At 30.1% G+C, this 72089-nt stretch overlaps 4 protein-coding genes and 1 pseudogene across 4 annotated transcripts; 4 read left to right on the forward strand and 1 right to left on the reverse strand.

The window, feature by feature from the left end:
• Window positions 1-10210: 10210 nt before the first annotated feature.
• On the forward strand, window positions 10211-17039 carry LOC111275071 (uncharacterized). The gene is made up of 18 exons (XM_022860181.2): window positions 10211-10555; window positions 10894-11022; window positions 11110-11238; window positions 11345-11407; window positions 11783-11890; window positions 12422-12499; window positions 12688-12780; window positions 12948-13034; window positions 13686-13787; window positions 13874-13993; window positions 14123-14185; window positions 14699-14841; window positions 15005-15086; window positions 15197-15255; window positions 15344-15389; window positions 15789-15880; window positions 15969-16038; window positions 16705-17039. Exons 1-18 carry the CDS (start codon window positions 10301-10303, stop codon window positions 16774-16776), a joined length of 1791 nt encoding a protein of 596 aa, XP_022715916.2. The 5' UTR covers window positions 10211-10300; the 3' UTR covers window positions 16777-17039.
• A 16066-nt stretch (window positions 17040-33105) lies between these two features.
• On the forward strand, window positions 33106-34615 carry LOC149511331 (uncharacterized). Its single transcript, XM_089755197.1, has one exon. The coding sequence runs from the start codon at window positions 33581-33583 to the stop codon at window positions 34505-34507; it is 927 nt and encodes a 308-aa protein (XP_089611323.1). The 5' UTR covers window positions 33106-33580; the 3' UTR covers window positions 34508-34615.
• Window positions 34616-36779: 2164 nt separating this feature from the next.
• On the reverse strand, window positions 36780-39064 carry LOC149511332 (uncharacterized). Its single transcript, XM_089755198.1, has 3 exons — window positions 38724-39064; window positions 37390-37589; window positions 36780-37246 (listed from the first exon to the last, which is right to left on the reverse strand). Exons 1-3 carry the CDS (start codon window positions 38811-38813, stop codon window positions 36994-36996), a joined length of 543 nt encoding a protein of 180 aa, XP_089611324.1. The 5' UTR covers window positions 38814-39064; the 3' UTR covers window positions 36780-36993.
• A 9340-nt stretch (window positions 39065-48404) lies between these two features.
• On the forward strand, window positions 48405-50319 carry LOC111278202 (polyphenol oxidase, chloroplastic-like; annotated as a pseudogene).
• A 1688-nt stretch (window positions 50320-52007) lies between these two features.
• On the forward strand, window positions 52008-54861 carry LOC111318754 (magnesium transporter MRS2-3-like). The gene is made up of 6 exons (XM_022921627.2): window positions 52008-52495; window positions 52653-52862; window positions 52975-53103; window positions 53308-53459; window positions 53560-53791; window positions 54390-54861. Exons 1-6 carry the CDS (start codon window positions 52064-52066, stop codon window positions 54672-54674), a joined length of 1440 nt encoding a protein of 479 aa, XP_022777362.2. The 5' UTR covers window positions 52008-52063; the 3' UTR covers window positions 54675-54861.
• The last annotated feature ends 17228 nt before the right edge of the window (window positions 54862-72089 follow it).

The following is a 72089-nucleotide window of genomic DNA, read 5'->3' on the forward strand; positions in this document are numbered from 1 at the left end:
AGAGTGTACATTATTTATTGATAAGAGCGTGATGAAAGTATTGACAGCGTATTTAACCCTACTAAGTGACCTCAATGCCATTGGTAAATGTGCTTGGAGGACAACTTGCCTAACTTGTTTGTATGGATAATATGGCATTGCGAGCAGGATAAACGTACATCAGATCACTAGTTATTTGACACTTCTACATGTATGTATTTATGATTAGTCAAAATAGATTATAATTACTTGATTTATTTATTATTATTCATGTATGTGATTAATATTACTCATATATTTCATTTAGGCATGGATTTACAAACACTTTTCATCATTGAGTCCAATAAGGATATTGACATACACAGATGATCAATTGTGTGCTTGATGATGGAAGGCTCGTACTTAGATTAATACGTTACAAGCTTTACATAAGCGATTGGATAGGTTGACAACATTTGATGTATATTGGGAACTATACATCGATCGACGAGAGAAACATCATTGCATGATATTGTATTTTTTACACGATGTATCAATTATAGGGCCATCATAAAACCATATCATTTGAAAAAGGTTTTACTATAGTTTTGATTTGTACAAACCATTCCTCTGACTCTTTAACCCAGTCTCGAGTTGAGTAAGGTTTATCATCTTACACATATGATATTGTATGTAGCTTTAAAAATCAATATTATGAGAGATGAGATATACATGTTGTACCAGTTGGTTGAAGATATCAAAGATTAAATGAGTGTTCATCAAATTATGATACTTGGTTTGCATCAATTTCACATTGTCAAATTCAAAATCCAGGATATAGATTCATATTTCAATCTCAGGTGGTCTATAGTGCACTTACCAATGATACTTTAAGTCATAAACTTTACGATTTTATGATTATTGATTACTTTGTTAATTTTAATTATATGCATCAATGCTGATTACTTTATTAATTTTTGTAACCAAACTTGACCGCTTTGTCTTTTCTTGAGCAAGTTTTATCTAGTGGATTGTAGTAGAGTGTTGATATATGGAGAGACATAGTTATTAGAGCACATGCTAGATTGTTTAGGTCATTAATTACAATAGGTAGTGGCAGTTAGTTTAAACCGATAATATCACATTAAACATCGATAATTACACCATTATTTCAGGCATTCAAATTGTCTTTGCCCATTCAATTTAGACTATCAGCACTGACATATGCATTGTCTAGATCGTCGGGCTCACTCCATCCTATCATTGACACCTGTACCTTTCAGGACGTTCATGCTCGCTCTTTCTTTACCCTAAGCAGTGATGACTGCATCTGCCTTGTTAACAAACTTTCCCCTCATTACATCCCCTCATTCATATAAAGTCACATATTCTCCTCGAAATCAATTAAGCTTTTCAATTAAATCTTATCATACCTATACCCAATCATCTGCCTTAACATTAATGATACTTTGTATCCCAATCCAACAATAAAATGAAAACTACAATGTCCATCTACCTTAACATTAATGATACTCTATATATATGGATGTAACTCCATTGGTAAACTATCCAAATATCACATTTTTTGTTTACCATGGTGTCGCTGAACGAGAAGTTTAGATTTTAATGATTTGATTTGTCATTTTCACTAAGTTTACAATGGTTGGTGGTAATGTACTATCCAAAATAAATAACATAATCTCTTAGTGTGATGGGTCACATCGTGTAAAAGTATATGCTTTTATAGCTCTGCCACTTTTTGTCTTAGTCATCTCTAATGGTTGAATCAAGATAGTTGTTGACGGATCACCAAGTTCTCATAACTTTTTTTTCATGGCTAATTTACCGAACTAATCATTTTAGTTGAAACATTTTATGCTTCGTTCAACTAAACAATGAAGGCTTGTAATTATGCTTGACAATTGTAAAGCTTTGCTCAAATAAAATCTTGATCTCTGTATGTTAGAGCTCAATAAGGGAATTGATTATCTTCTATAATGATTCACAATCCCTTTAAGATGATTTAAGGTGCCTTTTTAATTTTGCACATGCACTTCCGACCTTAAATGAATTACTAAAGGTATATTTATATTGTTATAAAATCCTAAACCATAAATAATCTTTAAAATGCAACATAAATTATACCTATTTTTTGTAACATTATTAAACTGCATTACTTTATCCGTCCAAGCAGTAATAAATCTGTCCTTATATTTTGTCAATCATTAATTTTTCACATACTTGAATTGCATCGGGATAAGTTTAGTAATCAATTTCTAGTAAACTTGGATGTCTTTCATACTCATTATTAGTAGAAGAAAACACAAGTACACTCTAACCTGACATGAATGCCTCTCATTTTTTTCTGTTAAAAAAACTTTTTATAATTCGTAAGAACATTTATTGTGATATACAATCTATATAGAAGATTTACCGTACTAGGAAACATAGCTTTTATTACATTCATACAAATCTCAATCAGTAATAATGACAACAAAAAATTTATCAGCTGGCATCAAATTTTTTACTTATATAGTACCTAACTATAGTTTTTAGAACGCTAAGCCTTCATGTACACAAATACAACATAAAATATCATATTAATAAAAGTCACACCAACAATTTCAAGCAATGACAGATGGTATCTATTCATTTTATAGTTACAATCTATAATCAGTATACTTGAAAAGGATTACAATAAATCTACACCAGTAGGATGAGCTCAGGACAAGTCTTTCACATAGTTGCTTGACTCATTAGTCCTATGCTACTTTAGGTATTTACAATCAATCACATTATTTATGAGTTGTTGCATTTGTGATCTATTAGCTTTCTTAACATGTCTGTCTCTTTGACTTTTATTGTATATTGTTTTTATAGTGTGACGTTCTCACATGTTATTTTATGGTCAACAATATATTTTTGGATCTAACCAAATTATTTGACATATCAATAACTATTATTTTTGTTTAGATAATTGACCTGTAAATGAATGTCCCTTTAATTGTTTTCCTTGTAGATGATTGTGAAATCCATAAACTACTTTCACAATCCACTAATCATCCATTGCTATCTTAATCCCATGTAACTTAAATGAATAACTATACTTTTTCATTCTTGTTCTTTTACATTGCATTCCTTTTACCTTGCCCTCATTCTTTTGCTGACTGTATTTTTCATTTCGTTCACATATCAATCTTATTTTTGGTTTCCTGGAGCCTCTTAATTCAGAGTTTTTAATCACAATCATAAAATCATTATCTTTTTTTAGCCTGCTTTACTCATGAATTAAAACTTCTCTACTATAAAATACTTGCACAACATTTTTAACTTATTATGTCTATACAAACTAACATTTTATACCTTTCACAACAAATTATCTTAAAAACATAATTTTACCTCTTTCGTAGTAAATGAATCTATGTAATCATATCTGGTATCTAAATTTTTGGTGATTGATTCCACTCTATTATTATAGTTTTCAAATTGATATACATATTACAAGATGTTAAAAATTATAATAATATCATTAGGAAGCAAAAATAATAAGGCATTACTTGAAAATTTTAATGTTTACGAAAATGGATATTTGGTAATGAAAAATGATTTTTGGACATGTACTTTTGAAAAATGCTGCATTACCAAAAATGGATATCAGGTAATGCAACATGTTTTTTGGAAATGCATCTATAAAAATTATTTTGCATTATTGAAAATCCATTACTGTAAACATAAAATTTGTAGTTCAAAATGGATTTTAAACAAATTACCTCTTTGAGCTCATCTCCTTTAATTGTGTTTCTTATTTGGTTATCCATTTTTACAGAATTTAATAAATGTTTTAAAATTTGGTAATTTGTTTAAAAATTTAGGGTTTTTGATCTTAGGAAGAAAGACGAAGAAAAGAATGAAAACAAGGAGAAGAGGAAGAGAAAGAAAATGTAAATGGATGTAAAAAGGTTAAAATTGTAATATACTAAAAGATATATAAGATATTTTACATATGAGCATTTTTGGAAAAAAAAAATAATTTAAGGTGTGAAAAGAATTTTAGGTGGTGTAAATGGAATTGCCCTTGCATTCAAGAAAGTGAAAGCGCTTCCTGTTTGTCCTTTGTCTTTATAGTCGGCCGCCTCCTAATAGCTAAAGCATGTGACCTCTTTCCGCTTACGCTTTCAGCACATTCCTTTCTCCTAAAATGATTAATAGATCTTTAGCATTCACACAGAAAAATAAGATGAAAGTTATCATTTACAAAGTAAGTTTTGTCTTCGTCAATGTTTAATATTGTCAAAAACATATCATTTCTTCCAGATTGTAGGTCGTTCAAACATTGACGAGAACTGCAACAGAAGACCAGAAAATAATTTAAAAACATTTATATGAGAAAAATATGAATACAATCTTTAACTAATCTCCATCACTAAGGCAAAATGATCATACAGGAACAAAGTTCCACTGTATAAGTTATAACTCCTTGACGTCAAATAGGTTTAATCCCATGTATCGAAACACCACAAAGCTCTAATTTTATGGAAAAGATTTAGATGAAATTTTTTAGATGAAATTCATAAAATTTTTTATTAAAAACGGTAAAATAAAAACTAAAATAAAAAATCACAATTGATAAATTAAAATATTTCATTACATACATTAATTATGTAAAATTTAAAATAATTTAAATAAATTTTGATATAGATATTTTTAATTAAAAAATTGATAAAATTTTTATCGTTGAATAAGTATAAATCAAATTTAAATTATAAATATCTTTTTTAATAATTTTTTTATATATTATTGATCTTCATATTGAATTCTATTAATCTATTGGTTTGAATTTTTTATTAAAATTTTTACTAAATTATTTCTAAAAAAGAATTTCATAAACTTTACCTAAAAAACTTCATATAAGTTTTACCTCTAACTTTACAGGGTAAAACATTTATGATTTAATTTACCCCCTATGGTTCAGTTTGCTGTATAACTAAACGGACAAAATTTATATAAAATTCTTTTGATGAATTTTTTATAAAAATGATTTAATAAAATTTAAATAAAAAATTTAAACCGATAAATTAATAAAATTTAATGTAAAAATAAATAATATGTAAAAAATTTATTAAAAAAATTATTTATAATTCAAATTTAATCGATACTTATTCAATAATAAAAATTTTTACATTAGCAATCATAGCAGCCACTTGTATTTCTGCTATCCTGTCCTCCACTCATCCGTTGTCATACGTCTTTGAAAGCACATATATTACTTCTTCAATTCTGTTTTGCATTACGAACCACCTTGGCGATTCTGGAATTATGAATAAGGTAAATCCAATAAAGACCGAGGGAAATATTCCCGCAACAAGCATAATTCAACTGCATTAGCAACCTTGAAAAGGCATAGTTTGAGATGTATCCGAGAGGAATTCCTAGATTGACAAAGATCTCAGGAAAGGAAGTAAGACATCCTCTGGCAGTGGAAGGCGATATCTCGGTAATGTACATAGGTGCAATCATGACTCCAAAACCTATCCCAATCTCAGCCAAGAGTCTCCCTATCATCAATATTTGAAAAGAAGGTGCCAGAGAAATTGTAGCTGCAAAAGCTACCGTCCATTTTCGACCAATGACATCTATGTTTTTCCACCAGTTAAACTACCAAAAACCGAAATTATGCTTAATATTCCCACAAGAACTTCTTGTACCTTTGATAACTTCATCAAATCCTACCGAACGAATATAGTTGCTCCACGCATAACACCCACATCTGACAACATGTTACAAAATCAGAATTCCAACTAAATGCAAATTAATAACAATCAGTAGATTATATTGAAATGAGCAAACACAAGAAATGTCATACTGAACACGATGAACCAAATAATCATTCCCATTCCTGCACGCATTACACCCTCGAGCAATAATTTTGAAAATATACCGGTAAGGCGGTACCTCTCCCCCAATATATCAGTAAGCAAATGGAAGAGTAAATAATGCAGAAGGATATCTGTTGCTTGAGTTGTGTGAATAACATTTGTTAACTTGGAGATTATGCAGTTCTATAAAAAATGAGAAGTCTAATGTTTTATATTTGTGTTGTCTGACAAAAATCCATAATCAGTATTCAGTCTTCATATTTATGAGTAAATATGGACCGTTCTTATGAAGCACATTTGTTGTGGGATTAGACACTTAAACCATTAAGCTTCTTTTGGGACCATATAGCATTTATAAACAAATCTCCAAATTCTGCATTCAACAATAGAGCACATTCCCATAAATTGCATTGACCACAAACAACAGAATTAAAAAAAAAAAACAACAAAAATATCAGACTGGGATTTCACCAATTAACAAGATCAAACCAAAAAAACAAAGATATCAAATTAAAAGTAAAGAGATCTTGTAGAAAAAGAGAGAGAGAAAAAAGAATGGTAAAGACAAACCGTAGCCAAGGAGGACAGAATTGATTTGAGAGAGGCCAAAATGGCAATAGCAAAAACATATTTCCTCGTATTATCACTAATATTATTAACAACAATAGCACCCTCCTCTTCTGCCTTTTTGTGTTGCAGATGATTTGTCAGAACAATTTCCTCTTTTATTGCACTGATCCCATTCTCTGGTACTTCTTGTTGTTCCCATTTTCCTGCACTCCCATTGTATAAAACTTTTCACAACAATTTATAATTTTATGTCCAGATTTTACAATAATTTTTGAAAAAGAATTACAATAAATTTTTATTGCATTTTTTTTTTTTTTTGTTAATGCTTCTTCTTCCTCTCTTCTCTGTAACTTTAATGTTTTTTATTCAGAAGGAAAAAGAAAAAGGAAGAGAGAGGCAAAGAGAAAATCTTACTTTTCTTTTGGAAATTAAGAACATGCAGATCTGGTAGTGATTTTTATTAACATGGAAAGTGAATGTGGCTTTTTTTTTCCTTCATATGTAGGCAAACACTGAAAAAACACGTTCCGACAAGACCAAGCAAAGTTACGAGGAGTTTTTTTTCCTATAGAAGTGTAATTTAAAATTTTATTGCTTAATAGAGGTAGTTTTAAATTTATTTAAGTGAATGAAGTTCTTTATGCGACATCAATATCATATCATATTTTTAAAATTTTATTTTTCTAAATGTATCTAAATTTTTTGTCAAAAAAAAAAAGTACCTAAATTTTCATATAAGAAATAGAGTGATGGTAAGTAAAATAAAATCATCCTTTTTGCTCACAAGTTTAATTCTATGAGACTGAAAGATTGTTGATAGAAAGCAATAGAAAGCAAGATATGATACCATATACAAAAAATACGACGGCATTATTAACTAAAATGAAAGCAATATTTTCTGGTTTTTTTCTCATAAGTTTTATTTTTCAATTAAATCAAAGATAGCCAATGAAAATCGGGACACATGGTAAATAAGGGAATAATGTAGGTGGGTTCTTCCATTATGTGCTTAATTTCTTATTTTTTGTTTTGTTTTTCTTTGAATTTAAATTTTTATACTCTTCATCCATGTGTTTAACATTTTTTTTATTGGATTCATTGTGTATTTGATTAATCATGGATAATTAGATATAATGTAAAAGAAAAGTGAATAACACTCTAATTTTGCATACAATCTAATAATCTAGTTTTTTTTTTTCAAGATAAATAGTTTTATTAGTTTGTATGTACCTACAAGTGTTTGTAATTATTCGTCAAAGAATATGTGTATTGATTTAGTAATTACCCTGGGGTGTTGTAAATTAAATATGCTTAGTTATCACTAAACAATGAATATAAATTACCTTTGTTATTAATGGTAAAATTCTTTTTGTTCTCAGTATAAAATTTTTTTGATTCATACCTGTATTTGATTTATTCAAAGTTTTCAAGAAATTCAAGAAGATTCCTATTGAAAATTAGTGAAGGAGTGATTGTCCAAGTAGTTTTATTAAGTTAGTGTATTGTTTTTCTCTTTTAAGATACGAACTTGTTCATTTTGTAGTTTAATCAAAGTTTTATGATTTTATTTTTAATTTATTGATTTTATTTTTTTATTATATTATCAAAATATTGATTCCTTTGTGATTTCATTTGTTTTGATATGATTTGTTTATGATTTATATAGGTACCGCATGAGCAAATATGATCTAAATTTTTTGAATCTACGTAATCGTCAAGTTCCAAATAATCAACTAAAAATATTTACTTATTTCAAAAAAATGTAATTGATATCTAAATCAACATTAAAATAAAAGTATATATACATTAATTGTTTGAAAGTTTTTTTTTTTTGTCGGAGACTTTCAGTATTCAATAATCATTTTGAATTTCAATTAATATTAAGTCGAATCAGGTCTGATTATAAAGGAGACAAACTTTCTCAAGTTTGTTTTTTGTATTTATAAGATTTGAAATCGAGATCTTACTTAAGAGGAATCGAACTCCTTATTACTCATATCAAAATATATTTTTTATTAATTATCTAATAATTGCTTCATTTACCAATGAAATTTTAAGAATGTATCATTTAATCCGAACAATACGCATAGCTGCAAAAATAATATATTTGCACCAACAAAGAAAAAGAAGAGAAAATACGTTCTTTTTAAGCAAAAAAGAATCGATTTATAGTGAGAGAGTTAATAAACATGCATTCAATAATGCAACAAACATACTCTAAGATAGGTGATCTTGTAATCACCTTGCACTACAATTGAGTGGACTTTGCATGAATTAATTTTACAATTGAGTTTTGACCAAAAAAAGAAAATTACAATTGAGTTCTTGTCCAGCTGATTGAAACAATTAAAGATTGTAAAAAAAGGAAACGGTAGTCAAAATAAAAAATCTAACAAATCTAATCGAGTTGCTCAATTCCATATCAACTAAACACTCTTTTGCAGTAAGAGGAATAAGTTTTCTGCTTTGGCATTTTAAATTATGCTTGTGCCACTCACAAAAGTGATCCATTAATCGTTTGGAATCCCTTGCAAATGCATTGCTTTACCTCCTTCTTAGCATTCCCATCATCTAGATGGTTTGTTTTTGCATTTTCTCACTTAATTGGAGCATCAACTCTGTAGATTCATGGGTAAACGTGATGGTAGATGTGAATATGTGATGATATATCCTCATCATCATCGTGATCAATCTAGGTATCCCCTCGTCATGCACAGTCAGGGTATTCCAATCTACATTGTAAATTCCTTGGAAAGATGTCAAATTCTTTAAAAATTCTTGGTTCTGTTTCACAAATAATTTATAGTTAATTTCACACAAAAATATGAACAATACTTTTAACTTAGAGAATAAAAAAAATTGACCATGAATAACAAAGTTATTCTACTCATTAGCATAAAAAAAATAGCCTACTCATTCGTTAATAATAACTTAGCATATTTATAGCACCAAGGAATTAAATACAAAAATAATACACATATTTATTAGGGAATAACTACAAACACATGTAGGTATACAAACTAATAAAGTTATTTACTTTTTAAAGTACTCAAGTAATATATTACTTACAAAACTCACTTCACTTATGTGTGTTAATCACTAATTTCTTTGCAATATATATAATTATTCATTATTAATTAAAAACACAAAAAGTATTTCAAAACAACAGTGAGTCCAAAGAAATGAGGCACATAAATGAAAAGTCCAAAATTTTAAATTCAGAGTAACAAAAAAGAAAATTAAGCACTTGACAAGGAACATACAAAGATCATTCCCTTAGTTATTCCGATTCTTCCTTTTCCACTGCTAATCTTTCATTTTCATAAAATTAAACTTGTGAGCAATAAAAGTCGATGATTTATTTTATTTACTCTCGCTGTGTTTCTTATATGAAAATTTATATACAATTAAAAGAATAAAAAAATTAAAAAGTATAACATAATATTGGTGTGACATAAAATATTTCATTATAAAAAATAAATTTAAAACTACCCCAGAGAATAAAAAATTTAAATTGTACCTCTATTAGAAAAAACTCAAGTTACGGGGTGAGTGGGACCCGTTGTTTACGCTCTGCTTTAGTTCCAATCATGATATGCCACGTATTTTTTTTCTTTGCTTTAAGCTGAATGGAGAACAGAAGTACGTACGCTTAGATTGAGTGGACCCCACTTACCAATAGATGATGGTTTGGACAAAAAATTAGGCCCATTAAAATTTGGTCTATTATGTCCAATCATACCCAATCAAAGCCCAAATCCTCTCACGTGCAATCATATCCACACGTGCGTATCCCTCTGCAATGCAGTCACCCCACAGTCCCACACTTCTTTGCCTCCCTTTCATCTCCCCCTTTCCCACTCTCCGCCATCCATTCGTCCGATTAAACAAAGAGAATGACCGCCGAGATTCTCTCGAACCAAAACGGGGTCGTTTCCAACGGAGATCTGAATAAGAAAATCTCTAACCCTAATCCGTCCTCCGCCTCCAAGAAGTCCCGCGAGAGCGAACGACGTCGTCGCAGGCGCAAGCAGAAGAAGAACAAGAAGACCTTCCAGATTGAAAATGACGCTGCAAACGGTATGGTTTTCGAACCCGACGATAGCTACGCCGGCGAAGATGAAACGAATGAGAACTCCGATCACCAGCAGGTTTCAAACCGTTTTCTGTTTTAGAGATATCTAGGGTTTTTGTGAATATCGATTGTTTCGTTTGGTATTTGCATGTCTGCGCATGTAATACAGTTTTTAAATGCGCTTTTGATAGTGATTTAGGGAGTTTCGATTGTCTTCAGTTGGAATAGAATTGAGAATCTTTTTTCTTTTTTAATATCTTTGGTTTATTGTAGATTTTAGTTGGACATTTTTCTTATAGTTATTTAAGTTCAGTTCAATTTTTTTTTTTTTTTAAATTTCAGCATATAGCACTTTAATAAACTTACATTTGTTCAATATTAAATTTAGCATTTTCTTTTTGTTTGAAATTGTAGTTGACGGAAGTCAAGGAACAAGTTGTGGTTGAGTACGTTCCCGAAAAAGCTGAGTTAGATGATGCTATTGATGAGGAATTTAGGAAGGTTTTTGAAAAATTCAGCTTCTGGGAAGCTGCTGGTTCTGAGGTAAAGTGAAATATCAGTTGGATATGATGGATTATTTTTTAATTTCCTTGTTAGTTCTCTGAAGAACTTGTGATTCTATTTATACAGGAGACGGATAAGAAGGACGAGTCCGCTCAAGATGCTGATGCGAAGAAGAAGGCTGATTCTGATTCAGAAGAGGAAGAACAGGATAATCAACAGAAAGAGAAAGGCGGCCTATCAAATAAGAAGAAGAAGGTTTTTCATTTTCTCCTTTTATTTTCTAATATTTTTGATATTATCATATTCTGTTAGTTTTGATGAGACTGAAAAGTAAAAGTACTTATATTGTTATTGTTGACAGCTACAAAGGCGGATGAAAATTGCTGAATTGAAACAGATTTGCTCAAGGCCTGATGTTGTAGAGGTATGTTTTCCTCTTACTGTTTATTTGGATTTTCTTTATCTTTCTGCACTTGTAGCTGTTGATGTTCGGTTCTCTTTGTGGTCATTTGAGAACCTGTCTAATTTGCTTTTTAACCAGTGTTTAAAAAAATTATAGCTCAAAGTTGAATTAGAGCACATTTGCTATGAATTTTTGAGTTTTTCATTCCAAATGAAGAAATCTTTTTTATTTTTTTACAATTTCTTTTCATGGCTATTTGTGCTCTTCTTTTTTAATATTTTGCTATGGATTTTGTCATGCAAAGCTCTTGGAATACTGCAACTCATGAAGGGAACAGCTTTTACTTTCCTATGTTTATAATTCAATAGTTCATGATAGTTATGTTTATTTTGTTAGGTTTGGGATGCAACCGCTGCAGATCCTAAGTTGCTGGTGTTTTTGAAGGCATATCGAAATACTGTTCCTGTGCCAAGGCATTGGTGTCAGAAAAGGAAATATTTGCAGGTTAGTAATTCTTGCTACTATATCGAGTAATATGTTTCAAATATGTGTGCATGGTTGGTAGGCATAATCTTGATGAGTGATTAGGGAAGAGGGTGAGGGAAGATCAAGTTGATAAGGTTTCTCTTATATGTATATATGTGTGCTTCTTGCAGGGGAACGGCTGTGACAACCTTGGAGCCTGGACTTGTAGGTGTTTTGCAAAGAAGACTCTTGATTGATTTCTCTTTTAATATGACTGCTTTGTAGGTTGGGATGTAGATATTTATGAGGTTTTCTGGTAGCATATCGTAACTTTGCATGCTAGATGTTGGGGGATATTTGTTCATTGTTAAGGTGCTAATTAATCTGTTTTGGATTTTCAGATGCCTATCCATTGTGTTAAATGCTCAGGCTAGATCCGTCTAAGATTTATTTATTTATTTTAAGTGATCTGAGTAAGATGCAGAAGTTTCCTAGTTATTATTATTATTATTATTATTATTGGGTTTGTTAACTTCTGGTATCTCAACGGCTTCTGGATCTTTTCTGTAGGGAAAGCGTGGTATTGAGAAGCAACCTTTTCAGCTTCCTGATTTCATTGCTGCGACAGGAATTGAGAAAATTAGACAGGTAAATTTAATTCCTTATAATAGCAAATTGTGTACAGTCTCCTCCAAATTATGTCAAGAATATCATCTGTGAAGATGCCCTTTCCGAAAACTATATATATCTTTTAAATAATTTATAGATTTTGAATGGATAATGACATTCTTGCTTTGAACTCAATAATTGACTCGTGTTCTCTTTTTCTCATTTAGGCTTACATTGAGAAAGAGGACAGTAAGAAGTTGAAACAAAAGCAACGTGAGCGTATGCAGCCAAAGATGGGGAAAATGGATATCGACTATCAGGTTTCTTAGTTTCTTGCTTCATGGATTCTTTGTTTTTTTGGATATTTGATTTTTGTTGCAATCCATTTTTAGCTGTCATGAAAGGTTATGTGTAATCATGTTATTCCTTTCTGAAATGATATTGTCTTGCTCTTTTAGCTAACGATGTTGTGGCTTCTGTTTTTTAGGTTCTCCATGATGCATTCTTTAAATACCAGACAAAGCCAAAGCTGACAACTCACGGGGATCTCTATCATGAAGGGAAAGAATTTGAGGTACTCTTCTTCTATATCTACATGGATATTGGGCTGCCTCTTATACTTCATAATACATGTGTCAATTGATTTTAAATTGATATTCAGTTGTAAAACTTAAGGCTGTAAGTTGAGTTCTTAAGGCTGTAGGGACATTATAGGATAGCAATTGACTATAAATTTTACTGATGATAGGATCATATTCCGGATCCTAAGGACTGGGTGGCTTTTTGGTTGTTGCAAAATTCAAGCGGTTGATATAGTCTAGCTTAATTTGAATCTGTGAATTGAGGAAATTTTGTTTAATAAAACCTTGTGCCTTTTGTTGGGTTATAGAAATTGGACTTCACAATGGTTATCACGGCTTGAGATGTTTGTGGATTAAGTGCCCTAAGAGATCAGACTTTTATACATGTCTATGTAGTCTTTTGTTGCTATTCCAATCTTTGTGTGAATTCAATGGCCTTCTAGTTGCCATGCCGACTTGTTTGGCTGAAACATTCAACCTTGAGATGTATTATGTGCTGCAACTGGCTATTGTGATTTACCTGAATGAAATGATAATGACACTTTTGCAGGTAATCTTGAATGAAAAAAATGAATGTCTGATGATACATGACTTTCAGTAGACTTTTCATTGTCTTAAATTAATATTGTTCGTTTGGAATACAGGTAAAGCTGAGGGAGATGAAGCCAGGCTCTCTATCACATGAATTAAAAGAAGCTCTTGGTATGCCAGAGGGTGCTCCACCCCCATGGCTTATCAATATGCAGGTTAGTTTGGTTAATGTCCTAAGTTTCTTTTTGCATCTGATATCTAAGTTTTGTTGGTATTATGTAACTGCAAATTTTCCTTTCAGAGGTATGGTCCTCCACCATCTTACCCACATTCGAAAATACCAGGGCTAAATGCACCCATCCCTCCTGGAACAAGCTTTGGTTATCACCCTGGTGGTTGGGGCAAACCTCCTGTAGATGAGGTAAGCCTCTTAGTGGTTTCCTGTCTTCTGTGTGCTCTAGTAAGCTTGAAAGCTGTCTTATATGAGGTAATCTTTTTAATATTATCTCTTTTTCTAACTCTCTTGCTTTTTCCTAATTATTGTCAATAGTATGGACGGCCTTTGTATGGAGATGTTTTTGGAGTTCAGCTGCAAGACCAACCCAACTATGAGGTACTTCCAAGATTTTGATGAAGTTTGTATTTTGGATATTCGATCTTAGTGTTCTTGATTAATAGTTTAACTCTAGGGCTTTTAGCAAGCATTTTGTTCCTTGTATTGCTGTTGGCCTTCATATGATAAAAATTTACTAAAGTAAAAGAAAGAACTAATAAGGGTGAAGCAGCGTCTTAACATTAAAGTACACACACAAGTATGCCCACCATTATTTTCACTCTAGTAGTAGAACATCTTAATTTAGATTGTAATATCTTTTTCTCCCCGCTAATGTGTAAACTTTTGTCAAATTCTTTTAAGCAATTGAATTTTACTGAGTGATATCCTACTAGAAACATTCATCCAAACCTTGTCTTGATGTGGAGGATGTATTTGGCTACAGGTGTAATTTGTAGCAAAATGAAGAGTAATATTAATAGCTTTAGTTTTTTGGATTAAATTTTTATTTTCTTGAGCCTATAATTTAATTTCGCAATATGTTACTTTTTCGTTTGAAATGATAAAATCCAGGAGGAGCCTGTTGATAAGTCAAAGCATTGGGGTGACTTGGAGGAAGAGGAAGAGGAAGAGGAAGAAGAAGAGGAAGAAGAGGAAGAGCAGATTGAGGAAGAGGAGTTAGAGGATGGAATTCAATCTGTCGATAGCCTTTCAAGGTATTACCTTCCAGTATTTTATTTTGTTGAGGGTTGTAAAAAATTATCAATGCAGTTGCTTTGTCAGTTTGGTTTTTTACTTGATTAATAGCCACAATTGTTCTATGTTGTCTGTGGAGTAGTAACTATTTTTATTGATGACATTTTTCCTTTTGGACTTCAGTACTCCTACTGGTGTTGAGACACCTGATGTCATTGACCTTCGTAAACAGCAGAGAAAGGAGCCTGACAGGCCTCTTTACCAAGTATATATTTGAAACTTTACTGTTGCCAGTTTTCCTTATTCATATCACCTATATATATATAATATGAGTTTCTCTTCTCATTGCTTCTTGTTTGTCTTGTTTCTTTGAAGGTACTTGAAGAAAAAGAAGAGAGGATTGCCCCTGGGACTTTACTTGGCACAACACACACGTAAGAATCCTATTTGGTGTTTTTAACTTTTGTTCCCATAGCTTCAAATATTTGAATGATGTCAAGAAACTTGGTTTTTTACATACAGGTATGTGGTTAACACTGGCACCCAAGACAAGTCCGCAGCTAAAAGGGTAAGAGAGATGTCTATATTTTTTGATCTTGCAATTATTTCTTTCCTGGTTAAATGACTACAGTTGTGCTTAGGTTTAGAAATATATCCCATAGTGTTTGCTACTTTCAGCATTTTATCTTGTTTGAAAAACCTTTTGGGCCATTTGCAAACATTATTATCTAGTAGTTTCCTGCTGTAACTGCACTTGAAATTTGCTGAAGTTTCACCACAGGACTTGGAGATAATCTATCAGCAACAAGGGGGTTTTCGACTCCAAAGCCCTTGTGTCAATGGCATGCTATCAAATGCATGAATAAGATATTGTATTTAGCCTGAAGTTGTTGAAATCTTTGTGACTGAATTGGTTATTCTGTCATAATTTGACATGTGATTATAAATTTTCTTTCTCTTTTTGCAGGTTGATCTTCTTAAGGGTCAAAAATCTGACAGGGTGGAAGTCAGCCTACAGCCAGAGGAGTTGGAAGTTATGGACAACGTGTTGCCTGCAAAGTAAGTCGCACTCTTGTAACTTTTACCATCTAAGTATATGTTGTCCCCAAAGTTAATTCTACTTAACTCACTTCGGTTGATTTCACAGGTATGAAGAAGCTAGGGAGGAGGAGAAGCTACGAAGTCAGCGTGAGGACTTTAGTGATATGGTGGCTGAGGTAAGCCTGTGTGGAGTCTTTTTAATGAAAATTTGGGTGTGTTCTTCACGAGAGAGAGTTGACTGTTTTCTAAATCCCTCCAAAAGTAAAATTAAAAAAAGGAGAGAAAATAAGCTCTGCACAAATATAATATTGCTTAAAAATTAGCTTGCATGATTTGTTGGCAAACTCCCTACCCTTCTGAGTTCTGACCAGATAAAACCAATAAAAGTTTAATGCCGCTTTTCAATGTTATTCCTAATAGAAACGATGGTGAATTTTTTTTTTTTCTACTAACAATCACTGCACAAACTATTTGCAATCTTCTCAGTCATATTACATCTTTTAATGTGTCTTTCTGTTTGACTCTTGTTGTATCAGGTAGGCCTACCTGAATTTAGTTGGGGTCTTTTAAACATTTGCTCACATGCTTGATAATGATGTGACGTTTTTGTTATTAAATTTAGCAGAATATTTTCAACAGTACTTTCTACAAGCAATCTGAAATGGAAGATTTTTCTTTTTTAAAATACTTATAATTGGGAGTTGATTTGGGTCAAGTCTTGATTTTAATCCCGGGATGCAATGGAGCTTATAATGCTTGTGTGTGTACGTTTTTGCGTACGACAATGGTTGGTAATTTCATGTTTGTTTTATGTTGTAACGATGAGTTGTATTTGATGCCAGAATGAGAAGAAAAGGAAGCGTAAGATGCAGGAGAAAGAGGGGAAATCCAAGAAAAAGGATTTCAAATTCTAAGGAAACCAAGAATTTTTTCCTGGTGTTATGTTTTTGTATGTGGAGAATCGAAGATGTACTGATTTCGCTTTGCAATCAAAACGTTTACTGTAGGATCCGTTGGCGTTGCGTTCTAAAATATCTATATATGTCAATTATATCTATAGGGCTATAACTCACTCATATCCTCCCCTACTTTGCAAAATATTTATTATTACTCCCAATCCGTTTTGACGACTAGGGGTAGGAGTTTTGACGAGCTGAATTGAAAACTGATTATCCTATCTCCTCCAAGGCGTCTGAAGAATGAGTATCTATTACTTAATGTTGCTATTGTTTCTCCTTTCCTTGTGTACTAGAAAAACTTGTTCGTGTAAGTTAGACGGGAAATCAACGTTAACTACACTTTAATTAATCGTTATTAATCTTCATTACCTCTTACTTTAATCTCTACATGCTAGCTTAATAATTAATAAGCCGATTGTTTGGATGAAACGAAAGTAATTTGCACGCCATTCACTACTAGGTGAGCTCATGCCAGAGTAAATAGTTTCAAAATTTCCCCCTCGGTGTGCACAACCATAAAGCCTAAAAGGGAAATTATTGCAATTGAAAATAAAAATGTTTTGCTTTTGCAAATCGATATTATTATGCGAAGAAAATTCACGTGTGTAGAGAGTAGGCCAGACGCGCATGCAAACTTTTTCATCCATGACAGTAGTGAGGAAGATAAACATAAAATCCATCCTTGTCAATGATCTGATGATCTCTGTTATGGATTTGTAAGTGGACAGAAGTGTAGCATGAACCACGTCTTTTACCTTTCAAAATCATGGAGTCCATAAAGAGGAATAGGGTGAGTTGGAATTGGATTTTGCGTCCTGTTAGACATCAGAATTTCTGACCTTTTTCCTGCATGACCATGCTAAGATTCTAAAGTGGATCCTCGTCATCATCTATGACACGCATTAACTAGTACTATATAATTAATTTTTTAAAATGCCTAGCCAAGGCTATCTGTCACCTTCTTCGCCATTAAGGAACGAGATTGAGAGAAAATGAGATTTTAATGGTAAATTCATGGAATGGAATGGAATGGGAAACACGCCAGGAGACGCTTACCTCATGGAACCAACGTCAAAATGCTTACCTTACCCTACTAAACATTGCCGGCTGCGGCTTTATCTGTGGACCAAGGAATTTGTACGGATGCTTTAACTTCATTGATTAATAATAGTAATAAATTATTATTACATTCTAGAAAGTTTTTAAAAGATTCCACAAATCAGTCCAATTTGATAATTGTAATAAAAGCGAAATGTTATAAGAAAATTGGGTGTGGTTTATTTCCTGAACTTGGTTTTGAATATAGACAAGGTGCCTAAAATTGAAGTTTGTTATGTTACTAGTGAACCAAAAAAAAAAAAAGTATTGTTCAAGTTCAAATCTTCGTTCCTCTTTGTGACTATTGAAAAGAGACGAACAAAAACATTGATGGATAAAGATTCGGAATCCGCTAAGAAAAACAAAGGATAAATGGATGATTTTTTTGTTTGCATAACTTGAACTTCGTTTCTTTTTCGTAGGTCTTAATTACTACTAATTTTCTTTACTTCTTATGTTATAGTACCCCAACTAGAAAGGGCAAGGATTATTTCTCCAAAAAGAAAAAGAAAAATCATCAAATGCATGATTACAAACAAATATGAACCCTATATTTTGACAATTAGTAGATAAGTAGCAAAGGCCGGGGCCGACCAGGGGCAAACTTGGGGCCCTCATAGCTGTGATTGGTGATGGCTGATGGGCGGCTCTATTGAGTCTCCTGAGGTTTATTCTATTAACAGGGAATCCAAGTAAGCAAGTAATATTATTCTACACTAATTGGTGCGTGACACTTTCTTTTTATTCAGCCAACCATCGATGCTCAAGCTTGGCAACACCTTTCTTTTTTTTGTATTATAATAATATACCTTACTTGTTCATTACTCTCTCGTAGACCTAAGCCATATTGACCAACAACCGCTGCCATCTTCAAACAGTGATTAGCTGATTGGTTTTTACGTGGATGGATTGTTGATTTGAAAGGGTATGCGGGCTAAGCTGTCTAATTTTTCATTATTGTTTCAATTGTATCAGATGTCCATGAAAAGAAGGGTTTTAATCATGATAAGTGTCGCCTACTTGTTATAGAGTCAAAATTAATCCTTTAATTCAGGCAAGCAATCCTGCAATAATGGTCATAAGAGTTCGCATCGATCTCAAATGTCTGATTCTTGAACTTATAAATTACTGTTCTAATTAACATTAAGAGTCTGAACCAAATTCGATAAGCTGTTCAGCTTTGACTCACTAATCTTGTTTGATAGGTTAAACTATTGATTAACATGCTGTCAAAACATCAATTTGACAGCTTGGATTTTGAGTTTGGCCATTTCTGCCGTCCAAAGCAGAAAATTTGGGACCTCGGATCCCATCAGTGAACAAAATCTTATTGTAATATCAAACTGGTCAGTTTGGCATGTAGTCTTCTGTATGTTCTTGAATTGGTTGAGCGGGAACTTGGGATTTCCATGTTGCAATCTAAAGACAAATAGTAGGCAAAAACGTTCTCAGGAAGTTGATTTCTGTGCAAATTTTGCTTGTTCAGAGACAAATTAAGAAACAGAACTTGAACTTCCTTTTTTATTATGGGAGGAAATTTGTCACTTTAGGATTCCATTTTAGGGCTATGCTCTTCAAGGTAGTAGAGAGTTATTATAAGCTTGAAAACCCGCTCAACGTTTTCATAAATATGGACAGTGGACAGGTTTTTTTGACTAAATTATTTCCAACAAGCCTTACCCTTGCCAAATAATATGTTTCCATGCATGAAAATAAATGCAAGAATAAAAACGAAAACATCCATTCAGATTCAGGCTTTTTATAAGTACCAAGAGAGAGCAAAAAATGAAAAAAGGGTGAAGAGTAGTGAAAATGACAACAGAAACCCTTGGAAAGAGGAAGAAGAGGTTTATACGTAGACATCCATATCCAGAGTTCAATCGGGACCGATTTTTATAAATTTTTTTTTTAGTATTATTATTTGTTATTATTATTACTATAGTATAGTATGTTATTATTATTATTATTATTATAGTATGGTGTAATATTATTATTATTATTATTATTATTATTATTATAGTATGGTGTAATATTATTATTATTATTATTATTATTATTATTATGGTGTAATATTATAGTATAATATATTATTATTATTATTATTATTATTATTATTATTTCTTTCTTTCCTTCTTAATAGACGATCGAATATGGAATTGAAATGGGAATTCAATTATTTGGTCAAAGTGGTTTTAATTCAGAATCAAATCAAAAGTTTTTCAGCTCAATCTAGACAAATCAGTAAAAACTTAAGTCATAAATCATGTTCAGATAGAACTCAATCCCAAAATTTAAGCCTAGATTGATTATGTCCGTTTTTTAAAGATTTTTCTAAGGATACCTATAAATTGAACTAAAATTTTAGAGAACAGACATGATTGATTTTTTGGAGAAGGGGTGAACTTGGTGTTCTGAAAAAATTTTTAAGCAGTAGGAAATTTTTGGGATGTTGATTTTGGGGAATTTTAGGTTCGATTTGAAGTTTATGGGTTTATATTTGGGTTTCTGGGTTAGGATTAACATTCGGGGAAGTTTCTGAATAAATCTGAAGAATCTGAAAATTTTTGAAATTTTTTTGAAAAAAATTAGGTTTGGGGATGATTATTTGAATTTTTTAATTAAATTTTTTGATGAAGTTTGGGTTTTTCGGCCAGATTTCAGCTAATTTTTCAAAAATTGATGGGTTTTTTTCAGTTTTTGATTGAAGCTCCTGATTTTTTTAGAAAGACATCAGAGCGTTTTAGGGGTAAAGAGATAGATAGTAGTGGACTTATGAAGGAAAAACGTAGAATTGACTTTTATAGGTCTCCAAAATGACCTCGTTTTACCAAGTCTAGATCCGTGTGTAACTCGATTGGGATCCACGCACTATCCATGGTTCGACCCGACTCGATCATAGGTTTTTTTTTTTCTATTTTAATTTTATTTTATATTTTAAGTTTTTTTTTAGTTTTATTTATTTATTTTGTTGGTTTTTATTATTTATTTTACCAAGTAATTTATTATTTATTAAATATTTTACAAGAATTATTTTTCTAACAAAAGAAAATAATTAAAAAATTTTTTTTGTAAAAATTATTTTTTTGGAAAAATAATAATATTTTCAAATAAATTTATGGAATCCACCAAATTATAAGAAAATTCTATAAATAAATTTCAAAAAGATAAAAAATAATTTTTATTCTCCATACTATTGGAAGACTACTTCCTAAATTAAATCTTATCAAACCATTGAGAAATATAAAAAACTTTATCAAAAAGAATAAATTTTTATAAATATTTTCAAATAAAATCTCACAAAATTATTGGGATATCTGCCTCTAAGTAAATCTTACCAAACTATTTAAAGATTTTACTAATTTTTTTAAATAAAATACATTAATAAATTCTACGATGGAGCCTCTTTATGGTAGAACCCTAGTCTCCATGAATACTCATGAGGTGAGATAATTATTTTAAATTACTATCAAACCATTGAGGTAATTTTATGATTAATTTTTAATATTAAATATGTTGATAAATTACAAACACATTTAAGGCTTGGATAATTTGGAATCAAACTGGTACCATCTTTTGGATGGGCGCTGTGAGGGTGCTATAACCTTTCTTACGTGTAACCGTACTCTTGAACCAAAAATCTAGTTTCGTAGATCAAAATCTACTATTTAAAGTTTCTAAGTTAATCTTGAGACTCATCTTTAAATGAGATAGATTTGATTAGGTGACCAATCACACCTAAGTAAAAAGGATTGATGATGACTCCTTTTAATCCATGTCTAGTAGTAGGTCCACAGATCTATACATTATGATAGTTTGGCAACTTTACTAGGGATATTGAGAGTCAAGCCAATAAATAATTCCTTATTATCCAAGCCTTGCTTAATAAATTTGGGATTATTTTCTCCTTTTCCTATCTGTTTCCTTTCATTGCTTGTATTTGTTTAGTTATTCATTTATTTATTGTATATATATGTTATTCATTTACATGCGTATAACATAAAGCTCTCCACCCGAGCTCTACCCTTAGAAGGGATTGAAGTATCTATGCTGTTGTGAGATTTCATGTCTTTGCATGGGCCTGTGAAACATTTCCACTCAAATTGAACCATTTACACTTGTAGCCTGTGATGGGTGAGGATTAAGGTGCCTTACTAGTTTGTGATGGATAATGATGTAAGAAACAATTTGGGAACTTTCTAAAAGTAATCCAAGCCACATATAATTAACCTTAAAGGTCCAAACCTAGGTAGAGCCATGCCTTTCCCTGTGTTAAAAAATCCTAAATAAGATACATGATTGGATGCTTGTTTTATTTATAAGATTATGTATTGTTCTTTTTATATATTAACCCTGTATGTTAGTCTTTGTATATTATTTTACATCATTAAGTAATATTTACCATAAAATAATTTTTAACAAGAAAAATCTTAGTTACATCCATGGAAAGCTAAGCAAAACCCTTTACTGGTCTAAAAGTGAGCTTGAAGAGTTGAAGGTTACAAATAAAAAGCTAAAAAAGGAAGTTCAAATATTGGAACAAGAAAAGGATGGATGGAGGAGTTTGTGCATTGATCTTTATACAACACAGTCATTCATTAAACAAGAATTGACTCAACTTTTGTAAGAAAATAGACAATTGTAAGTAAAACTATAAGAAAAAGATACAATGCTCCTTGAAGCATAAAGGTACATCCAGATGCTAAATGAAGAGATGGTAGAAATCAGAATGCAAATGAGGGCTGTGACTAAAGAATCTGAGCAAATGAAAGAAGCATATGTGAAGAAACATAACCAGTTGAAGTTTTTGCTTGATCGAATCATTGTGACTATTTACACAGCTAAAGACATTGTTGAAATGATTGAAAAATGGAAAGCAAAGGTGCCACTGTGGGAACACATGGTAAAAAATTAATAGATTTTCTCAATAAAGTGTAAAGCCAGTATCGACGAGTTATAAGTTTTTTTTTTCAGTAGTTTTATACTTTTCACGGATGTAATGTTGGATTTAGTTAAAATTGACTTTTAATTCAATAAAGATTTTCTTTGATAATAATTGTTATGTGGTAAATTCTCTTTATTACATTCATGCATTTTATTTTTGCATTCATTCTCATGCATAATTTGAGGGTTCTTTAAAGATCATTTTAAATTTGTACATTATGAAAATCAAGGTTCGAAGATAGCTCAGCATCAGTATTACATTCAGGCTAAAGCCAATAAGATGGATCAAGATGATGCAAACTGCTTCAAAAGGTTAAAAACGGCTCAAGAAGTAATTGAGAGGAAGCTAAATAAGATCTTTGAAGTTTTAAAAAAGATAAATAAAGATAAAACAATAGAAAAAGATACCTTACATGAAGATACTGAGTCACCGTATCCTTTAGGTTTTGATCTACATCAGATTCAGATCACTCTAAATTTTTATCCATAATAGACCACATTCTTAAATTATACTCAAAAGAGTGTTCAGAGTTATATTAATCTTGTTTTCATTAAAAAGACAGTTAAACCTATTCAAATCCCTAAACTGGATGAAACAAAAGAAGAAGTGAAATCGTAAACAGTTGTACCTTCAGAAGACTCTAAGAATGATCAAACTATCAGCATGATTAAGGAAATATTACAAGCTATGAAAGGCATTGATTTCTCTAGCTCTATGGATGCTGTTAACCTTTGTTTGGTCTTAGATGCTGTAATCCCTTTAAAATTTAAAGTGCTAGAATTTGAAAAGAATGACAGTACTAAGTGTCTTCTTACACATATCATAATATACTATCATAAGATGGCAGCACATGCTAGCAATGAGAAGTTGCTCATGCATGTGTTATAAGATAGCTTAATCGGATCTGCTGCAAGGTAGTATGTTCAGTTGAATAAGACTCGCATAAAATCATGAAAGGATTTGACTTGATCTTTCATCAACCAATACCATTACATCATAGATATAGTTTTTGATCGCCTTTCGTTACAAGGTATAAAGAAAAAATATCTGAGTTTTTTAAGGAGTATGCTCAAAGATGACGGGATATCGTTACTCAAGTATAGCCACCATTGACAGACAAAAAAACAACGGTGTTGTTTGTAAACACTTTAAAGTCGCCAAACTATGAGAAGATGATAGGAAATGCGACTAAAAATTTTACTAACATAGTGATTTTAGGTGAGATAATTGTAAATGTAATCAAGAATAGTAAATTGGAAGAGGGATAATCTTCTACTGTTAAGAAAATACCAAAAAAAAAAATGAAATCAAACTATGAGTTTCGACAGGCAATAATTCAAAAACTACCTTCAACCAATCTATCCCACAATCATCATCATGCTTCTACTTCATCTTACCAATCAACTACACATCCATCCATAACTAGGCAATCTGTTTGTCTAACTAGCCTAACAAGTGGTGTGTAAGAATTCCAAAACTGGGAAAAGCCTACATTTAATCTTATTCTCATAAGCTATATAAAATTGTACCAAGAGCTTTACAAAAATCATTTGATTCCTCTTATTCTCACAAAATAACTTGAACCTCTTTATCCCAAATGGTATGACTTCACTATTCATTGTACTATCATTATGGAGCGACTAGTCATTCTATTAAAAATTATATCCCTTTAAAACATAGGGTGCAAAGTTTTATTAAAGAAGGGTTGATAAGTTTCAACACCAGTGAAAACACGACATCTAATGTCAGTGGTAACCTATTGCCCATTCACCCAAGGGCATGATTTTGGAAAGGTTGATTGAAACTGATTAGCATCTTAAGACTTCTTGAGAATATGAATCTCTTTTATATATTTGGATTTCATTTTATTTTTTATCATTTTAATAAATGTTATAGATTTAATGCATTTTTATAACTTTTCTCTTTTGTGTGAACCATCGTTATTTACTTTTACCTTCTTATACTTTTTCTCATACCCTCTTTTTAATTCCAAATAATGAATGTTCAAATAGTCATGACAATAATTCAAGATTTGATTTTGAAAATATCATTCATGATTATCTAATTGATAGATAAAAATTATTTATTCATTAGGACTATTGAATAAAAAAGAGATAAATCTGGTGAAGAATCTTAAGAAGGATGTAACATATGATCTTTACAATTGTTCATTCATAAATTTGCTCTTGATTAATAAATTTTCTTCATTAAGAGTATTCATATTCGAGATGAGAAATAACCATCTTTCTTCCATCTTTAAAAAAAAATTTATCCTTTACTACTATGTTTAAGCATTTTAAAATTTTTTTTGAAAAACCTTAACTAAGGATCACTCCCACATTGGTGGTAAAGTTTGAAAAGTTTGTTTATTTCAGTGGTAAAGCCCTTTTGTGCTTGAGTTTTTCTTAAAAAATAAAAAAAAAGTAAAAAAAAAAAAAGAAGAAAAAAATGAATGAGAAATTAATGGAGCAAAATACCAATGTGCTCTATATGAAAAAATGGTTCTTGGTTTGATAACCTTTCAGATACAATTTGGGCCTATTTTATCCCTTTCTTTCATAATCCAGCATTATAGCCTACATTACATTTTTTAAAAGTTTATTTTGATCAAATGTAAATACGTAATTTGAAGAATCATGAATTAAATTAAGACAGATTTGCTATTGGATTGTTTGAGACTTTGATCAAAGTGTCATTGATGGACAAAGGGGATAAAGAAATGAAAAACAAAAATGAGAAAGAAGCGTGAAAAAAAAAAGTAAAAAAAAAAACTTAAACTAAAAATTCGAAAGGATGGTTTAAGTAAATATGAAAACTTAAAAAAATAACTTCATATAAAGGTAATAGGAATGAGGATAATTGGCTCAAAAATCGAAGATACTGATGGAATGTGTTTTTTTTTAAAAAATCTTGAGTTGGAGTTCGTAATTGTCTGAACAATCATTATTTTCATATACTGATATCTTGTTTGAATAGTGAAAACACTTTACCTTTATTCACTTTTGATTTGTTATTGATTATATTGCTTTTTGATAATAAAGACTTATTTTTCTCATCATTTACCAAATGTAAATCCTAAATGAAAAAAGAAAACGTATCATGTCTGTCACTGATTTGAATGATGGGAAATAAATGAATGAAAATGTTCGCATAGAGTGTTCCATTCTTTTGAAAGAAATTCAAGATAAAAAAAGTGAAAGAAGCATAAGAAAATGATTTAAAATGGGGCAAACAAAGTGACCTAGTGATGAATTTAGTGATAGATTGGTTGACATGACTTATGAGTTATAACCATATGAGGAGAATGATATGGATCAATTGACAGAACTTGTTCTGAGATTTTTAATACTAAAAAGATAAAAAAGAATGATGAAGTCTTGAAAACTTTGTTATCACAATTGAGACTTCATGACATTGATGACATTTGCACTATATACAATTTGTTTACATTGTATCTACATTTGCATCTTAGATAGGACATACATTTGCATCGTTGCATTATCACTTATCTCGATCTCGATTTGATCTAAATAAATTTTTTGACTCACGGTTTGATCTCAATTGTTTATCTTTAACCTTGATTCAGTCTTGGTCACTTTATCTTTTTTACTCTTTTAAGTTTGTTATGAAACCTTTGTGAATCTAGAACCTCTAAGAAATTTGGAATTTGATGAATCTTCCATTCTTGCGAATCTAAAAATCCTTGTGGATCTAAAAACTTTTACAAATTTAGGACCTCTGCAAAACTTGAAATTTTCAGAATCTTTCATTCTTGCGAATTTGAAAACTTTTTTTAATCTAGGACCTCTGTGAAAATGAAAATTTTGTGAATCTTCCATTTTTGTGAATCTGAAAACTTTTACGAATCTTAAACTTTTGCGATTTTTTTACGAAACTTGGAATATTGGGATCATTCTTGCAAATTTGAAAACTTTTGTGAATCTTGAACTTTTGTAATTTTTTTGCAAAACCTAGAATATTGGGATCTTTCAACTTCTGTTTCGAAACCTTATAAATCTTTGAATTTCTAAATTGTGAATATTTGAATTTTAAGCTGAAATTTTAAATTTTATATTTTTCAAACTTGTGGTTTCATCTCGGTCATTTGATATTGGCTCAATCTAGTTTTTTTTAGACTTGCGAATTTGAAAACCTTTTTGAATCTAGGACCTCTGTGAAATTGAAAACTTTTACGAATCTTTCATTTTTGTGAATCTGAAAACTTTTACGAATCTTGAACTTTTGCGATTTTTTTACGAAACCTGGAATATTGGGATCATTCTTGCAAATTTGAAAACTTTTGTGAATCTTGAACTTTTGCAATTTTTTTGCAAAACCTAGAATATTGGGATCTTTCAACTTCTGTTTCGAAACCTTATAAATCTTTGAATTTCTAAATTGTGAATATTTGAATTTTAAGCTGAAATTTTAAATTTTATATTTTTCAAACTTGTGGTTTCGTCTCGGTCATTTGATATTGGCTTAATCTAGTTTTTTTTAGACTTTTGGTTCCGTCTCGATCATCCAATCTTGGCTCAATCCATATCATTTTTTAAACTAGTGATTTTGTTCCGGTCAGTCCAAATTATTTTTTAGACTCATGGTTTCATCTCGGTCATAGCTTGGTCTAGATCATTTTTCAGACTTGTGGTTCCATCCCAATCATTCGATTTTGGCTCAGTTCAGATCATTTTTTAGACTTATGGTTTCATCTTGGTTATCCGATCTTAGCTTATTCCAGATTGTTTTCCAAACTTGTAGTTTCATCTTGGTCATCTGATCTTAGCTCAGTGCAGATCTTTTTCAAACTTATGGTTTCGTTCCGATCCTTTTTCAGACTTATGGTTTGGTTTTGATCAACTGATCTTAGCTACATTCAAATCATTTTTCAGACTTGTGGCTCTATCCCTGTCATCTGATCTTGGCTCAGTCTTGATCATTTTTCAGACTTGTGATTCCGTCCCGATCATCCAATCTTAACTCAGTCCAAATTATTTTTCAGGCTTATGATTTCGTCCCGATCATCCGATCTTGGCTTAGTCCAGATCATTTTCTAGACATGCGGTTCAATCCCAGTCGTTTGATTTTGACTCAATCTAGATCATTTTCGTGAGTTATGGCTTAGTCCCGATCACTTGTTTTGATCTCGACTCAGTCGAGATGATTTTATTTTTCAAACCTGCAGTTCAGTCCCAATCACATGTTTGGATCTCGGCTCAGACTAGATCATTTTATTTTATTTTTTGCAATTCAATCTCGATAATCTATTTGATCTTAGCTCAATCTGAATCATTTTTTTTTTACTTACAGCTTAGTCTCGACCATTTCTACTTATTGATTTAACTCTTGTTTTTGAATTGGAATAGAGTAGGTGTTTAGGTCTTTGCATCATTCTTGTCTAACAGGAATATACAAAGAGGGGTAACTGTAAACACCCATCTGTGTTCGGGTTCAATCGATATCGATTTTCATTAATTTTTATTATTAATATTATTATTTGTTATTATTATTACTATAGTATAGTATGTTATATTATTATTATTATTATTATTATTATAGTATGGTAGTATTATAATATAGTATATTGTATATTATTATATCATATTATAATTATTATTATTATTATTATTATTATTATTATTTTATTTCTTTCTTTCCTTTTTAACCGATGATAGAATATGGAATTGAAATGGGAATTAGTTGAATTCAATCATCTGGTCAAAGGGATTTTAATTCAGAATCAAATCAGAGGTTTTTTAGCTCAATACAGACAAATCAGCAAAAACCTAAGCCCTAAATCATGCTCAGATAGAACCTAATCCCAATATTCAAGCATGGATTGGTTTTGTCTATTTCCTAAAGATTCTTCTAAGGATACCTACAAATTATACTCAAATTTCAAAGAACAGACATGGCTGATTTTTTGGAGAAGGGGTGAACTTGGTGTTCTGAAAAATTTTTTGGGTAGTAGGAAATTTTTGGGATATTGATTTTAGGGAATTCTAGGTTCGATTTGAAGTTTTAAGGTTTATATTTGGTTTTTAGGTTAGGATTAACATTCGGGTAAGTTTCTAAATGAATATGGAGAATCTAAGAATTTTTTGCTTTTTTTCTAGAAAAAACTGGGTTTGGGATGAATATTTGAATTTTTCGATAAAATTTTCCAGTGAAGTTTGGGTTTTTCAACTAGATTTCTACCATTTTTCAAAAACCAATAGGTTTTCTCAGTTTTCGATTGAAGCTCCTAACTTTTTTAGAGAAAAGCTAAAGTGTTTTAAGGGTTAGAAAGAGAGAGGGCACTGGACTTCAGAAGAGAAAATGCAAAACTTGGCTTTTATATGTCTCCAAAACAACATTGTTTTACTAAGCCTAGATCCGTAGGTAACCCAACTGGGATCCGCGGGCCATCCGTGGTTTGACTTGACCTGACCCGATCGTAAGCTTTTTTTTTCTATTTTAATTTTATTTTTTATTTTAAGCTTATTTTAAGTTTTATTTATTTATTTATTTGATGGTTTTTATTATTTATTTTATTGAGTAATTTGTTATTTATTAAATATTTTACAAGAATTATTTTGCTAAAAAAATACAAAATAATTAAAAAATCCTTTTCTGTAAAAATTATTTTTTTTGGAAAAATATTATAATATTTTTAGATAAATTTATGGAATCCACTAAATTATTGACAAATTCTATAAATAAATTTCAAAAAGATAAAAAATAATTTTTATCCTCCAAGCTATTGGAGAATTGCTTCTTAAATTAAGTCTTACCAAATTATTGGGAGATTTAATGAATTTTCTCAAAAAGAGTAAAATTTTTATAAATATTTTTAAATAAAAATTTATCAAACTATTGAAAAATTTGTCTCAAAGTAAATCCTATCAAACTATTAGAAGACTTTACTAATTTTTTTGAATAAAATACATTAATAAATTCGATGATAGAGCCTCTTCATAGTAAGACCTTAATCCCCGTGAATATTCTTGAGATGAAAGAATTATCTTAAATTACTATTAAACTGTTGAGATAATTTTAGAATTAATTTTTAATATTAAATATGTTGGTAAATTACAAACACATTTAAAGCTTGGATAATTTAGAATTAAACTAATACTATCTTTTGGATAAGCGCTGGGAATGTGCTATAACTTTCCTCACGCTTAAATATATTCTCGAATAACATATTTGATTTCGTAGATCAGAATCTACTATTTAAAAATACCTAAGTTAATCTTGAGACTTCTTTTTAAATAAGATAAATTTAATCAGATGATCAATCACACCTAAATACAAAAAGATTTGTGGTAACTTTTTTTTTAATTTATATTTAACCATAGATTTATAAATCTATGCATTATAAAAAAAATGATTCATGCATATTTTTTTTAAAAGCATCAAACAAAATTTTTCTATATTATCACAAATAATCTCTCATGAGAAACTTCATGATTCTCGATCCTGCATCACTTTCCAACTATTTCCTGATATTGGACAACACGATTTCTTGATTTTTACATCTCGATAACCAAAAATTTTCATTGGGGAGAGGGGGTTGTCAAAATTTGGCCCTTAAGGCTGTGTGTTGACTTCTTTGTTCATGATTATAAACACGGCTGCTAATGGGTCACTGTTCCATCATGCTTCAGCATCTTGTTTTCATTTTTTCCAGTGAATATTCTAAGTGAATTCAATTCTCAACAAATTTGCACCAACCTTTGAACACCGCCATATTCAAGTTCCAACCAGGACTTCATCATCAATTGCTCCAGTGGTCCAGCAAGGGAGGTCCCATCACCCATGATGTTCCAACATGTAAGTTTCGTCCACGTCCCCTGGATCATTATATCTCACATTAACATTAGTGATTAATGTTAATGTTAATTATACTTTAAAAATGGGTGCCAACAATCTCTTGACGTAATAATAAAATGCTTACTCTTATGTTTAATTATCAAAATTCAAATTTTGATAAATTCAAATAAAAAAAGGCTGCTATGACTACTTTATTATATGCCATGCTCTTCATTTGATTATATTAAAAAGAATTTTTTTAATATAATACAATGCTAGGACTATCGTAATTAGTGTCCTGATCAGCTCGGTCTTTCAGGTTACCCCTAATCACAAGATTGATCCTAGACAGTTTAGATTGTCCAGAATCCCTTATCCTTCAACCATAAATAGAGACACTCAAGTATCATTCAATCCAATTCTCTCATACTTTTCTATTTTCCTTCCTATTTTTTTTGGTTGATTTTTCACTTGAGCGTCAGAGTATAAATATTAAGATCGCTCCCAACCTTTGTCTTAACCCTTGTTTTTTTCTCTTTTTTGCTGATTTCCCTAGCAGAACAGCTCAACACAAACATCGACCTTTACTTTTAATGATCAAAATTCAAACAAAAAAGAATGGGCTGCTGTGACTACTTGTTTATTTGCCATGCTCTTCATTTGATTAGATTAGAAAGAATTTTTTAAATGTGAAGCACCGATGGTGGAATGATGAGCTATTAACCTCTTAGGTCGACAAGTTAGACTGTTTGTGATTAAATTATTAATTAGTTTAAGTTTGATCATGAAGCTAAACTTGCTTAGTCGCTTTCTAAATTATGCGGCAGATGTTCTGCATATTTTGTCCATTTGAAAGTGTTGAAAATGCCCATACAATCAACTTTACCTAACTAACCGACCAAAGTTTGATTTGCATTCACATTCCCCTTAGATTAACATGTAAGAAATTAAGATACTAGATTTGTTTAAAATCAAAACTTATGCTTCACTCGTGACTTAATTATTTGCACGTGGCTTCCACGGTTCAATTTTGTGCGACGGCTAACTTGCACGAATAATTCTCTCTTATTTTGATCAGTCTTTCATGGAGGTAAACTGTGAACTTTTACCATGTCAAATTTATTCGAATCATTGATGAACTTCCCTCACAATTATTATTTTGGTTCTCAAACTTTTGAATATTTTGCAACCAATTCGAAAGATTTTATAGTTTGTTGTACATATATATATATAATTTTTTTTTTTGGTATTACAGATAAATTTTAATGATTAAAATTAAAAATTTAACAATTTATCAATAAATCATATGACTATTAGTCATATATTCTCTCATTAACATATCAGACAAAAAATATAGTAGCTAAGTTCTATTTCTTATTGCTTGCCATCTCTTTCAAACAAAAATATGTTGCTTATAGTCATAGACAGAATCAAATCTTATGTTTACTAAAATTAAGATGCTTTGTAGAATAGCTACATATATCTTCTATTAAATCGGAGACTGTTGGTGTTTGCAGATTAAAGGAATCCTATTTTCTTCAGGGTGTTAAAGTTTTTGCTCTTCCACTTGGTGTGTTCATTATTTGCGGAACAGAAATGAAATGAGTGATTGATTTTAGATTTCTTTGCTTCTTCTGCCATGTTAGAGAAAAGAAAAAAAATTAAGTCAATTTCATGGCCGGTGACTGCTAATTTGACACCAAATGGACCCTAGCAAGCATATATATAGCAATGGCGCATCAGATTAATTTCTACATCATTTTTTGTTTGAAAAATAACAGAAAAGGATTGCCATAGATCATGCCTGCTCTTGCTAGCAATAATTTAGCCAATTTCTGGACCCAACTTCGAGCCGATCATTTCACACATATGGCCGAGCCTACACGCGCATAAGTAGCACTGATCTCCCAACACTAATTTGTAACATGTAATCACATTGCATAGGGGCATAGGATCATCACAACCTCTAGTGTATCACCTACAAGTATCATGTGATGCCAACTCTTTTATAACTTCAAAATTATTGCATTAATTATTAATGCCGAGATCCCATTTTTATCTCGTTATTTAAAAAAAATATCGTAAATGAGTATTTAATTTAATAATAAATCCATATAATTATTTTAAAAAATTGAAGATGAAAGAGGATAATATGGAGGAGATATGTAACATGATTGAGTGGATATATATATATATATATATATATATGCATGACATGTTAAGATTAACATTCCGCATTGCAACTTTCTATATTCATAGCTTAATTAGTTTAATGTTACTTATTATAGTATAGCACGAGCTCTACGTACGTTCTCTTTACAGCCCATACAATCACCCCACTATTGACGGTCCTGGCAATGCCACGTGTCACCAACCCACCATCACCTTCAGGGCTAAGGAATTCCACTCTCTTCATTTTTTGCACTATAAAATTGTTTGGCAGAGGCAAGAGGATTAATGCTAATATATCAAAGTTGAAAGAACCCAACCCCAAACACTTCTCAACCAAATCTCTCTTACTTTCAAGTAATTTTGATTTTTGATCTTATTCTCACTTTCATTTTATTAATATTATTGTTGCCTTTGCATATATATAGTTAGTTGGCTGGCAAATAGAGATACATAGCTTTAGATTAAAGATAGAGAGGCTCAAAGCATGCTCACTTCTCATCACCTTCCAGGGAATTTCCTTGCACTTAAGCACCCTCCAATATCCAATTTCTTCAAAACGTCATACTGTTTGGCTTATAAGGAAGAATCTAATCATCCTGCTTTTCTTCAGTTTGATCTCTCTTCTTGCACCTCGATCCAAAGGCTAGAATTTTATAGGGTTTAAACCTGATCAATCATCATAGAAGAGAAGTTTGCTTCTCATATCACTCTTGCTTGCGGTAGTTAGAGAGTTTCTGAAGTAGATATAGAGATATGGGATTGAGTTCTAAACAGGTTTCTAGTGATGGTCTTGGCTGGAGCCAATCTCTGTTGCAGGCTCAAACTCTGGAGCTACCAAAAGCTTCACCAGTGAAGAGGCAACATCCACAAAACCAGCAGCAGCAATCAGAGCCATTGAAGTGTCCAAGGTGTGATTCTACAAATACAAAGTTTTGTTACTACAACAACTATAACAAGTCACAGCCTAGGCATTTCTGCAAGACTTGTAAAAGGCACTGGACTAAAGGTGGTACTCTTCGCAATGTTCCTGTTGGTGGAGGGCGCAAAAACAAGCGGCTTAAGACATTAAATGGCAAGACAGCCGCCGCCACCCCTGCTAGCACTAGCACAACCGGTACTGCCATCAAAAGCTCCACAACCTCTGGTGTTAACAATAGGCTCAATACCTTTATGGCAATTCGACCGCAGCAACAAGGGCAGGATCATCAGCTTCCACTATCTGATCAAAAGTACATATCGAATATGCAATTTCAGGCGCTGAGTCGTCCATCATCTTCATTGTTGCAGCAGAATTCTATCAATTGCAGCAACTTGGACAGCAAAAGTTTCAGCACAAGCAATGGCTTGTTCCTGGGTTCAACCCTGTCTTTGCCTCGAACCCAAGGCTTAAAATTTCCATTTTCAAGTTCAAGCTCAAGTTCGTTTGACACAGCCCCATCTTCAATATCAACCCCATTTAAATCTTCAAGTATCTATAACTACACTGGAGAAACGATGGAGGATCCAACCATCGCCAGCATCATCATGCCCTCCACAAGTGGCACTGTTACACAGACGTGGCAAGTACCTATAACAAGCAGTGGAATGGACATGGCAAACGACTGGAATTGGGATGATATTGATGCACTTGTCTCTACCGATCTCAACATGCCATGGGATGATTCTGAGATCAAACCATGAAGAATTAAGTTCTTTTAACCATATATCCGTTGTCTATAGCTCTTTTCTTGATTTGGGTGTTCCCATCTAATGAAGGACGGTTCAATTTTTTTTTCTCTTTCTTTAAAATATTTGTCAGTCTCTGTTAGAATCCCCCCTTTTGTTATTTTTTTCCCTTTCTCAGATTGATTATTAATACGTATAGTTTTCCCTTTCAAGTGTTCAAAATGAGACGTAGACTGTTAGAAGCTGTCAGTTTTCAGATTCGGCTTCAGGGTGAAGGTTTACATTTTCTACTCTCCTTCTCTTATATAATGCAAGAATATGAATTTGTATGTTAGGTTAGGCTTGTTCATTTTATGAATGGTATAAGAGGGAGATGTGATGGGATATATCATATATGAAGAGTTCAGAAATAGGGTCTCTTCCAGCTATACTGAGTAAACTGGATGTGATGGAAGATTCTTGTGTACATGCATATTTTCGGATATCTGAATGCTAGTAGTAATATTTACGTAGATTCGTTTCTTCATAATTTATGACCACTTGTTGAGAATCATTCTCTTTTCCTTGTCCTGACACGCATTCTGGTTGTAAAGTAGGTTTTTTTTTTTTTTCCTGCATTAGTTTTCTCTTCTGGCTGGTCTAAACAGTGTGCTTCGAGATTTAATTGATGTTTATTAGTAGTTTATTAGGCACCAAAATCTTTGTTCCAAAATGGTCTTTTCTCATCCTCTGATCAGTTCAGATCCAGAGCAAGTGCATATTTGGCCACACTTTCTACGCTTTGTTTCTTAATTTGTTTCATAGCATCGACTTCCTTAAATTGAGTTTATCTATTGGCTTAGCCATGTTAAACGAAGGTTGATTACTTAAATTGTCGCACTTCTTGTTTTAAAAAGATTCTTTGTTTTGCCCTTTCTGTTATTTGGGTACGAAATTTCATGATGGAAATGCTTGAATAACTGTACCCTACTTGTGGAAGGCCTGTCGTTTCACAGGGTAACAAATGCATCAAACAACTGATCATAAGGCCGTTTGATTATATGGCTCCCATTGAAATGATAAGATTGAACTGACTGATGTTACAAGAAGGGATAGAGACTTGTTCTCTCAAAAACTTGAAACATTTCTAGGAAATTCAAGCAGCTCTTACGGCTTAAACACTCGGGAAAAAGTGGTACTGCTCTGCCTCTGGCAAGGATGTTTCGAGTGCTTTGTGGGGACATGTAGTAGCAGCCGCGGAAACAGCAAAATGAATTTCACTCCTTTTTGCATATGTTTTGCATGAGTTATTCGTCACATTTTTTAATTTGGTCCTGATGAGGAGCTGTAAAACACACTTGAGTAGAAGCTTGAGCTACACTAGGGAAACTGTTGGGTCGTGGCTATCATCAGAATGTGAAAGAGGTAGAAGAGTACCAATGACTAAACCGACAACTTTCTTCTTGAAAGACAACAGAGAATTTGGGAATTGAGGAATGATCTCATTGCTTGCTTGTTCATTTCTGGAAGTATATCAATGTATGAAACTTGTGTTAAGTAGTATTCTAGTCTTCTGTATTCCATTATCCTTCACGTTGTTCATGAGACAAACAGAAACAATTAACATCAGAACTTCTGTTTTATTTTTCTTTCTTTCTATTTTTCAAGAAGAGAGTAAACCCGAAACCAAATCACTATGAAAAAGGATTTAGGCCTCGGTTTTGTGACGAGGTTTCACTTTACTGGACTTCAGGCCTCAAGTCATGCGAAACAGGTTCATTTAACCAACATTTCCCTGGCCTGAAAATTGCTCCAAATATAATTATGATTTTCTAGAACGCTTAAAACTTGGTTTTTTCTAAAACTATTACAAGCTTAAGCAATCCGACGAGAAATTTATCAGATGTCTTTATCAAAATATAAAAAGGAGACAATTTCATGATTGGTCAAATAAGCAACTCTTCATATCACACTTTTAAATTACAAAAAAGTATTTTTCGTGTATTTTTGTTACCTCATATATCCTCTGAAAAATTATTTCTCAAAAATGCGGACACTAGTTGTATTAATCCTAATCAAGTCTCCGTTTTCTCCATTTGTCTTTGTATTTGAATCCAATTCATTCATCAGAAAACCAACTATTGGCTCTGTCCTTGTAGGGCAGCCGTTTGACATTTACCTTTCAAGAGCCAGTAGGGGATGGAAACCAAAAAATAAAAAAAATAAAAACCTCTTAAAGGTTTCCATAGGTAATAGTATTACTGAAATAGACATTGTTAAATGTATCAGTAATCTAATGACCAACATATTCAAAAAGGAACTACTCGAACCTTAATAAACAATGCTAAGGTACAAACCTATAAAGTGGAATGCACAAAATTCCATGTCCATGCTTTAAGATAAACGTATACTCAATCACACACACACTATCACCAAAGTCGTGTACATCAAAAACATTAAGTTTAATTAACATTCAATTACAAATTAGAATGTTTCTCTTTAACATCTCTTACCATACTCATCTATAGGTTTCCCATCCTCACACCAGTGTCTCTGCCGTAGTTGGCCTGTCCAACATTAGCCTTGGAGTAACTAACATAGTAAAGCTCGGACACTATGGCTGTTAGGAAAATGAATGCAGCCCCAGCCCCAAAGACACCCTTTCTCAATGTTGCGCATGATGGGGGATCATTTAACAGACGCTTGTACTTGGTGTGATAAGCATTCCGCACTGATCCCGCCAGCAAGCATACCTCCGCAATGAAAAAGAAGACCCTGAAATACCATGCAACGCATCATTGGATAATAGGGAAACTAACAGATAGCACCAAAAAGCTGTCCTTGACTGGATTGCTCAAAGACAATTCTTGACCATGACAATAAGATCATTTAAATTATTGTTTAAACTAGAAATATACCAGCAAGTGATAAATAGGACAATCGCCCATGTTCTAGATCCGCTTGGTTTCATGGCCTTCCCACAGCATAAGCATCGGCTTGCTACCATTATTAGCATCTGACTAAGCAGAAGGAACAGGAATGAACCCACACCCAAGCCAGTTGCAATGTCCTTATCATAAACACAATAGCTTTCTGTCCCATCTTTGCCAACAGTGGCCTGCACACAGAGAATGATGGAATGCCCTGTTAGACTCTAATAAACCAGTTCCTTCCATATACAGTGGGAAATTGTTACACTCAAGGTTCATCCAGGTAAAATGTCACACTGATTCTACAATCAATTCCTTCAAACAAAAACCTCTGTAATACCAATACCCTTTCCTATTACAAACTCCTATTTTTCTCAATCTCAATAGCAGGAAAGCAACACAGGGAACAACGCTTGCAAATTTAATCATCAAAGATTAACCAATAAAAGAAGCACTAATTTATCAATAATCCAGATATAAGCAACATGTAAACTAATATTTTTGTAAGATACACCATTTGTAACTTTACCAAACATTTCTGCTGCTGTTAAGCATATCCTATGATCTTACCACCAGCAGCTGCCCTACTCAAATCTCATCTATAAAGAAAAGTAAAAAAGAGAAATTTTCAATGCAATCACCTAGTTCCATGACAATAACAGAATGCAAGCGTACTAAATTTGGGATCAAAATGTATTGAGTCCTTTCTGCACTTGGCTTGGAGTTCTAATTAAGCCATTCTTGCAGTAAAATCGCATCTAAAATGATATTAAAGTTAGAAAATGTTCTCAGCTGTTTCCTATAGCGTTTTCCTACATTTGGATATTCCTTTATCATAAATACAACAAGCTTGTCCATAACAACTGCAGCAAAAGAAATCTTCCCGCTTTAGTACTTTAGATATAAGACTCCTTAAACATACAGCTAAATTTTGTTAAACCATCTTTTTAGCCAAAAAGTTTGCACCCAAATGTATTTCTAGCTTCTTTTTCAGTTTGTACTCGTTGAAAAATGGGACTTTAACACAAAAACCATTACCTTACCAACAGCTAAAGCCGATTCATTCTAGATCTAGCAGAGAATTGTAGCAAAAAATTGGGTTTTACAAAGCAAGGAACCAAAAAGGCAAAACTTTCCACTTACAATAAGAAAAAGGCCTAAACTTTCAACATGAAATAAAAAACCCAACTCAGAAAATCTTAAACAAATTCAATTAACCAACCTTCTGGAAATTAGCATATCAAAGCAGGTTAGTAAAAGAATATACTAAAAAGGAAAGAAACAAAAGGGCAGTTTAGTAATATAAGGAGAAGAAAACTCACAGTACTTCTTCTTTGCTCAGCAGCAACAGCAAGTGCAAAAGCAATCAGATCAATCACGAAAACCAAAGCCAGTAACAACGTTGAAGCCATAGCTTAAACAAACAAAAAGAACCACAAAGCAAAAGCAAAAGCAAAACTATTGAGAGGTAATAACCCAGAAAAGCAAAAGAGAGAAAAAAAAAAGTAAGCAAAAGCGTTAGAGAGAAGCAGAAACAAACAAGTGGTAATAATAGTGAATTATAGAACGGTGGCGATCTAAATGCACGCTTTTAATTGGGAGGTTTAGTTTATGGTGGCGTGATTTTACCTCTCGAGAACGTAATTAATTAGGCAAAGGTATACAAAGGAACCTAGATTCTCTCTCTATAACGAGAAGTACCTAGGAAACGACAAACGCTGTTATTTTTTCTTCTATTTTTTTTTTCTTTCTGGGTGCGTGCTACTTTGCTCTTTCGAGTTTTGGTTTACCCGAATTTTGGTTAAAGATATGATTTTGACCCTTTGTTTATCCACTAAAATAAATGCAAATAGCAGCAGAATGGAAAGCGTATCATTTTATAATAGTATTTAATTTGGGATGGAAACATAGCAAGTTTTTAAGTTGATATTAAAAAAATTAATAAAAACTAAAGACATTTTTGAAAATGCAGAGATTTACTAAATTTTAGTTTTTTTTATTAAATTTTATTTTGTTGAATGTTATTTTTTAAAATAAATTCATAAATTAATTAAATAAAAATTTTAATTCTAAGTTTAAGTTTTAATGTATCATGATTATTTTATTTTTTAGCCTATCATGAATTGATAAAGACTTTATGGATTCTTACATTATCCATTATTTTCCTGCTCTTATAAGGGGTGCCAATATTCAATAGCTTTTCTTTTAATTCCGACTTTTGGTATTTATTTTTGTGATCTGTTGTAAAACAGAAATTATTTTTTTATTGTCAATAAAATTTTTAAATTTTATAATGAAGTTAGAAGAATGATATATACATATTAAGTTATATTTAAAAATAAAAATTAATTAAAAATAAAATAAGATATTTAAAATTAAAAATTTATGTATCATAAATTAATTTTTAAGATTACAAGATAATTATAGAATTACTGTTTGAAGATACTTTCATTGAGTCTCCAAACGTAGCAAAAATATTTATTAATTGGATCACAACAAAATCTGATGATTGGATAGTTTCTACTGCATGCTTAATCATATTTCTAAAGAAAAAATTTACATAAACTTTTATAAGTGAAATTTATAATATTTTTTTATTAAAAATAAGTAAATAAAAAATTTAAATTAATAGATTGTTAAAATTTAATGTGAAGATCAATGTAAAAAAATTATTAAAAAAATTATTTATAATTTAAATTTAATCGATATTTATTTTATTAATAAAAATTTTGTTAATATTTTTATTAAAAATATTTATTTAATAAATTATCAAAATTTATTAAAAATTTATTAAAATTTTCATGTTTAATTTAGAAAAAAAATTTTAAATATATCAATTTTAATTTTAATTTTTTAAAAATTTATCAATTTTATTTATAAAACTTCATGAAAGTCTTTTTTTTATTCCCAAACATCTCTTATAGCTTAAATGGCAATCATTAATAGGCTGTAAAAAAAAATGAGATCATGGTGCACATTCAATACTGCTTGTTCGTTTTGCAGGAATGAGGAAGAAATTAGAGATCATCTACCCTTCTCTCGCGCTATTAGTAAACAAGTGTGGGAGAAAATCCTCCAAATGTGCGACATTCCACCGAGTTCGCTTGGGCTCAACAGCAGCAAAAGGGTAAAGCTGTAATCCTATACATTCTCAAATTTTACTGGAGTGCTTATGTTTACATGATTTGATGCAAAGAAATGGCAGACTGTATGGGAAAAACATAAAATAGAGATCGTGTTATTGATGATAACTGGAACAAATAAAAAAAAATTAACAGAGGAACATCTAGGCACATACTATCTATAATTTTGGTTTTTTGACGAGGTTATAACAAGGGAAAGCTTTACAGTATTAGAGTAGCTGAGGGGACCCCAAAAACAAAAAGAGAGCAATTCATGTGAATTAACGGCGTGACATAGGTCTACAACAAGCTTTTCTTAGTCACGAAGAACTAGATTAATTGTGTTTACCAACTCAACAGCAAGTGGAGTCGGTTCCAATTGTTTGAAGCCCATATATATAAATGGATGGGAGTTTGACAATGACAACACCCTTAACCCTGAGGACTTCACCTAATGCAAGCATGTTCTAACCCTGCTTCCTCATAAATGGATGTATCTGTATTAATATCAAAGAAATTATGATTACCAAATTGTCATAGCCACGTACATTTCACCATATTTGCCTCCATTTAGGAAAAGACAAACAGGCCCCAGATTGTTCGCTGCTGACTCATCCAAAATAATTCAAGAAATCAAATTTCATTGGCAATGCTTAATAACCAGCCAAGATTTTTAAATTTCATCAGTTCATATTAGCAAAAAACAAGTCAATATTCTTCGAACAGAAAAAATATATAATAGAGGGCAAGTCAATCATTACAAATTAATCAAGTAATTATGTTTTGTCCTCCGAATATCAAGATTTAAGCACAGCTGTCATCCAATGTTTAATACATAAAGAAATGTCCTGCTACTTGCACAAATTAAGTTCAACAGTAAACTTTTTCCGATAAAGCCTCGTAGTGAACGACATGAAATAAAATTAATGATATCATTATTGAAAATTTAAAATACAGTGAATCTCATATTAGATAAAAATATTTAATTATTAATTAATAAAATAAATTTTTATATTAATTTTATTCATATTTTAAATAATTATATTTAAACGTAAATAATTATTATATGATAAATTATTATAATTATTTGAATATAAATAAATTATTATTCATAGGTTATACATATATAAAATATCATAGTTATTTGAATATAAGTTTATATATGTTCATTTATTATAAATAGTTCTTTTAGTATAATTATTTTCATAATTTCTACTTAAAGAATTTTAAAATTTTATTGTATTTTAAAGACATAATTACTTTTAAGAATTTATTTTTTACACCTCAAAATCAAAATTTTTTTATTATTTTTATTTTATTATTCATTTTTTCTAACATTTTAAAAGTAATTATGAAATTTATATTTTGCATAAAGAAGATACAAGGAAAAGAAATTGACAAAATTGACAAAATCGACTTTTGAAACAAGTATGAAAAGTTTTAATTATCAAAATAGTTTCTTGATGAAATAAATACTAAATACAATATAAGTTTCTTGTTATTATCTTTCTAGTTTTTATATTTTACTAAAAAAATTAATAATTCATAATTCATAAGACATCTTAAGTCTCGTTGAATTTTACTTTTTTTATTGATTATTCTTTTAATCTTTTTATTATTGATTAAATTATGTAATTTATGATTAATAAATTTATGGTACGTTATATGTGAATTTTCTTGATCATGGCATTGAATGGGCATGAGTATAAAATAGACATGGAGTACTTGCTAGCTTTGGTTATGAATCTTTTATAGCCTTATTATATTTTTGTAAGACCATGATTATCAAATTAAAATGATAAAATTCTCGAAAATTATTTTAAGATGTAAAAGAAATTATAAATTTATAAATCTTTTTTAAAAAAGAAGCAAATATATATGTTCCAAGAAATAAACATATTATCTAAGATAACTTCAATTCAATTGGAAAAGTTATATAATTCTTTGTAACTAGTTAAAATGTTTTCTATTTGTTGGATGAAAAATTTTCATGTATTTTATAATTTGGATACAAAATTTATAGTATTATGTGGTTATACATGAAATTTTGATTGTTTTTAGTGACATGAACCATGGTGCATATGGCTTTAGTGTCCATAATCAAATAATTTTTATGTATCCAAGAGTTGGAATGAAAATTTCAAAAAGAGATTATAGAAAGCATGAGTTTATCAATTTTGAGAGTGATTATATTTGATATCATACTTATTTATATATACTTTTATATTGAGTTGAAATAAAAGCTTTGAAATTTTTATGAAAAGAAAATATTAAGATATAAAATATATACTAGTTATCTTTCATTAACGGTGAATTTGAAGGCCTTCCATTTGAAAAAAAGAAAACCACTAACTAGAAAAAATATATATGAAATGGCAACTTTATTAAATATATATGATATCTTGATAATTAAATGAGATATTATTTAATAAAAGAACGCATATTTCAAATGATGGAGGTGATAAGAATCAAAAGAAATAAAATTGTCACCATAATGTTGTAAGATTTTAGTATAATTTTATGAGTAAATTATACAAGCTAATAAGTTTAGTACAACTTATTGAAGTAAAATCATTAAACAAAGGTCCTTATATATCTTAAAATGATTAAAATGATTTGGTCTATCCATTTAGTTTATCCAATATACTCAAAGAATAATTATATTAAAACTATATAAAAAAATAAAAATAGAATAGTTGAAATTTATAAGTATAGAGTTATGGCTATGAGCAATACTATATATTTCTTAAAATGATAAGCATGAGGCAATAATGTCTAGAGCATATAAATGATATGCAAAATAAAAAGTTTGGGCATATTAATCTAAAATAATTATATTAAAAATTCAATCTTAAGTAAGAGTAATTATCATAAAAAAATAAATTTCAAGATATTTGATTAATAGTATTATAAGTAGAATGGATTTAAACCCTTACTATTAGACACCAATAAAGGAAACCCAACTTTAAATTAGTAATATCTAATTACAAAGTTTAATAGGTAAAAATAAGCTATTGTTTTGTATTTGTTAAACACTAGTAAAATCTATTCAAATTTTAAAAACTAGATTGATTCATTGTGTGGGAAGGATGAAGTTTTATATTCTTAATGAAGTTTATTATTTAAATGTCTAAAGCAATAAAGATATAATAAAAATTCTACCTATCTAAACATTGAAGTGTGCCACTTCAATAAGAAGAATTGATGTCTCTCTTGTAAATATTTATGAATATGATAAACACGTCGCTAAAATAATGCTAAAGTAGTTATAAACTTTTGACAGAAGAATAAATAGGTATTTTGTTTGTTATATCTTTAATTTTAATACTATGAGTTGAGGTTTTAATCTGCAGATACCATCAACTTCGTTAGAATTCTAAAATATATATATTAATTGAAGGTTTAAATCAAGAGATATTTTTTTGTATTCATAATATTTATTTGTGTGAAAGGTTAAAGATTAAGTACCAACATTCCAAACTAGTGAAAAATTATTGATAGTTTAGAATATAATACATCTCACGTTGGATGTAAAGATTTAATTATTAATGAATAAAATTAATTTTTATATTAATTTTATTTATATTTTAAATAATTATGTTTGAGTAAAAACATTTATTATATGACAAATAGTCATAACTATTTTAATATAAATATATTATTATTCATAAAGGTCATAAATATATAAAAAAAATCATAACTATTTTAAGTATAAATTTATATCTGTTTGAAGAGTTTTGAGGTTTTGTTATATCTTAAAAATTTAATTGTCTTTAAAAAAATATTTTTCACATTTCAAAGTTAAAATTTTTTTAATTATTTTTTTCCTTATTTATTTTTTTTAACAATCACTAGAAGGTATGAGCATAAAGTGAGGAAAGATGTTACAAATTGCAAAAAGATAAACGGATAAGCAAAAAGATATAGAACAAGGAAGCAAAGACGAAGAAGAGTCTTCCTCATGGTTCACAGATTGAGATTTAAGGATAGTGAAAGACATCATAATCACAGCCTTATACATTGATTATGACCTGTTGCAATGGACAATCGTTAACGCTGCGGCTTGTCTTGTTTGGTTTTACTGGCTTTACAGCATGCAGCTTCTCTTGCTGATTCTATTGCTTGAGGGCCTTGAATTTAGCCATTAATTCAAGTCAGGGAGCTTCGGGTGCACATGCCAATAAGATGATAAAGTACTAAATCTAATGCCTTTGGAGCTCTGAAACTGCTTATAAGAATCTGATTGCAAACTTTAGTCAGTGGCTGTTATCTTTACCCTTTCTGGAGAAATTGTTATGCTCCTTGGATAAAGATTGATGTGGAACTATATTGGTCTCTTTACAAGGACTAGAACTAGATCCACACGAGCAAGAACCACAGGAAGAGGCACAGCAACATGGAAATTCTGATACTTGTGTTTCTCCCAATTTCCTTCAATTTTTAATCAAAATGTCATTCTGAAATTCCCCAACACTGTGTTTAGTAGGCTTCTTGTAGTTTATTTTCCTCCACGCTCTGTCAATGCTTCTTGTTTAAAACCGTGCGCCAGAGATAAGGCCATAAATGGATCTTTGGAAGTGAACTTTCTTGAATACCTATCCTGGGGACAAGTCCCATGGTATATGTGTTTTTGATATGGTGACAAGTTACCTCACCTACCATAGTGGAGCTCATAATTAATGTCGTTTAGGCATGAATGTGGTAATAGACAAGAATGGCACAGTTGGCCTTCCTTTAAAATTCCTGTCAAGTTAAGATGTTTGAGGTTCTCCTATTGAAAGAGTCCACCAAGCATGTTCTCTGATTCATAATCCAGCTTTACCAGTGTAATGATCATTATAACAACGAGATGAAACCAATAAGCTTGCTCCACTAAATCCATAATTGTTTCTTCCTGATAACAGAGTTGCAACTATGAAAAATGAAACAACCCAGGCAAAGAGTGATCCAGTGAAACCCAAACCCAAAAAGAAAGAATGTTTTGAGTTAATGGACTGGAATTCAGGAATTGAAGAATGGTGGGAAGCTGGGCTGGGATGGTTGTGGACAATGATTTAGTGGGTTGTTTTGCTGTAGGCAGAGCCCAAAGCCCAGTTTTATAATTTCAAGTTCCAGTTGTCGTAACTCTGAGATGAGTTCTAACTAAGGCCACGGCAGCGTCAGCCCAATTAAAGTCGTCCTTTATCTGATAACTATGAATATCACTCACAATAATTCGGCAATGGAAAAGGAAAATTTTCTATTTTATTAAAAACAAAGAGAAGAAAAAGAAAATTTCTAGCAACTTGATAATTTTATTTTATTTTTTAAATAGTAATTAGTAATAATAAATCTGCATAGTGACACACAAATAAGTACAACTAATTGATGATAAGCTTTCCTCTCGTTGATTAGAATTTTTGCCAATACTTTCTGTCGGTCGTTTCAAGCTCTCTCTCCTATTTTATTATCCAACTAGCTTTTTTTAATCCGCACAGTGTTTGGGATTTTTATTAAATTTTTCATAATTTTAAATTTATTTTTTAGTTATTTATCTAGTATATAAGCATATATTTATAAATGCTAAGTTATAATTAAATGATAATTTATACATAATATATTATAAATGATATTGTTCATAAAAGAGAAGTCTAAACTTTTGTAAATTTTTAAAAATTATAAAAATCTTTTTTTTCATTAAAAATTTTTTCTTCAATTTATTTACTAAATACTAAAAATTTTGCTACCGTTTTTTTCTTGTTTGATAAAAACATCATGAATCAATATTTAAATAGTTAATGTTGATAATTTTTTTTATCATAACATTGATTGGGTGGTGTGTGTGTGTGTGTGTATATATATATATATATATATATATATATATATATATATATTTGATTGAGCAACAAATCACAATTAATAATTTTTTTATAATCATTTGCTTTTTATTAGTTTTTATTTTTGACATACTTAAAGTAATTATTACACAAATATATTAGGCTAACAATTATTTCTATATATGTCAACAAAATAAAGTTATTTTTTAGATAAAAGGGAAATAATGATTCTTTATGTAATGGTTAAAAACTTTTTTTTGCAATATTTTTTTATTTTTAATTATTTTTAACATAATTGATAGCATTTTTTGTAAGTTAGATATGGGAGTAATCATCATTCTTCTCATATCATCCATTTTAGACAAAGAAATTCAATAATAAAAAATATAGCAAAACGAAATAGGGAATATAACTTTATATATTAATTTGTCAAGATTAAATATATACAATAATAAAAGCAAATATGTTCATAAATTAACAAATGATAAAAACATTGAAGAAATTAATAAAAGAAAAAAATATATAATACAAAAAGTTAATTATAATCAATCTAAGCAAGATTAAAAAAAGTTATAGATTAAAGAGAAACAAACAAATTAACCAAATATATAATATAAAAATATTTGAATTAGAACATAAATAAAATATTATATTTCTTTTCAAAGCAAAAACATATTTTTATCTAACTTTTTTATTAACATTCAAATGTCTCATATTTTCATATAAAGATGTATGTAAGTTTTTATTGCTTTGAAAATATATGTTTTCTAGTCAATAATTTATAAACTTATTGAAAAGTATTCAATTTAAATAATCTATTAAATAATTTTTAATTTTTTATAGATTTTAATTTGAATTTAAATAATTATTTAAAAATATTAAATTTAAATAATTTATTAAATAAATTATTTGATAAAAAATAAAATTTTATTAAGTATATATATTTGAAACCGCCATTAAATTTTAAAAAACTATAAATTATGATTTAATATATTTGAATTCAAATCTTATGTAAAAATTTTAATTTTAGATAGATATTGATTTCAATTTAAATAATTATCTAAAATATTCAATTTAAATAATTTATTCAAAAATTTTATTTAATAAATAAAATAATATAAATATTATCCTATGTGTCATTAAAAGAGATTATCCATCTAAGTATCTACATAAATAATTTTGATCATGTAATTTTGTATGTTATAATATAATATATATATATATATATTATTAGATAAGCTGATAGAAGTGTTCTTTTATTCATCAACTGCACTATATTACCATAGTAATGCAAATACTATTGTTTCGCGTAAACAAACCTTGTTTTACTAAAATTTGACTAAAAAGTTGATATAAACATGTATCTTCGTCTTTATATAATTCATTTCATTTCAAAAGTTATTTCGTGTAAATAAATTTGATTGAATCAATTCAAAAAGATTATATATTAAATAAAATCTAATAATTTTTTATTTTTTAATAAAAAAATTATTGGTAAATAATATTATAAATTACCGCTTATAAATAAATTAAGATTCAAATTATTACATCTACTAGTGCTTATGATTAGTTTTACTCTGTGTACATTATTTAATAAAAATTAAATATTCAAGTTAAAAAAAAATTCCTCAATACCCGTATTGTGTACAATCTTAATTTTCAGAACTATTTCCAATCAAAGATACCTATTTTCGGTAGTACAGATGAGATAGATAAAAATGATTACGCACAATGATTGAATTTCTAATGGTCATAGCAATGAACCATTGGGATTACCAAAAATATACGATAAGTTCAAATTTATACAACAATAAAAGTCCTTACGAACTAGCTTCGTTCTCCTGTAGTTTGTTTTCTTTGTCAACTATGGATTTTGCATGTGCATTAGCCTATTGCCGATTGAAATGTCTAACGCAAATTCGTTATAAAAGCAATTAATGCAATGTTCATCATAACAGTGCCAATATCCAAACTATGTTTTTCACCATTCCCACTTCCATTACCTCGTCATTCCTTCCAAAAACATCCCAACTTCCCATAGCTAGAAAGCAAAAGCCTAACTTCAATGTCCCCAAAGTAGTACCATGCAAAGCCACAAATGGTGACCAAAATCCTAATCCCAGCTCCAAAAAAAGTAGTGAAATATCTTTTCTTAATAAATTTTATTGAAGAGTTGTTTTCATTGGCCTAGGAGGTCTTAATGGTGCAGCTAGCTTTAGCCATGACCCATTTGCACTAGCAGACCCAATATCTGCCCCAGAGTTGGAAAAATGTGGCCATGCTGATTTACCTGAAGGTGCGGAACCTACCAGTTGTTGCCCACCACTATCAAGAGAGATCATAGACTTTAAACCAGGCCTGCTGCACATTTAGTTGATGGTGCCTACATAGCCAAGTATTCCAGGGCCATTGAGCTTATGAAAGCTCTTCCTGCCGATGATCCACGTAATTTCATGCAACAAGCAAATTTTCACTGTGCCTACTGTGATGGGACTTATGATCAAGTTGGATTTCCTGATCTTGTCTTTAAGTTCATAATTCCTGGCTCTTCTTCCCATTCCATAGATATTATCTCTATTTTTTCGAGAAAATTTTGGGTAAGTTGATTGATGATCCAACTTTTGCTTTGCCATTTTGGAATTGGGATTCTCCTGCTGGCATGCAAATGCCTGCCATGTATGCAAACACTAAATCTCCTCTTTAATGGGCTCCGAAACGAAGGTCACTACGCACCTAGACTTCTTGATCTTGATTATAATGGTGCCGATGAAACTACAGCAAACAGAGATCAATTGACAAGCAATCTTAGAATCATGTATAGACAGGTGGTATCTAATGGCAAAACCTCTAGGCTCTTCTTTGGGAGGTCCCTTCCGCTCAGGTGATGAACCCTACCAAGGGTTCGGTTCGATTGAGAACGTTCCTCATGGACCAGTTAATGTATGGTGTGGCGATGACGCACAACCAAATAGAGAAGACATAGGAACTTTTTTCTCTGCAGCTAGAGACCCCGTTTTCTTCGCTCATCACCCTAAGATAGATCGAACGTGGAGCGTGTCGAAGACGCGAGGTATGAAGCGAAAGGATTTCACTGACCCTCATTGGCTTAATTCTTCATTCCTTTTCTATGATGAGAATGCAAATCTTGTTCGCGTTAAAGTTCGTGATTGCCTTGGCAATCGAAGTTTGGGATATGTTTATCAAGATGTTGATATTCCATGGCTAAATTCAAAGTCAACTCCACGAAAGCTAACCAAGAAAGTGTAATTAAAAGATGGTTCAGGGATTGCAATTGCGGCCGAATTGAATAAGAAAAAGTTTATATCTAGCAATCAATTCCCAATAGTTTTAGACAAAATCCTGAGTGTTAACGTTCCAAGGCCAAAGAAATCAAGGAGTAAAAAGGAAAAAGAAGACGAAGAGGAAATATTGGTAACAGACCGAATTGAGTTAGAGGGAGATTTATTCACGAAATTTGATGTATATGTCAATGACGAGGATGATTTGACAATTGGACCAGACAACACCGAGTTTGCTGGGAGCTTTGTCAATGTGCCACACAAACACAAGGGTGGGAAAAAAAAATGAAGACGTGCTTGAGGTTGGGGCTAACCGATTTGTTGGAAGATTTGGGAGCTGAGGATGATGACAGTGTCATAGTAACTTTGGTGCCAAAATATGGAAAGGGTAATGCCAAGATTGGTGGTATCAAGGTTGAGTTTGATTGATCACTTAAATATATATTGATCGTGCTTCTTGGTTTGGGAAATCTTTGTTATTTGTAGTGAAAAATGTTGGTTTTTTCTTTTCCTTTGAGTTGTTCCTATTGTTCTATATAAATGTAGAACTCGCTGAGCTATTTTTTTTTTCATCTGCTGTATTACTAAATTAAGACGGGAATGTTATTATTGATCATATTTTTTTTTGCAAGATATTAACAAACTGAGATGCTACTAACACTTTAAGGAAGGCATAGGATACAAGTGTTTGCTCATTTTTTATTGCAACTATACGCAAAAGAAAAATTGTCCAACTTTTCTTTTCTTATGATTTATCCCTCATTTTTTCAAAGTAAAGGAAAATTATAACTCAGCTTATATATTTTTAGAAAAGGTCTAACACCATAGTAAAAAAGAGGCATTAATTAACCTTAAAATCAATCAATAAGTAATAAGCAAATAGATTGAGATTATGAGAAATTGAGAATTTTTTATATATATATTTTAAGTTGTCAAGAATTAAATCATGATCATTAAAATTAAGATTTCAATATTCTAAATACATATGATTATCGGCAGAATTATCTACTTTATTATATTCAGAAAACCTATTTTTGGATAAGTTAAATTTTATTATCCAAAAAGCAGGATATAACCTGCTACAATGAAGACAACACTGCATCTTTCGGGATTAATTTCATGTTTGAAATTACAATTTCCTTCTGCTTCTTAGTCAGTTTGCACAATACGATATTAGATGTAGCAAAAGAAAGCAAGCGTTTCTTGTGAATTTTGACTTTGCAATTTGATGTAAGCCCATTTTGTTTCTTCTTTTCTCCTTAGATTACTAAATTAAAATTTATTTTTAGAAGTAACCAATTTTTTAATTTTGAAAGTTACATATGCATCATTAACTAATTGAAAATTTGATGCATGCATCACCAACTTAAAGAGTTGAATTAAATTTTTTTTTAAATAAAAAATGAAAGGTCCATACATCATTTAGGAAGAATAACATAAAAAATAGATCAAATTTGTTCATAATGGCTAACTAAAATTTAGAATATAAAGTTGATGTACTATCATTGAATTACATAATAATATTTCATAAAAAAATTTAATTTTAAAATTTTAAAAATAAATTCCTAAAAATATTAAAATTAATTTTTTTATGAAATATCATCTTAGAATTTACTAATAGTATATTAATAATGCATCCAATATAAGTATTAAAAATTAAGAAGCAACTGGCCTTTAACCATTTCTGATGCTCTTTCCATTGACCATCAATATTAGTAGTATTCTAATTCATGTTTTCATATAATATATACTATTTCAAGTGTTCATCTATGTTATGCGACTATACATTCCTAAGAGTTGAAAGTTACATCCAATATTAACTAAGTTTTGATGCATATATCACCTACTTAAAGAGTTGAATTCGTATTAATTTTAAATAAAAAATAAAAGGTACACACAAATCAAATAAAAAAATGAAAGGTATATACATCGTATAAAAAAATAACAATGAAATAGATAAAATGTTTTTATAGTGATTTACATATATAGTGAATTAAAAATTAAAGGGCAACTAAGCTTTTTTTTTTTTTTTATCATTCAAGGGATAAAATCTTACATTAAAAGACGGAATCCTACATTAAGGAGAGAGAAGAGGGTTGAGTTTTGAACCCCAACTATGATATCTTTTTTAAGAATATCTTAACGACTGAAGACGGCAACTAAGCTTTTACCATGTCTGATGCTCTATCCGTCGACTATCCACAATACTTAGTAGTATTTTAATCCAAGTTTTCATAAAATTTATTATTTCAAGTGTTACTCCATGCCATGCGACTTCAAATACCTAATCGATGACAATGTCTGAAACAGCATGGATTTTCTTAAAAAGCATAATGTTTTATGAATCATAACAGCTGCGCCAACGGCACTTTTCTTGCCTCTAACTACAGGTATCGAAGAACCTCCAAAGTTAAAAATAACACCAATGAGAGCTCAACCTCCAACGCCATTGCCCAAACTCGAAGACGACCTGGACCTATCAACTCGGCCCACTTCATTCCCGAATCAAACTCCTAACACCTTAGTCCCTGGTCATCGGAAAAAAGGTACCGGTGTCAGGGCATGGCTTTTACTGGACTCGATGGGCCAGACCCAGGTGGTGGAGACCGGAAAGCATGCTATCATGAGACGCACGGGTTTACCTCCGCGAGATCTTCGGATATTGGATCCGCTTCTGTCGTACCCGTCAACGGTCCTGGGTCGAGAAAGGGCTATCGTGATTAACTTGGAGCACATAAAGGCAATCATCACGGCCCAAGAGGTTTTGCTGTTGAATTCTAAGGATCCTTCGGTTAAGCCGTTTGTTGATGAGCTGCAAAGCCGGATTTTGTGTCATTATCAAGCAACCAAAGTCCAGGTTTTTGTTTATCTTTGCTTATTGATTTTGTTTTATGGCCTTTTGATTTAGAGTTCTTTTTTTTTCCTGCTTTGTATTTTCATAAATGAAATTCACTTACTTCAACAACGAAAAATTATGTATTTATTAGCCTAATCTTGTTTTTTTTTCTCTTTAGGATGGTGCGGTTGATGATTCCAACTGCATAATTCGAACTAGTTCCAAACATTGGTCAGCAAGGTTTTCACAGCCTAAGAATCAAGATGAGGAAGGTGACGCAGAAGAGAAACGGGGTCTTGAGAACTCAGATGGATCAGAGATTCTTCCTTTTGAGTTTGTTGCACTGGAGGCATGCCTTGAAGCTGCTTGCAGCTGCTTAGAAAATGAAGTGAGTATCTTCTTGTCTGTTAGATTGTCCTTGAACCATTTTCGCCATCATGTTGTTTTATTCGTTATATGATCTGTTCTCTTTTGGTTATCGTTTTTTGTTGCCAAAGCAGGCAACAACATTGGAGCAAGAGGCTCATCCAGTCTTAGATAAGCTGACCTCAAAGATTAGTACTCTCAATTTGGAGCGTGTTCGACAAATTAAAAGCCGGTTGGTTGCAATAACTGGGCGAGTTCAGAAGGTTTGAGTATTTTAATCTTTTGAACTATTTATGCACATTTTCATTAGTTTGACCTGAAAGCTCTTCTCTCGTGTCATGGTAGATGCAATTTTTGAGTTCCACCAATTCAACAATGCTCTTGTTTCTAATTCTTTTTTTCTTATTTTATTTAAGCTTCCACTTTCAATTTAAATTAAGTATATGAATATCTATGCTCATATTCAGGTGAGGGATGAATTGGAACACTTGCTAGATGATGGTGAAGATATGTCTGAGATGTATTTAACTGAGAAACTTCTTGAAAATTCTTCAACCTCGTCTATGAATGAGGCAGATGATATGGATGAAGAGGTTCTTCAGAGAGACATTGACAAGAGGCACTAAACAGTTTCTCCAGTCATTTTCATTAACGATTCCCTCTTTTCAGTTCATTTTATTTGCAATCTTCTGCATCTCAGATTTGTCTCGTATTTTCAGGAAAACAGCTGAAATCTCTTTGGCAACCAATTATGACGGTGATCTCCAAGACTCTGACAACCTCCAAGATTATTTATTTGGTGCTCCTAATGCAATTGGCAGAGCCAGCCATGGAACTCGTACAAGTACCACTCACAGTGCCATCATCAAGCACCTTGATGTAGAGGAGTTAGAAATGCTCTTGGAAGCATACTTCATTCAAATTGATGGCACACTGAACAAGCTATCCACGGTATGTCACTTGCATTTACCACTTGATTACTGTCTCCTTGGTTGGCATCCAATAATTTGGACATGGTTCAGTCTCATCCTTAAGGAACTTGATTCAATATACTGGTACAGCTTTAAGCCAGTAATCCAGCTGAAATCCTAGCTGAGCTCATTTTATGGACTTGTTGCTTCACTCAAAGTGGATAAGATTGATATATTATTCATAAATATTTTTGAAGAAAGGGAGATGGATGAAATAATGCAATGGATATCCAGATTGCATCTACTATTGGACTTTTTGCTTTACTTATATGATAATAAAGGAAAATGCAAGTATCAGAGTCTAAAAGGCTATAATCCCTGTAACTATTCTGGAAAAGAACTCATGTTGCTTTCTGACTACCACTTTTCATATTTTATTTGGAAAAGAAATTTAACTTCTGAATATTAAAGCTGTATGACCCCTTTTATATATATTTCATTAGCATCTATTAGATCGTATGTTAAGCAATATACACCATATATATTTTAAACCTTCATCGGCTGTATGGAGATTGGCTTCTTGTGATGCAGGTTATAGATATTAATTTTTCTCAATTTTGTTTCTTCCTTCTTGGAAGTTGAGGGAATATGTGGATGACACAGAAGACTACGTTAACATAATGCTGGATGACAAACAGAACCAGTTGCTTCGGATGGGAATCATGCTAACGACAGCAACCCTTGTCCTTACAAGCTTTATTGTAGTTACTGGTCTCTTAGGCATGAATATCCATATTGCGCTATTTGATTCAACTGTATCAGGGATGCCACAGTTTCTGTGGACGGTTGGAGGTGGTACAACTGGGATAATATTCCTCTACGTGATTGCTATTGCATGGTATAAGTACAAGCGCTTGTTATAGTAGTTGAGACCAAGCTGTATAGCTTCTGAAGCCACGCATATATATGGGTGCTTTATGCGGACAAGACTAATGGGTACGTAATTACATTTATATATCCTGTACATGATGACCTGTATTACCCTGTATAAATCTCTCGAATGCTTTTTTTTTAACAATTTGTAACTGTAATACATGCATTTGTGGCTGCAAAGTTTTTAGGCTTCTTTTTCTCTGGTTTCCTTTTTCCATCCATCTTTTTAAAAAAAAAAAAATTTTTTTACCTGCCTTTTTTTTTTTTTTTAATTTTTACCTTGCGGAAGCAGCACCAGTTACCTGCCTATGTGCAGAAACAAAAACCATGAATGAATAATCTCTTAAACTGGTAATTCCCCCTCAGAAGTCAGACCATATAGGCTATTAATAGGTTCTGCTGTCCGCTCCTTGAAAAGTTCTTCATCAGCCTGAAAATTCACTTAGAAATTAATTTTGCATATAAAAAGTATTGGCAATAAATCAGGTTTGTAGTAATATTAACCAATATATTTTACAAAAGGGTAACGCATAGTGGGATTGAAATTGAAATCTTAAGTTACTAATTATATGTACCAAAATGAAAGAAGAGAGAAAAACAAAGAATCTTGTAATTTGAGACAGATTGAAAATGTCCTTATGTATAAAATCTGACACTTAATTACCTATATTATTATTTTTATTTTGTTCATAGGAGGACAAAACCCTTACAAAATGAAAAAGGGGATGATGGAGTTTGAACTCATACCTACATTTCTTCAAAGCCTGTTAACCTCTAGGACAAGAGATGGAAGAGAATCACTCTATATTATTAATCTTCTGTTATCAGAGCTTGGATGCATTAACTTTTTATTCAAGTGACCCTTTCATTCTTACGTGTTTTCCATTTTCTTTTTGATAAAGGACAAATTACATAAATATATCCTAAGATTTAATGTGATTTGAGTTTGTTCGCGGAAGTTTAAAAAGTGACATTTAACTACCCTGAGCTGTGTATCAGTGACATTGCATTAGTTTTCTTTAATACCGTTAACACCTAATCAATAAACCCTAGCTCTTTCCCTAAAATTTTTTTGTTTGCTATTTCTTATATTCGAACTTTTCAAAGAAAAATTGAGTTGAAAGCATGATTTTTTCACAATTTTTAGCAAGTAGGGGATCAAATGGTCGAAAAGTATGCTATTGTGATGTGGAATCACTTGTAAGAACATCTGGAACAAGGAATAACCGTGGGTAAAAATTTTATGGATGTAGCAAATTTAAAGTGAGAAGTATTTAATTTAATCTTGAAATAACTTGTAGGATAATTGAAATAATGTATTTAATCTTACATTTCTTGTTAGGGAAGTAAAAAATGTGATTTTTTCTAGTGTGTGGATGAAATGTCATGTGATTTTGCAAAAAACAAAAAAGATGGTTAAATTTGAAGAAACAATCAAGAAAATGGAATATGAGATTTTCATGTCAAATTCAAAGAAGCAAGAATTATTTAAAGAATTGGTTTTAGTTTCAGCAAAAAAAAAAAAAGTTTGCAAGAAGAATTAGTCAAAGCAAAAAAAAAAGAGCTGAAATCAAAGGAAGAACTTACTGACAGTCAGAATAGAGGAAAAAATGGGGTGTTTTTAATTTGTTTAAGTGTTTTGGTTTTGCTTATAGTAATTTGGTATGATCACTTTAATCCAAGAAGCTGTAGAAGCCAATTTTTGAAATTGAAGAATTAAAATTCTAGTGTTGATGTTAGTGGGAAGGAGTTAATGCTTTATGTGTACCAAGTGTTTGTTGAAATGACCCAATGAACTCTATGATTAATATATATAATTTTCTTTTATTGTAGCTATGTTGAGTTATTTCTTTTATGGTAGCTGTGTTATTTGATTTATAACACAACCAATAAACCTGTAAAAAGCCATATTTCCATTAACTACCACATTTCCTAACACCCAGTAACCATATTTGAAAACAACCACATTTTCATCATCAACATTGTTTGACTAAGAAACATAGCAAAGAACATGAAGGCCTATAATTCATATTGATATGAGAAACAAATTGTGCTTTTAATAGAGCAACATTGTACAATATTAAACTTGTAAAGGTATTGGCTATAAATAAAAAAAGATTATATCCTAAAATGGTTCATTCACATTCAACCTAAAAAGATATATCCTAAAATGGTTCATTCACATTCAACCCAAAAAGAACTATACCACATTCAACCAAAAAAAAACTATACCACATTCACCTAAAAAGAACTATACCAACAATAAGCTTATATACAAAAATCCATATACGCTAAATTAATTCCTAACTTCCACCTAACAAGAACTATAAATCAACATACATCATCAAAATAGTATGTACAAACCATTCCCAAATTGCACCCAAACTCATTGGCTACTAGTTGCTTGGCTATTAACTCTTTTGGTTACTAGTTTCTTGATTTCTACTAGTAGTATGATTGCCAAATGGTTGACTACCAAATGCATGGTTACCACTTATAATAGGCTTACTCTTTCTTCTAATTAGTGTAACTTTTGACTTAAAATATCATCTTCCTCTTTTTTTAGTAATATTTATAATAGCTTTTCTCATTAGACTTGTGCCAAGATTTAAAGTTGTAGTAGTAACTGAAACTTGTGTATCAACATTTGCAATACCTTTTCCTCTCGTACCAACATTGCCATAATTTCTTGTAGTTTTTCATTTTGTAGCAACATTAGTAATAGCTTTTCCTCTTGTACCAATAATGCCATCAATTTTTTCTCTATCAGCATTAAGAAGCACTTCTTTAGATCTGTTTCTTTGGATTTATATTTCTTTAGATCTGCTTTTACTAAAAGCCTTGACTAGTAGCCTTTCCTCCTGAAGTTGTCCCTGAAGAAGATGCAGCATTCTGGGCAACCTATCAAAATAACCATATAAAAAAAATAAAATAAACAACAAGATAAACAATATGATAAACAAAATTAGTAGAAACAAAAATTATAACTTACACTCTACTAAACAATCTAATAGTAGGTTATTAACAGAAACTTTAATAGCAGAAACAATCAAAAAAATAAAAACAGCAAAAATAACCTTAACCTTATATTGACACTCTGATACAATATGATACAATCAGATAAACAAATATAGTATGAAACAAAAAATAGTAGGCTCATAAAATAGCATGAAAATAAAAACAGCATGAAACAATCTGATAAATAAAAACAGCAGAAACAACATTAACCTTACATAATAGAAATAGTAAAAACTACTAAGTATAGGTCCTTAACCTTGTTAACCTTATTAACCTTATCCTTCTTTACCATGAATCTTTCCTATAATTGATGCCTTGCAACATCCCACATTGTGTCTTTCTTGACCATAGTTTCCACACTTTATTGGTTTATTCCTCTTATATAATTTGTAAGGATTTTGAGGTTCATCAATTGCTTTCTTTTTTAATTTTTTTGGTCTGTCTAGTGGCTTACAAATGATTAGAGGGGCTAAAGGATGGTTATTTGTAACTCATTCATATTGTCCTAGAATAAAGTTAATTATGCTATCAAATGTCTTCATGTAAGTCTTTTTAGAGTAGCAAGAATGGATATAACTTTTTGGTTTCTCTTTGTTCTTAAAAATAGCTAAAACAGTATGCTTACAAAGGATTCCAGTCAAATTTCAATACTTGCAAATGTAACTCTGTTATGCCAAATTCACAACATGGCTAGATACATCACATTCAACTTCATAAATATACCTACTAGCTAAAACTGAAAAATGGTTGAATGAATCTTTTTTTATTCTTTCTTATTTGTCCTAAACATCAAAATAAATAAGGCTTTGGTATGACTCCATTCCAACTCTTTTAGCATAAAACCTTTTCATCAATATTTTCCTAATATATTCTAACATGCTCAATATAGGTAAATCCCTAGCTTGTAAGATGTAAGCATTAAATGACTCACTAAGATTATTAACCAATAAATTACTCTTGGTTCTTGTGCTAAAATAAGACCTTACTTATTTAGATGGGTTCAATCTACTTACCCAAGCATAGGCCTAGCCTGTTTTGTCAAGTTTTTTAATATGCAGTATGACTTTTTCTTATTCTTTTACTGACCCAACACTTGTTGCTTTTCACAAAGCTTGTTTATACTCTTTTCACTTAAACTATCCTTTAAAATTTTGTACTAGTGCCTCAAACAGAACTTATGCTCGACTTCAGGATATACTTCTCGAAATGTTCGCTCCAATCCCTACCAAATAAATAGAAAAAAACATATATATTATTAGAAATTAGAACATAAAAGATATTAGATAAATAGAAACAACAAGAAATTTCATAACTTTTATTGATTAGACATGAATTCTAATCTCAGTTCATGAAAATTGCCAACTTATTCATGTTACAGATTAAGAAACCAAGACTAGGTTTCTTTATTCTCTTGTTTAACTATTGTATAACAAAATGGGAAAAAGTTTTCATTCCCATCTTGATCAACAACACTAAGTAATTGTCTTCCAAAATGATATTTCAAGTGAAAGCCATCTAGCCCTGTCAACTTTTTACATCCATTAATGAATCCCTTTTTCTGTGTATCAAATATAATGAAGATCCTTTCAAATCTATGACCAAAATCTCTAGAAAAACTAGTTTTATCATCAAAATTTTTAGATTCTAATTTCATCAGTACAGAGCTCTCTGAATTTGTCTGTTGAATCATATCACAGTAATCTTATAATTTGGCATACTACAACTTCACATTTTCTTTCATCATTTCTTTGGCTTTTCTTTTAACTTTATATACTTGAGAGATAGATACATCAACTTTTATATCTCTAAACATCTTTCTTCTAATCTTTTTAGTTTTTCAATTAGGATTATATTTCAAGTCATCAAAGAATTTTTTAGCCAAATAAGGTGTAATAACCTGATAAATCTTGAACTTTCTCAAACAATTATAATTCAAATTAAAAATCTTGATTTGAAATCTTTGATCCTCCTTCATCCTAGAAACATATATCCTCCGTCCACGATCTTTAACACATGAAGTATTAATCTTCATCCCATTATTTATTTTAAACTTATAGTCAAAGCTTTGCTCACACAATACTCCTTCAATGCCTTTTTATAAACAGAGGCACTAATAAACTTCATTCCAACCTTTAACTTTGAATTTTTCATATCAACCTCTTTATCAAAGATAATATATAAATCTTCCTCATCATTAGATCCATGCACATTATGTAAATCACCATCCTTTACCACATTATCCCTAAACTTCTCTACATTATTACTTTGAACCGCTAGATCTGGACTAAGTTATCTAATATTAGCCTTCTCCCTTTCCCTTTAATTAGAATTATCAACAACTTCTTCATCCTTAAAAATATCATAAGATTCTAAAAACCCTTCATTCAACCAGCTAGGGTCATTGCTAGAATAACCATCATTGTCTACTTAATAATCATTATCATCTTTATTACTATCCTCATCACTATGTCCACTAACCTCATCATTACCTCCACTAACTTCATCTCCCTCATCTATATTTTCAACTTTCTTATCAGCATTCTAACTTTATAACTTTCATCCAAATTAACAACACTAGGTTGACCCTTTTCTACCTCTTTTTCATTCATACCTGGTGTCATAACGTATAGATCTATAAATCTATAGCTAAACTTAATAAGAAGAATTATCACCAATCATTTTTTGTCTAGGTGTGATTGATCACTTAATGAATCTATCCTTTTAAGGGAATCCTAAACTTGACTAAAGGTACCTAAAAAATAGGTTCTAACTTTTTAAATAAAACTAGGTTTGAAAGTTCGATTACGTGTAGAAAAGGTTATAGTACCACCACAACACCCTGGTACCATTTAATTTTAAATTATCCTACCAATTGTCTTGAGTTTAATAGTTTTTATTTTAGTGTTTAAATATTGAAAATAACTTCTAAGATTTTTCTATCAATCTAGTAAAATTCTTAAAAATACTTTTCACCTCAAGAGTATTCAAGAATCTCATTTATTTTCTTAAAGAGATTTCGTCATTGAAAAAAGATTTAATCATTTTTTATTTTTGTTTTATTAAAAATATATATGATTCTTTTACTATTTAGACCAAAATTAAAAATATTTTCTTATCTAGAAATATCTTAGATAATCATTCATTTGTGATTACTAAAAATTTCATCATCGAAATTATTTTTTTTTATTTCTAAATTTTTTACAATTTAGGTTAAATTTAGAATCTAAACTCTTGTTAGTTTCTTGATCTTTGAAAAGAAAATAATATGACAATTATTTTTTTAAGTTTCATTTAAATACTTCCATCATTTGTGTTGAATTTAGAAAAAATCTTTCACTTAAAAATCTTATGAAAATTCAACCATTTGTGATTTTTTTAAAAATTTCATCATTGAATAATTGTCAAATATTTTCAGCCAAATTTTTAATTTTTATTTTTATATTTTTAATTTAAAAAATATAATTATTTTTATTAAAATTTTATAAAAATTGTTTCACCATTTGGGTCAAATTTAAAGATATTTTTCATCTAGAGATTTATTAAAAAATTTACTATTTAAAATTTATAAGATTCTTATTCTTGGATAATTGTTAATTATTCTTTAAAAAATTTATTAATATTTTATTTTTTGTAAATACTTTCTAATTTTTCCTAAAAATTAGACATAAATAGTTAAATAAATAAAATAAAACAAATAACCAAAGAAATAAATAAATAAATAGACAATTATGATAAAATACAAAGATAACTAGAATTAAAAAAAAAAGACAAATAAAAAGTAAATACTAAAAATTGAGTCGCCATTGATTCAAGAGCATGTGGGTCCTTATAATTGTGTTTCTTTTCAATTCCTTTCTCCAATACAAAACTCTCAAAAGAAAATCCTAATTATTTAAACCTAAAACACTAGAAAAGACTATAAAAAAAAACTTAATTTTTTTGCTTTATTTTTACTATTTCTCTCTTGATTTTTTTGATTGATTCTTGATTGTCTCTAACTGATCCTAATAAGGTCTTTTTATAAGCCTCTAATCTCAATTACAATAGAAAAATGAGTTTTCTTAGTTTGAATCTCTTAATCAACTTCAACATAGGATTTTTAATCCAAATCCACCTCTCAAACCATTTCCCATTTATAATCATTTTTCAATTAAAACCATTTCAATTCAACAACCTAATTAGAATTAAACCCTCTTCAAGTTTCAACAAAATAATTCTTTTTTCTTTTTTGTTTTATTTTTAATAATAGAATACTAAAAATAAATTTAAAAAATTCAAAGCCTAATCTTAAAATATAAATTCACCCCAACCTAAATAGGTTGTCTACAACTATCCTTCTTTATATATTTTTAGTGAAACAAGAATTGTGTAAAAATATAAATACCCATTACGTCCAGATTTGATACAAAGAAAAAAGCTAGAGAGATTCAAAATTTGCAACTGAAATTCAATGATTCCCAACTTGAATCTCAAAGGTTCATTATTAAATTTAAAGATTCTCAATTTGAATTTAAAGATTTGCAAAACATTTAAGGTTCTCTCAAAAATTCAAAGAATTGCAATTAAATTCAAAATTTCACAAAAAAATCAAAGATTCACAAAGATTTAACGATTTGCAAAATTCAAGATTCACAAAAGATTCAAAGGTTTGCAAAAATTTCAAGATTCGTAAAAGATTTCAAGATTTGCAAAGGTTTCAAAACTTGCAAAGATTACAAGTTTAGCAAAGCTTCTAAGATTCGCAAAGAATTTTAAAAATTCTTAATTATAAAGATTCGCATAGATCAAAGATTCATAAAGATTCTAAGATTTGCAAAGAATATCAAAGTTTAACACTTTTAAAGATTCGTAAAAATCCAAGATTCGCAATGATACCAAAGATTCATAGGTTATTCAAGATTCACAAAATTACAAAGAATTTTTAGTTCCACAAGAATTTCAAATTCGAAAGGATTAAATATTCACAAGAATTTTAGATTCGTAAGAATTTAAATTCACAAGATTTCAGTTTCGCAAGAATTTGATTATTAAAATTTTAGATTCACAAGAACTCAAATTCATAAGAATTTTTAGGTTTGTAAGATACAAAGATTCACAAGAACTCATATTCGCATTTAAGAGATTCACATCCAACATTTAATTCAGAGATTTTCGAGAATTTAAATTCGCATCAAAATTACTAGGCTCACATCCAACATTTAAAGGTTTACATTCTAATATTCTTGAGATTCACACTAAAAGTTAAAGATTTTTATTTGAAAAACTTTAGGGCTTCACTTGCAAGATTTCAAAGATTCTAATTAAAAAATTTTAGTGTTTCACATCTGATATTTTTCATTAAAAACTTTAGAATTTCATCCAAAATTTCAAAGCTTCTCATTCGAGTTCAAAGATTTACATTCGATAAATTTAAAGTTTCACATCTAAATCTAAAGGTTCTCACTAAAAAAAATTTAGGGGTTCACATAAAAAATTTCAAAGCTTTACATTCGAGTTCAAAGATTAATATTCAATAAATTTTAGAGTTTCACATCTAAATTCAAAGGTTTTCATTTAAAACTAAAAAATTCTCATTTAAAACTTCTTAAAGATTTTCATTTAAAAGACAAAGATTCTTATTCAAAACTCCGTAAAGATTCTCATTTAAAGTTCAAAGACAAAGATTCTTATTTAAAACCTCTTAAAGATTCTCATTTAAAACTTTTTTAAGGTTCTCATTATTTTTAACTTTAAAAATGCTCCTTTAAAAGGCTCCACAACTTTAAAATTCTAAATGTTTTCCTCATAAAACATTTTTCCATTCAAGGATTCCCAACCTTATCTTAAAAGGCTTTCCGTAAAAAGTTCAAAATTTTTTATCATAAAATTTCTCAATTTTTCATCGAAGTCAAAATTTTGTATGTAATGAATGTCATGATCATGATCCAAATGCTTTCTTAATGATGCAATTGCAACAGTCTAGATTCTCACAATAATGCAAATGCCATACTTTAAACCACGATTCAAATGTTCACTACATGATGCAAGTGTATGGCCAAACCAACGTTTTAAATATTCACCAAATTATATAAATGTATTGTTCAAACTACAATGCAAACATAATGCATGTAATGTAGATATCACTAACATTAATGTCATGAAATTTTAATTAATTGTGGTAATATGGTTCTCAAGACTCCATCATATCACAATTTTTTTAGTTTTTTAACACTAACAATTTCAAAACAAATTCCTTCACTGATCCACATTATTTCCATTATCTGATCACAACTCACAGGTTACGTCAACTAAGCCATCACTATATATATCATCTTCTTAGGCTTCTTTCATCTGTTCATTTTTTTTGCTTCTATCATCCTGGATTTCTTTTTAAAGGAATGCAAGAATATTTTATGAATATTATCATTCATTAACTATCATTTCAAATCATGACAAATATAATGCAATCATACATTTCAAAGATTTATTATGAGGATGTAAAAATAAAAGAGTACAAGGTGAATAAAGAGAAAGGAAATCAATATAGGAATAAGTTCGGTACAAAAATAAATGGACAAAGGAACAAATTCAAAGCATATCACTAAGGATAGTACTGTCCAAACAATAAATATTCAGACAATTCTTAACATTAATCTAGAATTCTTTTTCAAAAACTCATTTCATTGACTTTCAAAATAATTTTAAAGCTCATCAAACTTTGTCCCAACTTTAGAAAATCTTCGAATGACATTGATCTTTCATATATTAAACTATCCATCCAACTTTTAGCTCAAATATTTTTTTTATCCAAATTGCCCTTCCAAGTTTTCAATTTGAGTATTCTTTTCTCTCCTTTCACATTTTTCTCATTTTTTTCATTTTTTTCACATTTCTCATTTTTTCACATGCTCATTTCTTTCATTTTTTTTCACTTTATTTTTTTTTCACTTTTTTTCTTTTTTCCTTCATCCATTATTGATATCTCCACGTCAATCTCTAAAGCAAAAGAACATAACACGATTCCATTGCTCCATCACAAGCATGTCTTAACCCAATATATGATCATTCAATTCGCGTATTCACATATGATTAAAATAACTTTTAAGGGTTGTAATGTAGGCTATGGTGAGGGGTCATGAAAGAAAAAGATAAAATAAGCTTAAAATATATGTTTAAAAGGTTCAAAACCAAAGGTTCATTTCTCATCATTTGATGCAACTTGGTACTTTGCCCCATTCCACATCATTTCATTACTTTTCTTTTCATTTTTCATTTATCTTATTTCTTACAAAAGGATTCTCATTACTTTACCTCAAATCATTTGTGGTATTTTTTTTGTAAAAGGGTTTTTTTTTGTTATAAATCTCTACTTTGAGGCCTTTTACGATCTTTTTTTTTTAAGTATGTTCTTCTCAAATTTTGCCCTTCAGTATAGAGGATGATTCTTGGTTGGGGTTCTTTAGAAAAAAAATCATAATAGGCTCAAAAGAAGTAGCAATAGATAATTTTATGAATGGTAAAAAAAAGACTATCATTTTTCATCTCAAACATGAATGCGTTCTTTGAAAATTATTTATTGAATAAAGATAAACTCACAGATAATTATAAAAGCCTATATATCTTTAAGATATATCTATTTTATATTTGCTAACATTTTACTTCTTTTACTCAAATAGTCTTCATAGATCAATATGAATGAATTTTCAAAATTAAATCTCAGAATTATTATTTATCATTGTCTAAACATTTATCATTGAGAATTTGAGAATGGGAATAAAAAGATATGGGAAAAATTAAGCATGGAATAGTGATTAGAATGAAAGAGAAAATATAATGAAATGCATCAACTTACCTTTTATTAAAATGATAAAAAAATGAAATCTTATTACATAAAAAAAAGCCCTAACATTATTCTAAACAAAATCCCAAAATGATAAGCAACATCCAACCAACCTTAACATCCTTATTTTTTTTCAAAATTATGCCACCGTGTGATTACGAGAAGGGTTTTGGTTGACATTCAACCCCCTTGATTCATCGAAACTCAGCAAACCTTTTTGGATCAAACTTTGCACCTTGTGTTTGAAAGCAAGGCAAATTTTTATAGAATGACCCACGTTTCTATTATGGTAATCACATGTGGCATTAACATCATACCATTTGGGATAGAGTGTCTTTAATGGTTCTAGAATAAATAGAGATATCCAGTCTTTTTTTATTAGTTCTAGGAATATCTTAGTGCAAGTTATGAGAATAGGATCAATATAAGCCTTTTTTTAGTTATTCCACAATCTTCTCAAATCACTCACTTAGTTATTAGGCCTAGAAGCTAATGTAATGATATGACTAGACCCATATATAAGCACTTAAAAGGCTAATTGGTAGTGTAGACACCCAATTTGGTCCAGGCCCGGATCAATTGAGCCTGGCCCAAATGGGTAAGCCCAATTTGGTTTTTGTTTTGTATTATTTTATTTTTTTTCCTTTTGTATTTTATGAATTTTATTATTTATTTATTACTACTATGTATTAATATATGTATATCTTTATTGGTTTATTTTTTTTCTGTTAACATTTATATGCATTTTATTTATATAGTTATATATTTATTATTATATTATAATTTATTTATTATTATTATTATTTTTTATCTTGTAATATTTTTTTTTGGATTTATCTTATTTTATTTTTAATTATCTGTTAATTTTTTTTTCATTTATTTGATTTTTTATTTATCTGATTATTCTTTTTTTTTTTTTTTTGGGGTTGTGATTGAAGGCTGAAGAATCCTACCGTGAATGGGGATTCAATTAAGAGTCCAGATTGGATTCAAAGATTGAATCCCCGTCTAAAGAGGAATTAGAATTGATCAAAAACTCCTGATCAATCCCTATAAAAGGGACCTCCTGGAACAGAACAGAACACAATAAAAAAAAAAACCAGTAAGCAAAAGCTACCAATTTGAGAGAAAATGGGTGTGTAAAAAATTTTAGAAGGCTAAGAAAAAGTTTAGAGGTGTGCTGGGAATTAGCAAAAATTTTTTTTAAAGATTTTTGGTGAATTTTTTCTGGAAATTTCTGAAAAATTCCAGATTTCGGTTGAATTTTCTAGCGAAATTTATATTTTTCGGTGAAAATTTCGGCCAACTTTGAAGTTTTTGGTGAGCTGCCTAGTTTTCGACAAAGGATCCTAGAAATCAACTAACTTTCGATGAAAAACTCAGATTTTAACGAAATTTTTCAGAATTCGATGAACATTCAACCGAAGTTCTTCGGCTGTTTAGAGAGAAGCGAGAGGAAAAAAGAAGAAGAGAGAGAGAGGAAAGGAGCTTTCTACCAAAAAACAGAGGGAAGAGCCTTATATACCCTCTCAAAATAACGTCGTTTTTACGTTAAGTGACCCAGAGGATCCGCGCGTTTTGTCGAGATACAACTCGACCCGAGCATCGACCCACTTCTTGACCCGCGCGTGTCTTCTCCCTTCGAGCCGATAGTCGAGCCGAGCCTTAAGCCGAGCCGAGCCGCTCCAGATTTTTTTTTTTGAATTTATTTATTTATTTGTTTATTTTATTTATTTTTTTATTTATTAGATTAAGTTTATTTAATATTCTTTTTATCTTTATTTTATTTTTTATTTTTACTTTCCTTTATTTAATTTTTTTTCACTTTTATTTTATTTTATTATTTTTAAAAAAAATAAAATTTCAAAAAAAGGGATTTTTAGGGAAAAGTTGAAAGTATCAATTTTCCTTAAAAATCAAAGTTTCAAAAAAAATATTTTTTTGAGAAAAAGTTGAAAGTATCAATTTTCCTTGAAAATCAAAATTTCCAAAAAATATTTTTAGGGAAAAGTTGAAAGTATCAATGTTCCTTAAAAATAAATTTTCAAAAAAAGGATTTTGAGGAAAAGTTAAAAGTATCAATTTTCCTTAAAAATCAAAGTTTCAAAAAAAAAAATTTTTTGGGGAAAAGTTGAAAGTATTAATTTTCCTCGAAAATCAAAGTTTTCAAAAAATATTTTTAGGGAAAAGTTAAAAATATCAATTTTCCTTAAAAATAAATTTTCAAAAAATATTTTTAGGGAAAAGTTGAAAGTATCAATTTTCCTTGCACAAAAATAATTATTCTTTCCTTCCTTTTTATTTTGATTTTGATTTTGATTTTTCTTTAAATAATCCGACGATAGAGCCTTTGCAAGTGGAACAATAGTTTTTCTCGCATACTCCTGAGGTGAGGGAATTTTCTCAATTTTTTGCTAAAAGTATTAGAGTCAATTGAGAATGATTTTCAATAGTTAATTACTTGGTAAAATTTTAAGGCTCATTAGATAACACAAATTTAAATTGGTACCATCTTTTGATGGGCGTTGTGAGGGTGCTATAATCTTCCTCACACGTAACCGAACTCCCGAACTCTGTTCTGGTTAGTAGACCTGAACCTATTCTTTTAGAGACCTTTAAACTTAGGTGTTCCCTGAAAGGATAGATTCTTTAGGTGGCCAATCGCACCTAGATAAAAAAGATTGGTGACGACTCCCTAAAATGAATGTCTAGCGATAGATCCCTGGATCTAGAATTGGTAGCTTAATAGATAAGCTGATTATGGATATGGTTAGTAAAAGGTCTACGTGATACCATTAACTACAAGATAATAAATAGGATGAATAGCTAGTGGATATGGAGCATAGCTTCTAAATTGTTGTCCTTCGAAATTCACAGTTTAGGCTTCAGTTTCTTTTTTTTTAGGCAATTTTCCTTTCTTGATAGGCTTTTCTTCTTAAAGCTTGTCACTCTTGATAATATTTTTAATAATTTCTTCTAAAATCACTATATTAGTGAAGTTTTTCGTTGCATTTTCTATCTTTTTTTTGTAGTAAAGAGATTTTAAAATACTTACAAATAGCATCATAGTCTCTTTCTCAGTCAAAGGTAATTAAACTTGAACAGCTATATCCTTTCACCTTTGGGTATACTCTTTAAATGATTCAATCGTCTTTTTCTCTATATTTTGTAAAAAAAATGATTAAGAGTTAGATTTATTATATGCCAATACTGACTAATAAAGTTGCAAGCTAGCTCTTATCAAGTGAATGTGGGATCGATTCAGCTAAACATATCATCTCATCACAGAACTAGTAAGGTTATCTTAGAATATGTACATTAGTAGCTTTTCATTATTAATATAGGTAAAAAAAATTTTACAGTACATAGTAACATGAGTTATTAGACATTTTATACTATTATACTTTTCAAATTTAAAAACTTTAAATTTTTTAGGAATAACAACATTTGCCCAACAACATCCATTAAACTATAGAAACCAATTTCCTCCACCACTCTTAACTTTTATTTGAGTATATTCATCTTATTATCACCTATTGAATTCCCCAGCGACTCGATTGTTTTGGTTTTTAATTTTTTTTTCTCAAAACTATCTAGGTTGAAGATTTAAACTGGCTTTACTACCTTATTAGTAAAAATAAGATTTACATAACTCTAGTAATGCCCTAGATTTAAAGCCAATAATATTCTGGAGTATGTATACCCTATAAGGTATGTAAACTACTAGGGTGGTGCATCTTATGTGGATTAGGCTTGATGTGACTCATAATTAAGAGGATAAAAAAGATCAATAACATCTTGTGATAGATGATTTTGTGGGCTACCATCTTGTTCTATGATATTTCCTTTATTTAACTTGTTTAGGGCTTCTAAAATTTTACTCAAATCTCCCTTAAGTTTTTCTTAGGCCTTCTTTATTTTTTCCAGATGATTTGTATTTTTTTGTTCCATTTACCTGGTCATGCTCTGGCGTTGTATTAATGGTGAATGTCTTGAACTGAGTTTTTAAACGATTGAGCTATTTTTGAACCTTATACCATAATTAGCATGCTCCATTACCAAATGTGTATGTAAAAAAGCTTTTTAACCTAACTTTTTTAAGAATCTTATATGCAGAAATGTATGAATGCATTGAATACTTGACATAACAAACTATGATTCATAAACACATGAATGTATGCACAGCAATGTATGACTACATGTACCAATGTGTCACATTATGATGTATGGATGAATACATATGTTAGTGATGCTAGATTAAGGATACAACATACAATAACTTAACAATAAATAAGGATCAAATAACATTTTTCATGAAGGTGATATGAATGAAGCACAAAAGGTCCACTCATATATCTTAACTATGGTTATATTCTAATGATGGGTAGATAGGGTTTTAATTTAAGGTTGGCTTTTTATGTTTTACTACATGTGGTTTGGGTTAAATCTAAAGGTTTCTAAATTGTTCTCACATCATTGTCCATCATAGATTAGTAAGACACTTCAATCTTCGCCCATCATAGGCTACAAATGAAAAAGATTTAATTTGAGTGAGAGTATTTTACTAGCCATTACGAAGGCTACCATCTCACGAGAGCGTGGGTACTTTATTTTCTTCTAAAAAGAATAAAATCTAGGCATAGAGCTCATGTAATACGCATGCATGTGTGAAAGAATATATATATATCTTTATTCATAATTTTCACAAGCCAAGTCAAAGAATAAAAGAATGAAAATAAATACAAACAAAAATGATCAATAATTTAAGACCAAGCAAACCAAAAACTAAGGATAATTCAAAATTAATTAATGGCTTGACCTCAGAATCTTCAGTGGAGTCACCAAACTATCATAACATATAGATTTGTAAATCTATAGCTAGACTTAACAAGATGAGTCACTACCAATCATTTTTGTCTAAGTGTGATTGGTCACCTAATTAATCTATCCTTTTAAGAAAATCCTAAACTTGACTAAGGGCCCTAAAAAATAGATTCTGACCTTTAAATAGAACTAGGTTAGAAAGTTTGATTACATGTAGAGAATGTTATAGCACCCTCACAACACCAATCTTAAGATGGTACCATTTAATTTTAAATTATCCTAACAATTATTTTAGTTTTAATAGTTTTTATTTCAATGTTTAAATAATGGAAATAACTTCTAAGATTTTTTCATTAATCTAGCAAAATTTTTAAAAATATTTTTTCACCGCAAGAATTTTCAAGAATCTCAATTGTTTTCTTGAAGAGGCTCCGTCATCAAAAAAAGATTTAATCATTTTTTTATTTTTATTTTTATTTTTATTTTATTAAAAATATATCTAATTTTTCCATTATTTGGGCTAAAATTAGAAATATTTTTTAACCTAGAAATATCTTAGATAATCATCCATTTGTGATTACTAAGAATTTCATCATTGAAATTTTTTTTATTTCTATTTCTAAATTTTTCACCATTTTGGTTTATTTAAAAAATTTTCTTAAAAGTTTCATTTCTAAATTTTTCACCATTTGAGTTAAATTTAGAATCTAAACTCTTGCTAGTTTCTTAATCCTTGAAAAGAAAATAATATGACAATTATTTTTTAAAGTCTCATTTAAATTCTTCCACTATTTTGGTTGAATTTAGAAAAAAATCTTTCACCTAGAAATCTCATGAAAATTCAAACATTTGTGATTTTTTTTTTTTAAATTTCATCATTGGATAATTGTCAAATATTTTCACCCAAATTTTTAAGTTTTATTTTTATATTTTTTATTTTTTTATTTGGAAAACATATAATTATTTTTATTGAAATTTCTTCCAAATTATTCCAATTTAGGTCAAATTTAGAGATATTTATCACCTAGTGATTTCTTAGAAAATTTACCATTTGAAATTTCTAAGATTCTCATCCTTAGGTAATTGTTAATTATTCTATAAAAAATTTATTAATGTTTTATTTTATTTTTTGTTTTTGTAAATACTTTCTAATTTTTCTTAAAAATTATACATAAATAGTCAAATAAATAAAATAAACAAACAAACAAATAAATAAATAGATAATTATGATAAAATACAAAGATAACTAGAATTTAAGAAGAAAAAACAAGTAAAAAGTAAATACCAAATATTGAGTCACGATTGATTCCAAAGCACCAGGGTATTTGTAACTATGTTTCTTCTCAACTCATTTCCTCAATACAGAACTCTCAAAAGAAAATCCTAATTATCCAAACCTAAAACACTAGAAAAGACAATAAAAAAAATCTCAATTTTTCTACTTTATTTTTACTCTTTCTCTCTTGATTTTTCTAATTGATTCTTGATTATCTCTAATTGATCTTAATAGGGTCTTTTTATAGGCCTTTAATCTCAATTACAATAAGAAAATGAGTTTTCTTAGTTTGAATCTCCTAATGAACTTCAACCTTGGATTTTTAATTCAAATGTACCTTTCAAACCAATTCCCTTTTACCATCATTTTTCAATTAAAACACTTTTAATTCAACAACCCAATTAGAATTAAACCCTCTTCAAGTTTTAGCAAAACAATTCTTTCCCTTTTTTTGTTTTATTTTTAATA

The sequence above is a fragment of the Durio zibethinus genome, chromosome 26 (genome assembly GCF_047325235.1).
Source record: "Durio zibethinus cultivar Kanyao isolate XHJ-2024 chromosome 26, ASM4732523v1, whole genome shotgun sequence".
NCBI classification, from domain to species: domain Eukaryota; kingdom Viridiplantae; phylum Streptophyta; class Magnoliopsida; order Malvales; family Malvaceae; genus Durio; species Durio zibethinus.

Excerpts from the sequence above, each read along its gene's own strand:
- LOC111275071 (XM_022860181.2), top strand. The coding sequence starts at position 10,301 with ATGACCGCCGAGATTCTCTCGAACCAAAACGGGGTCGTTTCCAACGGA. Across the intron at positions 12,781-12,947 it reads AAATGGATATCGACTATCAG|GTTCTCCATGATGCATTCTT; the intron begins GTTTCTTAGTTT and ends TCTGTTTTTTAG. Across the intron at positions 13,788-13,873 it reads CATGGCTTATCAATATGCAG|AGGTATGGTCCTCCACCATC; the intron begins GTTAGTTTGGTT and ends TTTTCCTTTCAG.
- LOC149511331 (XM_089755197.1), top strand. The coding sequence starts at position 33,581 with ATGGGATTGAGTTCTAAACAGGTTTCTAGTGATGGTCTTGGCTGGAGC.
- LOC149511332 (XM_089755198.1), bottom strand. The coding sequence starts at position 38,813 with ATGGCTTCAACGTTGTTACTGGCTTTGGTTTTCGTGATTGATCTGATT. Across the intron at positions 37,590-38,723 it reads CTGAGCAAAGAAGAAGTACT|GCCACTGTTGGCAAAGATGG; the intron begins GTGAGTTTTCTT and ends CTCTGTGTGCAG. Across the intron at positions 37,247-37,389 it reads GTCCTATTTATCACTTGCTG|GGTCTTCTTTTTCATTGCGG; the intron begins GTATATTTCTAG and ends ATGGTATTTCAG.
- LOC111318754 (XM_022921627.2), top strand. The coding sequence starts at position 52,064 with ATGAGAGCTCAACCTCCAACGCCATTGCCCAAACTCGAAGACGACCTG. Across the intron at positions 52,863-52,974 it reads GCAGCTGCTTAGAAAATGAA|GCAACAACATTGGAGCAAGA; the intron begins GTGAGTATCTTC and ends TTGCCAAAGCAG. Across the intron at positions 53,104-53,307 it reads TAACTGGGCGAGTTCAGAAG|GTGAGGGATGAATTGGAACA; the intron begins GTTTGAGTATTT and ends GCTCATATTCAG.